At 41.3% G+C, this 72,089-nt stretch overlaps 1 protein-coding gene across 1 annotated transcript; it reads left to right on the top strand.

The window, feature by feature from the left end:
• The first annotated feature begins 47,750 nt into the window (after positions 1–47,750).
• On the top strand, positions 47,751–49,757 carry LOC147902712 (gibberellin 20 oxidase 1-D-like). The gene is made up of 3 exons (XM_087373450.1): positions 47,751–48,577; positions 48,771–49,092; positions 49,218–49,757. The coding sequence occupies exons 1-3, from the start codon at positions 48,027–48,029 to the stop codon at positions 49,491–49,493; spliced, it is 1,149 nt and encodes a 382-aa protein (XP_087229576.1). The 5' UTR covers positions 47,751–48,026; the 3' UTR covers positions 49,494–49,757.
• The last annotated feature ends 22,332 nt before the right edge of the window (positions 49,758–72,089 follow it).

The following is a 72,089-nucleotide window of genomic DNA, read 5'->3' as shown; positions in this document are numbered from 1 at the left end:
TGCATCCGTATATCCCACCGTTGGATCAGCACCAAACTTTGCAAGGATCTTGAAAAAATCTTTCCAAAGTATCAGGTGGATCGGATGCTGTATGTGACACCGGAGAGCAAGAATGCATATATTCACATGTGGATGCTACACGATATAAAGGAAAAATGTGCAATGGACACTGACATCCGCATATCCCATCGTCGGATCAGCACCAAGCTTTGCAAGGGTCTAAAAACAAGTTGTTTTAATGTCCTTATAAAGTTTAAGGTGCATCGAATGCCGGATGTGCCACTGGGGAACAAGAATGCTCATATTCACATGTGGATGCTATGTATATGAAGGAAACAAGCGCAACGGACACCGAGATCCATATACCACACCGTCGGATCAGCACCAAACTTTGACAGGGTCTGAAAACAAGTTGTTTTAATGTCCTTGAAAAGTGTAAGGTGCATTGGATGTCGGATGTGACACCGGGGAACAAGAATGCCCATATTGGCACGTGGAAGCTATGTATGTGAAGGAAAAATGCACAATGGACATCCGCATCCGTATATCCCACCGTCGGATCAGCACCAAACTTTGCAAGGGTCTTGAAAAACTTTGTTTGAATGTCCTTATAAAGTATCACATGGATCATATTCCATATGTGCCAGTGGGGAGCAAGAATGCACATATCCACAAGTGGATGCTACGCGATATGAAGGAAAAATGTGCAATGGACAGCGATATCTGTATATTCCACCGTCAGATCAGCATCAAAATTTGCAAGGGTTTTAAAACAAGTTGTTTTAATGTCCTTGCAAAGTATAAGGTTCATTGTATGCCGGATTTGACACCGGGAAACAAGAATGCTCATATTTGCATGTGGATGCTATGTATGTGCTGGAAAAATGCACAATGGACATCTGCATCCATATATCCCACCGTTGGATTAGCATCAAACTTTGCAAAGGCCTTGAAAAAATTGGTTTTAATTTCCTTCCAAAGTATCATGTGTATCGGATGCCATATGTGACACTGGGGAGCAAGAATGCACATATTCGCACGTGGATGCTATGCGATATGAAGGAAAACTGTGCAACGGACACTGACATGTGTATATTCCACCGTCGGATTAGCACCAAAATTTTCAAGGGTCTTTAAAAAAGTTTTTTTAATGTCCTTGCATAGAGTAAGGTGCATCAAATGCCGGATGTGCCATCGGAAAACAAGAATGCTCATATTTGCATGTGGATTCTGTGTATATGAAGGAAACAAGTGCAACAGACCCCAAGATCCGTATACCACATTGTCAAATTAGCACCAAACCTTTCATAGGTTTTAAAATAAGTTGTTTTAATGTACTTGAAAAGTGTAAGGTGCATTGGATGTTGGATGTGACACTAAAGAATAAGAATGACCATATTTGCATGTGGATGCTATGTATGTGAAGGAAAAATGCACAATGGACATCCGCAACTGTATATCCCACCCTCGGATCAGCTCCAAACTTTCCAAGGGTCTTGGAAAATTTTGTTATAATGTCCTCCTAAAGTATCACGTGGATTGAATGCCGTACGTGCCATCGGGAGCAAGAATGCACATATTCGCACGTGGATGCTACACGCGATATGAAGGAAAAATGTGCAACGGACACCGACATCTGTATATTCCATCGTCACACCAGCACCAAACTTTGCAAGGGTCTTAAAACAATTTTTTTGAATGTCCTTGCAAACTTTAAGATGCATCGGATGCCGGATGTGCCACCAGGGAACAAGAATGCTCACATTCGCATGTGGATGCTATGTATATGAAGGAAACAAGCGCAACGGACACTGAGATCTGTATACCACACCATCAGATCAGCACCAAACTTTGCAAGGGTTTTAAAACAAGTTGTTTTAATGTCCTTGCAAAGTGTAAGGTGCATTGGATGCTGGATGTGACACCGGGCAATTAGAATGCCCACATTTACGTGTGGATGCTATATATGTGAAGATAAATGCACAATAGACATCCGCATCCGTATATCCCAACATCGGATCAGCTCCAAAATTTGCAAGCAGCTCCAAAATTTGCAAGGGTATTAAAACAAGTGGTTTCAATGTCCTTGCAAAGGATTAAATGATGTGGTACTATATGTGCTACTAAGAAGGCACTTTGTCCATATCCACATTTAGATCATACGTATGTCAAGGAAAAATATACAACAAACAAGGACATCCACATGTTTGACCAATGGATTGGCACTGAAATCTACACAATTCTCAAACTAAATTTTGTTTATGTCCTTGCAAAGTCTCAAGTTCATTGGATGCTAGGTATGCCACTAGAATGCCCATATTCACATGTGGATGCTACATGATACGAAGGAAAAATGCACAACGGACACCATCCGTATATCCCACTGTTGGATCAGCACCAAGCTTTGCAACGGTCTTAAAACAAGTTGTTTTAATGTCCTTGCAAAGTGTGAGGTGCATCAGATGCTTGATGTGCCACCGGGGAACAAGAATGATCATATTCGCATGTGGATGGTATGTATATGAAGGAAAAATGCGCAATAGACACCGACATCTATATACCAGACCGTCGAATCGGCACCAAAATTTGCATGGTCTTAAAAAAAGTAGTTTTAATGTCCTTGCAAAGAGTTAGTTGCATCAAATGCCGGATGTGACACCGAAGGACAAGAATGCCTGTATTTGCATGTGGATCCTATGTATGTGAAGGAAAAATGCACAAGGGACATTGGCATCCGTACATCCTACCGTCGGATCAGCACCAAAGTTTTCAAGGGCCTTAAAAATTTGTTTTAATGTCCTTGCAAAGTATCAAGTGGATCAAATGCCGTATTTGCCTCTAGGGAACAAGAAGGCAGATATTCGTACGTGGATGCTATGCGATATGAAAGAAAAATGCACAACGGACACCGATATCCGTATATCCCACTGTCGGATCAACACCAAACTTTGCAAGGGTCTTAAAACAAGTTGTTTTAATGTCCTTGCAAAGTGTAAGGTGTGTCGAATGCCAGATGTGACACCGGGGAGCAAGAATGCCCATATTTGCATGTGGATGCTATGTTGTGAAGGAAGAATGCGCAATGGAAATTCGCATCCGAATATCCCACTATCGGATAAGCACCAAACTTTTTAAGGGTATTAAAACAAGTGGTTTTAATGTCCTTGCAAAGGATTAGGTGCATGTGGTACTATATGTGCTACTAGGAAGGTAGTTTGTCCACATCCACATGCAGATCATACATATGTTAAGGAAAAATACACAACGGACAAGGACATCGACCATTGGATTGGCATTGAAATTTGCACGATTCTCAAACTAAATGTTGTTTATGTCCTTGCAAACTCTCAAGTTCATCAGATGCTGGATATGCCACCGGGGAACAAGAATGCCCGTATTCACATGTGGATGCTACATGATACGAAGGAAAAATGCACAATGGACTCCGACATCAGTATATCCCACCGTCGGGGATCAGCACCAAACTTTGTAAGGGTCTTAAAACAAGTTCTTTTAATGTCCCTTCAAAGTGTAAGGTGCATCAGATTCTAGATGTGACACCGGGGAATAAGAATGCTCATATTCGCATGTGGATGCTATGTATATGAAGGAAAAATGTGCAACAGACACCGATGTTCCAATTTGCAGCGTTTTGGTTGCTATTGATGAAAAAAATTACTCTAGGCAGCCAAAATTCATTTCCCTTCTTCCCATTTGGATAGGGACTATCATTCATTAGTCAGATTGCTATTGATGATCTAAAAAGCTTCGGGCTGCCAAAATGCATTTTTGTTCTTCTTCCTATTTGGATAGGTACTATCATCCATCAATTGGTCATCTCTACAAAGATCCGCATCGTTGATTTAGTCTCCTTGAAAGCAATAAGACATTGATTTGCTTTAACTCTCATCCCTTTTTTTTAGCCCAGTTCTTTTGGCTGCCTCAATGCACATGGTGAACCCTAAACCCTAACTCCTAAATCCAAAAAACTAAGCCCTAAACCCTAAACCCTAAACCCTAAAACTTAAACCCTAAATCCTCATGCAATTAGATCCTTTGTAAGTAGACCCTAAACCCTAAACCCTAAATCCTAAATGCTAAACCCTAAACCCTAAATCCTAAACGCTAAACCCTAAACCCTTATGCAGCTAATCCTTTACAAGGGCTTTAAAACATAGCATCCACATGTGAACATGGGCATTCTTACTCCCCGGTGGCACATTTGGTATTCGATGCACCTAAGACTTTGCAAAGACATTAAAAACAATTAGTTTAAGACTTGTACAGAATGTAGGGCCAATCTGATGGTGGGACATATGGATTGATGTCCTTGTCCAATGTGTATTTTTCCTTCACATACGTATTCAAATCCACATGTGGAATGGGCCAAACTGCCTTCCTTAGAGCACAAATGGTACCAGATGCAACTGACCCTTTGTAAGGACATTAAAACCACGTGTTTTAAGACCCATGCAAATTTTGGTGCTGATTTGACGGTGTGGTATACAGATGCTTAGCGTTTAGGACTTAGGGTTTAGGGTTTAGGGTTTAGGATTTAGGGTTTAGCATTTAGGGTTTAGGGTTTAGTGTTTAGGGTTTATGGTTTACGATTTAGGATTTAGATTTTAGCGTTTAGGATTTAGGGTTTAGGAATTATGGTTTAGGCTTTACAATTTAGGGTTTAGGGTTTATGGTTTAGGGGTTTAAGGTTTAGGGTTTCAGATTTTGGGTTAGGGGTTTAGGGTTTAGGGTTTAGGGTTCAAGGGTTCAGGGTTCAAGGTTCAGGGTTTATGATTTAGGGTTTAGGGTTTGAATATTAATTGCATTGTATTCTTAATTGATATTTTCATTTAAATATCAAATTACATTGCACATTGGATTTTTATCATTACACATTATATTTTATTTTTATCATTATGGCAATTCGAGTAGTGTCCTTAGAATTAAATCGATTTTATTTTAAATTCTTTAAATGTTTATTGGATTTATATAATAAAATAGGATTTAAAAGATAGAATCAAGATAATTATCCTATAATTTAATTAAGATAAGATTCTTATGTATATTGTAAGATATTCTGGTTCAAAAAAATTTATGATCATTATTAAAATTAAAAAAGCTTTTCAACATTTAGAATACAATGTTTTTGCTTATTTCATAGATAATAAACAACTCATTTCCTCTAGTAGACTGCAACAACTATAATATTTATGACTTATTACACCATGCATAGTAGATGATACATTCTTGGATGCTAATTTTGTAGATAAAGACTATTATATAGAATCCAATTCACATTTGCATCTAATTTCCTAGGTAACCAACCCTTTTCCTAGATAGAGGTATATATCTTAATTAGAGAATGAGATTTTCTATATACAAATGCAACACACAAGTCTTATTTCCTAGGTGAAAACCTCTTTTTCCTAGATAGAGGTATCAATTTCTTATATAGAAATATCGATTTCCTATTTAGAAATGTAACACACTCATCTAATTTCCTAGATGACAACATCTTTTCCTAGATAGGGTTATGCATTTTATATTTTTCCTAGATAGAGGTATCAATTTCCTATATAGAAATGTAACACACTCATCTAATTACCTAGACTACAACCTCTTTTCCTAGATAGAGTTATGCATTTTATCTAGGGAAGGAGTTTTCCTAGATATACATACCAAAATGCCTAGTTATATCTAGGAAATTTCCTTCTTTTTCCTAGTTTGTGAGGTTTTCCCTATATAGTGAACGGCTAGAAGTTCCTTGTTCCACGTCAACCATCCTCCCTCCCAGCTCTCGCAGCCCGCTATCTCGTGCCCCTCTGTCTTGCCACATGTATGTTGTCGTGGTCCCACTTGCCAACTGCCATGTTAATTTGGGACCCGTTCTCCTTCACCCTTCTGGTTCCCTGAGCCCTGCTCCTCTGGTTGGCTTGGCCAAGTGGCAGTCGCGCTCTCCTCCCTTGTGCTTCCCATTGCTCTACCACATCCTCCCTTTGGCCTATGCACTGAGCCCTCCAAGGAGCTTTTGTGTGGCGACATGTGGCAATTTTGCCCCCCTCCTTGCGTCCCATGCTATCTCAGTGAGTGCATCTGAGCTTTGGTCCTCGTGCAATGCCATGTCATGTGGCACCTTTTTGGGTCTATCTCACCGTGACACTCTACCCCCCCCTCCACCTCTTGCCATGTGGAATCTTTTGAGTTCTCTCCTTGCCCCCGAACCTCCTTCTCTTCCCCAAGCCTCTCTCCTTGATCCCCTCCTTCCACCTCGACTCCCTTCCGAGCCTCCTCGAACTTCCCTCCTCCTCCCAGCCTCAAGGTACATGGCAAGTCTGTGATTAGCCGCTGTAAGTAATATAAGATAAGAGATGCCAATCCTAACTTACTAGAGTTAGATCTTGTCATGAGTAGGCCTCTATTTTTTGTGCCTGGGTCTCAATCCCTAAGTATTTGGCCATGCAACATGTTGAAAAATGTTATTTCTAACAACGTTTGAATGCTTGTAAAGAGGGCTAACAATGTGACAGTGTGCCACCCTTCAAACAAGTTACAAAATTTGTAACCAAACAAACAAGAAAGCTTGTGAACAGTTAGAAGTCAAAAGTAATGTTGAGAGATATGGTGCCATGAGCACATAGATTAAAGGGCTAAGGTATGTGATAAGTGTGGGGGTAAAAGGTCACTGTGCCTTAACCCCGGTTATGTACAATACTCAAACACATATATAAATGAATGAAAAAGAAGATTATGGTGGTTCTACACCCACCAAAACTTGTGTGGCTCTTTGTCTCTGTTTCTCTCTCTCCTTCTTCCGTTCTTGCTTCCGTTGAGAGCACTCTCAACTGGTATCAGAGCCCGGGTGATCTAGCTGAGCATGCGTGAATGCTTGAAGCTCAGCAGCTCTGTGGGAGGAAGGAGAAGCTCTGTGGGAAGCTTTGTGGGTGACTTTACTTGCATCCGAGTGTGCAGAGACCTTGGAGGAACCTTTGGAAAAGTCACTTTGGCTTTACGAAGTGGTTTTGAGAGCCTATTAAGTGTTTTCAAAGAAAAAGTCATTTTTTGAGCTTTTCCCTATTCCGCAGAGACTCCGTATTGACTTGTAGAGGCAACTATTGCTTGCTTTTGGTGTCCACATTACTTCAGGAGCCTGGAAACACCTTCATTCCTGAATCTGGGATCATTTCATTGGATTTCTGAGTCACTGTGTCAGTTCCTGCGTTTTTTGCCCGGGTGTTGGAACTCAAGTTTGGAGCAACCATTTGCAGATCTGTCAGTTCCGGTGGGCTCAGGAGGTCCTAAAACTTCTATGTTGCTCATCATTCGCACTCCGGTGGAGTTTACAGATAGCTCTGTTTCCAAAAACGTTTTTCAGTCCATGTGTTGGACCCAGTGATTGAGACCACGGTTTCCAAAACCGTCTGTCCCATTGCGTTCCGGACGCCCAAAAACCCCTACCTATCCGTTCTTGCATGATTCGGTGGAGGATTTTCAGAGTTATAAATCTCTGTGTATTCGATTTCGTCTCTCTGTTATGCATTTTTTCATACTAAGGTTTTGAAACCTTAGATTTATGCCACATGGCAGTGGATAAGTGTTGACTCCCATTTCTCACTCATCGGTTGGGATTTTGGAGTTCTGGCAGAAGAGAGATATTTGCAGATTTTCTTGTTGAGTCCGATTATGCAGTGGCGCCCATATTTTGAGGCATCTTAGGTTCTATTTTCAGTAGCGCTCATTACCGTGGGACTATGATTTCTTGAGCATACCTTATGCAGATCACTCTGGTTGCAGTTTGAGCAGTGTGCGCTCATTCGTGGTGTGCATCGGGTTGCAGTGGATGATTTATAGGCCATTTGGATGCATTGCGGTCCTTATTGGATGCGCTGATAGGCCCAAATTGCCTTGTGGGATGCTATTTTTTATGGACGCTTTGCACATGGATGCTATTTTATGCTGAGGGACAGCTTTGACACATTATTGGTGATGCACTGATAGTGCTATGCTCTCTTGGATGAGATATAATTGATGCATATGCCAGTGGACGGTGTTTATGCTTGAGTCATTTGGCACTTATTGGCATTTTCTTTTGCTGCTCATATGGATGCATAGTATATGCACATGAGTCAGATGCATCTTTTGATGCTTTGAGCTTTGAGTTTTTTGTGATATTTCAGTCTATTGTGGCATACACATTTGGGTGCACCTGGTATTTGGTGTGATTCTCTCTTGCAGGGACTAGCATTTGGGATTTTGTTTCATTTGCATCATGGCATCCTCTTCCATGCCTGAAAAGGAGTTTTTTAGCATTAAAAAGTTTGATGGGACAAACTTTTCTTTGTGGAAAGAACAAATAAGGGATGTGCTTATTCAAAAGAAGCAGATTAAACCCTTGGTAGGTATTGAAGCTTAGCCTGCAAATATGTCTGAGGATGATTGGAATGAGTTGGATGCATTAGCAAAGTCTACTATTAGACTTCATCTTGCAGAGTCAGTTTATTTCACAGTAGTAAATGAGCAGACTACGGAAGATTTGTGGAAGAAACTGTGTGCCACTTATGAGAAGGAAACTGCCTCTAATAAAGTTTACCTCATGAAGAGGTTGTTTGAGCTGCAGATGAAGGAAGGGGTCTCCATTGCTTCTCACTTGAATGAATTCAATATTATTTTCAGCCAGCTTCAGGCTCAGAAAATGAATTTTGATGTGGAGACTAAGGCAATATTTCTCTTATGTTCATTGCCATCCTCATGGGATACCTTCCGTACAGCTGTCAGTAACTCTGCACCTGGTGGAGTACTGAAATTTGATGATGTTGTGGGTAGCTTGTTGGCCGAGGAGATTAGACGGAAGTCTATGGATGGCAACAAGTAGGATGCAGCCTTAAATGTGCAAAGGGGCAGATCACAGTTCAGGGGGAAGTCCCAAGAAAGAGGGAAGTCTCGTAGCAAATCCAGGGCACAGAACATTGAGTGTTACCATTGTGGCAAGAAGGGCCATATGAAAAAGGATTGCTACAAGCTGAAAAGAGAGCAAAAGGATAAGAAAAAGAATGCAAATTGGGGTGCAAATCAAAAGGAAGAGAGTCCAAGGGAGGACAAAGGAAAAGTGAAGATCGAGGAGATCAATGCAGTCACACATGATAGTGACAATGATGTTCTCTTCATGTCTAGTTTATCTATAGAGTTTCTTACCACTTCAGATGATGCATATTCCCAGGATTGGATTTTGGATTCTGGTGCTTCATTCCATGTTACTCCCCATAGGGAATGGTTCTCCACTTATGATAGTGGAAAGACAGGTTGTGTGCATCTTGGAAATGACTATGCATGTGACATAGTGGGAGCAGGTGACATAAAGTTTTCTTTTGCAAATGGGTCTGCATTTGTTTTGAAACATGTGAGACATGTGCCTAAGCTGACCAAGAGTCTTCTTTCAGTGGGTCAGCTAGATGATGCTGGTTTTCACACCACTTTTGGCTTTCAGAGTTGGAAAATTCAGAAGGGCTCTATGCTTTTGGCCAGGGGTGCCAAGTGTGGGACTTTGTATCCCTTACATGTATCAGGGGTATTTGATCATGTTGTTGCAATAACTGAGCAGCCAAGCACTTCTTTGTGGCATTGCAGGTTGGGGCACATGAGCCAGAATGGAATGAAACTCTTATGCCGTTTGGGTTATGTACCGCATTTGAGTTTCTCTGATTTTGAATTTTGTGAGCATTGTCTCTATGGGAAGCAGACTAAATCAGCCCATAAAAGAAGGGGAAAGAAAGAGTTTGAAATGCTTGATTTGGTGCATTCAGACGTATGTGGTCCCATGCCTACACGGTCATTAGGCGGGGCTGAATACTATGTGACATTCATTGATGATGCAACTAGGAAAGTGTGGGCTTATGCTATAGCTCGAAAGAGTGATGTGTTCCAGGTATTTCAGAAATGGCTGGCCTTGGTTGAGAATCAGTCAGGTAGAACGCTTAAATGCCTACGGACTGACAATGGTGGAGAGTAGCTCTCTCATGACTTTCAGCATTTCTGTGATACACGTGGGATTAAGAGGGAGCTCACATCCCCTCATACTCCAGAGCAAAATCCAGTTGTAGAAAAGATGAACCGTACCATTCAAGAAAGGTTGCAATACATGCTTTCCAATGCAAGTCTTTCTGGTGGTTTTTGGGCTGAGGCAATGAAGACTGCAGTGCATGTGATCAATAGATCACCTAATAAGAGTTTGGATGGTGGTATTCCTGAAGAGGCATGGAGTGGCAAGAAGCCCTCTTACTCTCATTTGCGTATATTTGGGTGTGAGGCATATGCACATGTGCCAAAAGAGCTTCGAAAGAAGCTAGATCCTAAGTCTAGGAAATGCATCTTTCTGGGTTATGGTGAAAGTGGAGAGATGGGCTATCGGCTCTGGGATCCAGAAGCAAAGAAGATCATACGCAGCCATGATGTAGTCTTCAATGAGAAGAAGATGCATAAGGCACCCATGAGGGATGTGGAAATGAGGAAAATCACTTTCCAGGATGTGAATCCACCTGCATATGTTGATAGACAGCAAGCTGTCCATGCACCAAATGTGCAAGAAATGGTACCACCAAGTACTCCCATAGGTATACAATCAAGGGTAGATGATGGATCATCTATTGGTGGAAATGATGAGCCAAATGTGGCTGATATGCAAGTGGGACAGCAAGCTGAAATGCCCTTGAGAAGATCATCTAGAGTGTCTAGACCGCCTGATAGGTTTGTTCCAGGGGTAGACTATGTGATGCTTACTGATTGCGGGGAGCCTTCTTGCTATAGAGAGGCTATGATGCGTGAGGATCAACGTAAGTGGGAGTATGCTATGCAATCAGAGATGAGTTCACTTATGAAGAATAATACTTGGGACTTGGTTTCTTTGCCACATGGAAAGAAAGCATTGCCATGTAAATGGGTCTACAAAATGAAGGTCACAGGTGATGATGTGCCTAGGTACAAGGCCCGTTTGGTTGCTAAAGGGTTCAAGCAAGAGAAGGGTGTGGACTTTGATGAGATATTCTCTCCGGTTGTGAAGATGACTACACTTAGATGCATGCTTGGACTAGTGGTAGTAGAGGATATGGAGCTTATGGAGATGGATGTCAAGACAGCTTTCTTGCATGGGGATTTGCATGAGGAAATTTACATGGTGCAGCCGGAAGGCTTTGAAGAAAAGGGCAAAGAGCATTTAGTTTGCAAGCTGAAGAAGAGTCTCTTGTTGGGATATCTCAAGGTGTATGCCTCAGGCACACCTTATGTTTCTATGTGTGAGTGCTAGAGGCACAGTTAGGTGCCCACAAGCACAGTTAGGTGGTGGAAAAGCCACATAGGATGATTGAGTGAATCTAGGAGCAGATTGAGGAGATAATTGAGGAGCTTTGAGGTCATCAGTGATGTCAGTGACCTTGTATGAGGTGCCTACTTAAGGACCTCTTTCTTTTTCATTCTATAAGCAAGTATTCTGAGTTTGTGTCCACTTTACTCTTTCTTTTCAGTATTCCAACATGGTATCAGAGCCCTTTGATCCCCCTTGAGCCCATTTCTGCCACATCATCATCTTCTTCTTCATCTTTTCTTCTCCATTTTCCTCTTTCTTCCCAAAATCTTTGAGAGCTTGGTTCTCCATCTACAAACAGCCATTGCCCAAACCCTCTGAGCTGGAAACTCCTCTAGTATGGGCAAACTTCCACCTGCAAGCAATTGAAGAAAAAACGTCTGTGGTGGCTGCCATTCTCCAAACAGCGAATTTCTTCTGTTGTTCAATACTCCCTGCATACTCCGCCATTGCCTAAGCCCTCTTAGGAGTAGATGGGCGACCTCAAGACGAAGATTTTGAGCCATTTTTCAAGTCATTTGGTTCAGTAACGAGGGAGAAATTGTCAAAACTCAGTTTCAGCCTGTAGCAACTCTCCCGGGCAAAAGTGCGCACCATTTCGTCCAACCTCTGTGCTGGACCTTCTCTGGTATATGAGCTTTCTTTTGCTTCAGAAAGCCCTCTTTTTCTTGCTTTGAAGAGTGAGCTACAAGCCCTCCAAGTTCAGCTTTTCAGTTTTGACAGTTTTGGACAAGTTTTTGAAGATGATGCTACATAAAATGCTACTCTAGCATTTCTGGTTTTTTGAAGCTTTCAATAACTTCAGTACAAGTGTGGATTCAGTTTTGTTTTGACTTGCTAGACCTGGTTTTGATTGGAAAATGTTTATTTCATCCACTTCTATGAAGCATGTAAGAAGAAGCATCATTGTTTGAAAACTAGTCACTACTATTTGCTACAACAAGTGGCTATACTTTGGAAGTATTTCAGTTCTTTTTGCCTTGTAAGAGAGAAGACACTACCCAATACTTGGGTTAGAGCCTCTCATGGCTTGCTTATGCCAAATATGTGAAAAGCCAAAACATAAAGCAATGTCTTGTTATGCTACAAAGGATGAAAATGCCAACCTGACTTCCTTATTGAAGATTGCCAAAACAATGGTTGCCAAAAAGGAAGCAAATACAGAGATCTACACTCTCATGGCATTTTTATTTGACTCCAAGTATAAGAAAAAGATGAAGGTCAGACACCTAAGATATGCTTCTCTACACAACTATGGAGATGACAAGATAATTGTTCTCATGAAGGATATGACTTTCAGATCCACTTGTTCTATCATAGTACCATCTTATAAGGCACTAGACACTGCCCATGTGGTAAGACCTTGCCTTGACATGGATATTTTGCCTCCACAAGATGAGGCATCCCATGAAGATTATGCATTTTAAACTCATCTCTATGTATGCTCCAGATCACTCTTTTTATGTCAAGGTACTCAGCCTGGATAGTCCTCCAAAATGAATGAAAATAAACTATTGTGTGTTGTGTGTTTTGTAAACACCTCTGGTCACCTTATGATGTAGGCCATGTGTATGGTTTGTTCCATGGTACCTCCTACAGACATTGTGTGCATGTACATGTAGGAGAGATAACCATTGGAAGGTCTGTTTGTATCCCTTTCTATTTACCTTACACCCAAGGAAACCCTTGCTAGCATGAGAACCTAGCCATAGATTTATCCTTGACCACCATGAGATGGCATGAGAAACTATGAGACTAGATGTATCCTTGACATAGCCTGAGGCATCTCCTTGAGGGGGGGTTTGTTGGGATATCTCAAGGTGTATGCCTCAGGCACACCTTATGTTTCTATGTGTGAGTGCTAGAGGCACAGTTAGGTGCCCACAAGCACAGTTAGGTGGTGGAAAAGCCACATAGGATGATTGAGTGAATCTAGGAGCAGATTGAGGAGATAATTGAGGAGCTTTGAGGTCATCAGTGATGTCAGTGACCTTGTATGAGGTGCCTACTTAAGGACCTCTTTCTTCTTCATTCTATAAGCAAGTATTCTGAGTTTGTGTCCACTCTACTCTTTCTTTTCAGTATTCCAACATCTCTATGGTCTTAAGCAAGCGCCTAGAGAATGGTATCAAAAGTTTAATGCTTTCATTCGGTCGCAGGGTTTTAGAAGGAGTGAAATTGATCACTGCCTCTACACTAAAAGGGCTAAGGATAATAGCCTGATAATCTTGGCACTATATGTGGATGATATGCTATTGGCTAGCAAGAATACTTATGAGCTAGATGCATTAAAGGCCAAGTTGCATGAGGCCTTTGATATGAAGGATTTGGGATTTGCAGGTCATATTCTTGGTATGCGCATCACGCGTGATCGGAGTAGGAAACTCCTTTGGCTTTCACAAAAAGAGTATGTTACAAAAGTATTGCAGCGTTTCAATATGGAGGGGGGGAAGGCAGTGAGTACTCCATTGCCTCCATATGTGAAACTGAGTCATACAGATAGTCCCAAATCAGATGAGGAGAGGGCCATGATGGCCAAGGTTCCTTATGCATCAGCAGTTGGGAGTCTTATGTATGCTATGATAGCTACTAGACCAAACATTGCATTTGCAGTGGGAGTTGTTAGCCAGTATATGGCTAATCCAGGAAAGAGGCATTGGGAGGCAGTTAAGTGCATCATGAGGTACATGAAGGGTACCAAGGAGATGTGCATTTGCTTTGGTAAAGGAGACATGCGTGTACTTGGGTACACAGATTCAGACTATGTAGGATAGTAGGAGATCCACTTCTGGTTATGTGTTCACCTTTGCAGGTGGTGCAGTGTCGTGGATGTCTCGCGCACAGAAGTGCGTTGCTTTGTCTACCACAGAGGCTGAGTATGTTGCAGCCACAGAGGGTTGCAAGGAGGCTATATGGCTTGATCGGCTAGTGGGAGATTTGGGGATTCATACAGGTGTACTGACATTGCATGGTGATTCCATGAGTGCTATTCAGCTAGCACGGAATCCGGTCTTTCATGCAAAGACCAAACACATTGAGGTCAAGTACCATTTCATCAGGGAGGTACTTGAGGACAAGCGCATAGAGCTTGTCAAGGTTCATACTGATGATAACCCTGCAGATATGCTGACGAAGAGTCTACCTAGTCAACAGTTTGAGTATTGTCGTGTATTGATGGGCATTGGATAGTATGTTCACTAGTTGTTCTCTCTTAAAGGCACATTGTCCTTTAAGTGGGAGGTTGTGGGGGTTAAAGGTCACTGTGCCTTAACCCCGGTTATGTACAATACTCAAACACATATATAAATGAATGAAAAAGAAGATTAGGGTGGTTCTGCACCCACCAAAACTTGTGTGGCTCTTTGTCTCTGTTTCTCTCTCTCCTTCTTCCGTTCTTGCTTTCATTGAGAGCACTCTCAATAAGGAATGTATTAAAGTAGCCACCCTAAGATGTGGACTACATTATGTGGAGATGTGGATTGAGGATATCCACAAGGAGAGATGTGGATGAGAGGATCCCACATGGTTTGACTATTCTAAAGGCTCTCTCTATATAAGAAGCCTATCATGTATTGTTGAGTACACATACACATTGCAAGAGCTATAGACTTGCTATCTCCCTCTCATGTCTTATTTAGTGTGCTTTGAGCCTCCTTAGTTCTTCTGCTGATCTTGTGTGTACTAGGTTTAGCACGATCTTACATTCTTTCTGATGGTATCAGAGCATAGGTTTAGCTCTCCTAGTTTGGCTCTTTAGTAGTTCACTAGGATTGCTCCCATTCCTAGATTAGTTTCAAAATGTAAGATTAGTTTTAGATCTCGAAAGTTCTTGTGAGGATTCATTGAGAGAAAGAGCGAGAGAAATCCATCTTCTTGAGAGAATTCCGTTCATTGCACTTCTTCTTAAGAGATCTTGGAGAAAGAGATTAACGAGAGTGTGAGGAATGTTTTAGAGAGACTATATCTCTCTATCTTAGTCTATGCTCGGCCCAGTGAGCAATCCTCCCACAGTTCAAAGCCTCAACTGAACGAGCAGTCTCTACAACTTCAGCTCAATACAAAGGTAACTCAGACTACAAGACCTCACAGCAAGCCCTCCACCATTGCCAGTGATATCAAGCAGCTGCGATTATTGAACAGCTCATAGAAAGAGGCTTAATAGAGTTTTGGATGCATTAGTTTCAGGCCTCTACAGGTCCTGTGTGAGGCATATGATGCAGATGAGCCTCGAGAAATTGGGCAGGAGTCCATTGTCGTAGAGAAGTGTAGTGAGTATGCGGATTTCCACTCTCAGCACGAACTCACACAGTGGTGGCCAATTGGAGAAGGTGGTAATAGGGCTGCATTTTCGGTGCCTCCAAACAGCAGCGAACTGCGCTCCAGCACAGGAATTGCGATGCTCCACTTTAGCACTCCAGCCACTGCAGATAGCCCAGGCTCGCACAAATGACCTGCCTCTTCAATGACACAGTGCCAAGAAAAGATTCATAGCAATGGCTTCCAGTCTCCTACAAGCACCAGTCCATCAGTGATCTGTCGATGGTGCACTTCAACGCTCCAACAACCTGGTGACTCCGTAGACACAAGCTCATAAGCAGCAACCGAAGTCCCGTTTTTCCATCCCTCCACGGCTCCCAGCAATGGAGCCTCGATCTGCTTCAACAGCCAGCGAGGTGGACTGACAGCAGTAGCGACGGGACCTTCGACTGCCTGCTTCTACAGCTCCCTTTTGCTGAAACGGACTAGCGAAGGGATTTCTCTTGGGCACATAAGTTGGAAAGGCATTGACGAGTGGATGAAAGGTCCGAGCTTCACAAAACACTCCTACAAAAAGACTCAGAGCCTCCAGCCATGACCCTCTCCAACAACGATGGGCTTCTGCATCATATTCTTCTAACATCTAAGATCTTTATTTATTTAAAAAAAAAGGGCCACGTGGCAGTCACCAAAAATGACACATGGCAGATAACTTTTGACCTGGGTTAGTTCAAAGTAACCCTAGGTTAGTTTGGTATGGTCTCAGCAAGTAGATAGGGTTGGTCAAGCCAACAGGTCAATCCACTATACCATGGTTAAGGCTTAAGGTTAGGTTAATGCCACATCATAATGCCACCTAAGCATAGTAACCCTTGCTAAGCACAGTATGGAATTCTCCATGTGAATCCCTGCACCACACCATCAAAGGCCCTCTTCTTCACAAAATCTTCGATAAGCTGTAACTTCCAATCCAGGAAGAATTTGGACATGCTCCAAAAGGGAAAAGTGATCGTCTTTTCGAGCTCTATGTGCCTATCAAGTTAGAATCATTGTATGCAATTAGACACTACCAATATTGAAACAAATCAATTGGTAAGACCTTTGCAACAAATGACAAATCAAAGCATGAATGCACACATCGCTATCATAAGCATGCCAAAAGCACAAGTGCATGAGATGACCATAGCACAAAGCATGGCATCCACACATAAAGCATTAAGGCACATGGAAGAACAAAGCATCATGCATCAAGCTACGTCAAGAGAAGAAGTGAATGCCATCGACAAACAAAAACCTTGCCAACCTTGCCTATGTTTTGTAAATCAAGCCTGACCACCTGAGAGTAGCTATGAAAGCACCCAGGGGAGGTATTGACATGTAAAAGCCACACTTTACCACCTTAAGTAGCAATGCATGCACTAAGGGGAGGTGATGGAATGTAACTCACATCTGACCACCTTGCAGTAGCCAAAGGATCATGGCACCAAGGGGAGGTGTTGAGAGATATGGTGCCATGAGCACATAGATTAAAGGGCTAAGGTATGTGATAAGGAATGTATTAAAGTAGCCACCCTAAGATGTGGACTACATGATGTGGAGATGTGGATTGAGGATATCCACAAGAAGAGATGTGGATGAGAGGATCCCACATGGTTTGACTATTCTAAAGGCTCTCTCTATATAAGAAGCCTATCATGTATTGTTGAGTACACATATACATTGCAAGAGCTATAGACTTGCTATCTCCCTCTCATGTCTTATTTAGTGTGCTTTGAGCCTCCTTAGTTCTTCTACTGATCTTGTGTGTACTAGGTTTAGCACGATCTTACATTCTTTCTCAAGTAATGCATAGTAGGGCAATTGCATACATCATTGTATTGCAAGCTAAGAGCATGCTCCTTGGTAGGTGCTTACTATTGGACTATAACAGAATGTTCGATGAGGTCGTGGGTTGTACAAGGGTGAGCTCGGTAGTGACAAAGTTGGTTCAAAGCTTTAGGTTTGATCAAAGAAGGCACGCATTGGCCTCCACGCTTAGTCGCATGTTATCGTTGCATAGCACGGAGGTCCAGTGGGGTTCTCATAGTTTCTATCCCGAGTAGAGCGAGGTAGCTCTTGTATAAACATTCCAAGCACTCACTCTACATCATCACACTGTAGATTCAATACAAAAGACTCTATCTTGATTAGTAGAGGCTACCCTTGGCCAAGCTCACGACGATCATTTTCCTCTAGCATAAGCAAACGCCAGATGCCACTTAGTACATGGAAGTCAATGGAGCCAAGGACCTCTAGACCATAGTATACAAAGTTAACGAAATCTCCATCTTACTAAGGGAAAGCTGCATGTATAAGCTCGAGTGTTCATAGTGTTTCCAAGTGTAGTAATGGCAATGCGTATGCCAACCAGGCCAGGTGCTTATTACTGCACACTAACAAAGGAAAGTAGAAGGTAGACGGCACAGCTAAGAAAACATATAACAAGGAAAGTAGAAGGTAGACGGCATAGCTGCAAATCTCGCTTATATGTTGCTTGCCTCCCAGTCTATCGAGGGGCAATGGTTCCCATTTTAGGAAACAAGAAAAGATCCTTTCTTTGCTCGATCTCTCCTTTGTTTAGCTCCACAGACTCCTTTACAATACAGACTCAGTTACCACGTAGAAATCATGTGGTCTTCACCATGGCAGGTCGAAGTATGGTGCAACGAAAAATAGTTTGTTAGCCAAGCAACAAGTGGAGACAGAATACGACGAAGGCATCACAACCCATGATGGGCTACATAATAGAACACACTTAATGTGTCTTAAGGTTTCACCAACAGAGTAGCACAGATTTCGGGCATATTCTCTCAGTGAAGCTGAGTGAGAATATGCAAAGAAAACTCCATAATATCGTTCCACTGAACATGAGATATGTTTACCACTCTCTTTGCAGTCAATTCTTAGCCAACTCTCTCCACAATGAGCAAAGATAGCAAGGCAAAACCCAAGCTTACCTAGGTCTCGCTATGCTTGGCCCAAGGCCCTGTCATGAAGGGGTGCTCAGGATCTCCAATGGCACTTACTTCTCCTCAAAGCACCCTTTTCTATTAGTGCCTCTTATTATTCGCACTCCCTTCAAGTAGTGTAAACATTCCCAAGCTTCTTGAGTTGTAGGGTGTTTGACAGTCATCCAAGCTAGAAGAGAGAGGGAATACATACCTATGTGTGTATTGAAACTTGCACTAAAGCTAGTTAGTGGCCATCACATTCAATGCACACACTCTATAGTACGTGGATAAATCTTTAAATACAAAATACCAATGGAGAGAGGTCCATGGCCTCATATTCCTCTCCATAGCTTCAAATATCCATGGGTGTTATCCATAGCATCATATTCCACTTCATTCCTATCCCTCTTGGAATTAAGGCAGTGTACCAAACCAATTAAACTCCGTAGCTTCAAATATCTGTGGCCATAATTTCACATGCTCCTCCTATAGCATGTTCCACGTCAACCCTTTTAACATACTCCCTCATATTAGCTCCGTGCTTCATTGAAAATTAAAACAGATTGAAAATTTGGAATCCAAACTATTGGGACTAGTGCATGGTGGTCTTAAAACATTGATAGTTGTTGGTATTGATATGTAGATTCACTCGAAAATGGAAGAAGTTGGAAAAGTGTAATTTATGCTTTGCAAAAATATTTTAATAAATCCAACACTATTTACAATTTTGAATTGTTTCTTTTTCCATGCACTTGCTTGCTATATGGCTCATAAGCATGCCAAAGATCATTGCATTTAATAATACACAACATCAAACCCGATAGCTTGCCCTTTGGCCTATTTGTGTTTTGAAGCATTTTAGGCCACATTACACTTGTTTGGGATATCCAATTCTGCTCACGTGTATCATCGAAGGGAAAAAAACTAACGGTTAAAATTTTGCTATTTCTATCAATTTCAAATTTTCACACCTCTTGCCCATCAAATCTTGGAAGATTTAAGTACCTGCAACGTGCCCCCGCCTTGCAAATGCCCTGTAACCCACACGCACCTCGACGTGACCTTGCACAGACTTTGATTTGCCATTGTCTTCTTTCAGGTAAGTTGCCTTCTATTCTTTGCTTGCCTCACCAGCTAGCTTCTCTAGGTGTATTCCAGATTGATCGTGGCCATGGCATCAATGGCAACATGCAGCTCGTCATGGCTTGCAAGAGAAGCCGACAGAGGCTACGAGACAAGAAAGCCGAAAAGCCAGGTCAAGGCACAAGGAATAGAGTGCGGGTTGAGGAAAGTGTTGGCACAGTATTGAATCGGCAACGGAAGACACTTTTACAACATCTGTGAAGGGAGAAACAATGACAACAAAGAAGACTCCTTGTAGAGTAGCAGCAAGAAGCGGTTGCAGATGCATGTATTCGATCATTGCCATCAGAGTGAAGAACATGAGTTGAGGTATCACGATTGGTGGGAGCATTCAAGGTAGCAACATCAGGACATTCATGTGATTACCAGTCTTGAGTCTTCACAAGCTTTAGCCTGCACCCTAAAGTTCATAGAGTAACAACCCTACCAACACTTTGGGAGATGCACACCCAAGAGGTGATGCTCTTTAACCTGAGAAATGGCCTACATAAAGTGAAAGGGGTGCACAGCTTAGATCAACTAGCTGCAAAGAGGGTGACATTAGCTATGTTGATGTCCCCTGAAACAAAGGAGAAAGGGCTTGGGCACACAATGTCGAAGATGTTGTCAATCAGAAGGACCAACATGGCTCTAGAAGCAATGCACGATCATCCTGATCTGAGAAGTCTGTGGGCTTCAACAAAATGCAAGAAAAGGAGAGATAGCCTAAGTGCGAAAGTCATTGCTATAGTGACGACATTTTGGCACAAAAATACGAGAGTTTCTCCAAATAAAAAGGACATCTGTAAGAAGCAGAGGGGATGAAAGGTGTTTGAGGAGCACATCATACACATGCTAGATACAACATAGGTCAGTGGTGCCTAAACCAGTCCGGTGGTTGTTTATGATTGAGCTTTGGGATAGTTTACTTGTTTCTTTTCTTAAACTAGGCTTGGACTAAATGTGATTGTCCTAAACCAATCTGGTGGTTGGAACATCATGGAACCGTAGGCTGGTTCAACTCAATCGCCAGTGATGTGATTGTCTTGAACGAGCATGGTTGAATAGACATTAGTTATTGTCTAACCCGGTGGCATGGTTGAGCCGAAATAAATAGCAATATATTTTGTAATATATTGTTATTTTACTAAACCAGCCCGATGGTTGGAACATCATGCAACCGTGGCTGCTTCAGCACAATCACCAGTTATGTGATTATCTTGAACCAACGTGGTTGAATAGACATTAGTTATTGACCAACCTAGTAGTTGAAATTATTGTGTTTCTTAGTACTTAAATTCATTAAATTTAATTTCCTACTATTCGGGTCATATACCACTGTTAAATTGTGGAATTTAAAAATGAAAAGTAATATATTGCTATTTTATAATGGTGAAATTCAAAAATAAAAAGAAATATATTGGTTATTGTCTAATATGTGAAGTTGAGACCATCAGGCTAAACCATCCCGGTGGTTGAAATTGTGACTGTCCTAAACGTGTCCTAAACTAGCTTGGTGATTGAAATTGTGACTGTCCTAAACCAAGCGCGGTGGTTGAAAATTGTTTTGCTTCATTATATACTCTAATTAGACTGTGTTTTGTATTCTTTTAGTAGTAGCAAAAAGGGGGCTCATTGTTCTGTTGTTCCAACATGTTGGGTCAGCAGACGGAGTTGTATCTCAAGTTTTTGGATCAGAATTTGGACATTTCAATTGGGTAGAGGAGCTTTGAGCTTTGTAAGCCCTGGTACATTAGGAAACTCAAAGACAAGAATGTTTGTTGTTTCAAAATACACATAGACTTTGACCTGGCCCACCGGCAAGCTATGAATGACTTGAGATCTGGTCGTGTTGGAGCATTGCTCCATGTGGATCGATGCCCATGCCTACCTAATGAATGCACAGTTTGTAGGCCACCTGGATCCTCATCATGTGTTGTAAGGGAGGGTAGGGCCTGAGGTCTCTGTGGGAGCAAGTGGTTTGTCCAAAGGGAGACCATGAGTGGCACAGGATTGAATGCATTTGCAGCATACACAAGCAGCATACACAAGCATTGCAGTTTGAAGCTAAAGAAGAAGACATTTAATGTCTGTCTAAATGAAATGAGGGAAGACAACCACGTTGCCCTGAAATGGAAAAGATTTGAAAATGTCAATGTTGAAGGATCCAATAAAAAGAGATGGCTACTGTCATATAAGAGCACCCAGCCAAGGGAGCTTGTAGGTTACGTGGTTCTATCCATCCCAAAATATGTGCTTCACAATTTCACAGCCAAGTGGAAGGATAAGCAGTTCAGGATGTGCCCTACCAATTTTCCTCGTGACACTATTGTATTTGTCATAGATTTTGCAAAAGAATATTCTTTTCAAGAACAAGATGAGATACAAAGTGCTCCGTTAGGGGAGAATTGGGGTCTCAAAAGGGCCTCATAAGGAATGGATTAAGAAATGGATTAGTCCTAATGAAAGGGCCAAGGTAGGTCCCAAAAAGTCCTAACCCCCCCTCACCTAGGTGGGTTAAGCCCACAAGTGACCCCACCTCTTACATCTCTTACACAACTCTTACTCCTAGGTGGGAAACAAAAATTTCAAAATTCAAAAATTCAAAAATCAAAAATTTGAAATTTGAATCTCTCTCCTCCCTCCCTCCCTCCTCCTCCTCCCTTCCCCTCCCTTACTCCCCCTCCTCACTCCCTCCTCCCCCTCCCTCCTCCTCCCCCTCCCTCCCTCCCTCCTCCCCCTCCCCTCTCCTCCCCTACCCCTCCTCACTCCCTCCTCCCCCTTCCTCCTCCTCCCACTCCCTCCCTCCCTCCTCCACGCCTGCTCCTTCTACCCTCCCCCTCCCTCCCTCCCTGATGCCTGCTCCTCTTGCCCTCCCCCTCCCTCCTCCTCCACTGCTGTTCCTCCTCCCCCCTCCCTCATGCTCCTCCTTCCTCCCTCCTCCCTCCTTCCTCCTCCACGCCTACTCCTCCTCACCCTCCACAACTGCTGGTTTGCCCCCCTTTCCTCCTCTCCAACGACTAGTCCTCCCTCCCCCATCCCTCCTCCTCCTTGCCCTCCCTCTTCTTGCATGCTGCTCCTTCAAGCCTGCATCTCCACACCTTCTCCTTCCTTACACTCCTTTAGTCATGGCACCATTCAAGGATGTCTCCAACAAGTACCAGGTTCACTTAGAGTTGGAGGCTGAATATGCAAGCACATGTAGTCTATGATTGAGGGGAGCTTCCAAAATCCACAGTCTTCGTTCGCAAGGAAAGAAGCATCTTGACCTTTGGGTAGAAGAATCCTTGTATCCTTTAGATCCTGCCAGCCAAAAGAGCCCTCCTTTCCATACAATGCATGAGCTAGGTCAGTTTGTTGGGAATGGACATGCTGGGTTGCTTGGTTATTGCAATCGGTTAAACAATGCTCAGTCAATGGCTATGCAAGCAAGTGAGATTCATAGAGCCCAAGCAGAGATGCTAGCACATTTAGGAAATAGCACCATTGTTGCAATGCATAACTCTATGCAGGATCTTCAAAGGGAGAACCAGGATCTTTATGATAAAGCCAAAGCATTAGACTTGGAGCGAAATGTATTGGACTTGGAGTGACATAAATTCGAAGAGTCACTTTGTAAGCTAGCTGAGTCCAAAAAAGGCGTGGAAAGATCTATATGCATCAAGTACGACAAGCCATAGAGAAGGAACAAGAGAAGGCAAAAGAACGAGTGCAAAAGATGAAAGAAACACCTTTGGGATTGAAGGAGAGGAAAAGAAGGTGCTTACATAACATGGGATGCATTGGCACCCACTCGTGGTGCTAGAAAGAGGAGAGTCTGGGCTATAAGGTTGGTTATCAAATGTTCCAATGAGATTACACTCTTTTGTGCTACACTGTTTGTGACTAAGTTTTTATTGTGTTCTTCTTTAGGAACTTCATGGAAGATGTGATGCAAGAACAGACGGGGATGATATTGACTGTTCATATGCTCTAGCTAGTTTATTGAAGTCAAGCGATGTCATTGGGATACTAAGGGACCCAAGACATAAGTGCCTACATGTGCAAGTTGCTGAGGAGGTCATTTTAAGTTAAGTTTTGGATAGTGTCAAATTCTAAAGGAATTTCACCGTCGCGCAGAAGGGAAAAGTGTTTGGCACATCGCCAGGGCCCTAGAAAGCCCAAAACCCGCCATGGTGTGAATTTGGGCATCCAGAATGCCCAAATTCATGCCGAGGCGGGTTTTGGGCTTTCTGGGGTCCAAGTCTAGAATGCCCAAATTCATGCCCTAGTGGGTTTTGGGCTTTCTGGGGTCTTGGTGACATGCCGGACACTTTTCCCTTCTGCGCGACGGTGAAATTCCTTCAAGATTTGATAGAAATGAACTCTTGATACCCAGAATTAGTGAAAATGATACCAAATTGGCTAGAAATTTAATAAATTAACACAATTAAAATGATGGAGAAAATATATCATCAACGGCTCATGATGAGCAATGATAACTTAAAATAAATAATAAAGACATGTAGTCATGTATCCATTGAAATATCCATTTAAATATATGTTTATATATACAAAAGGCCTCACAGGCTATCTTTCTTCTTGGCTAGTTCGAGTACATCGAGAATAGGGGTCTTTGAATCCCCTAGTGGATTCCTAGATATAAATCTAGCCGCAACAAGACTAACATCCTCCTCTCCTATTGCCAAAGACATAGCCACTGCCGCCAATGCCCTGCCATGAATGTTTGATCCAAAGACATTGATAGCAGCCAGGCGGTGTACCAAAATGACTTTGTTGGCATTCTGAGTAATGTTGGAGTATCCGATAGTGCACGACAATGCCTTGCACTTTAGCAGCTCCGAAGGACCTCGAGGAGAAAATTTGCCGTGAAAGACCACGATATGCTCTGTGACTTTGCCAAGGTAATGGGCCAAAGAATGATCTTGCCCAAATGTGCTGCGAACATTACCCCATCAAGATGAGAATTCATTAAGCTCGAATGCATCTTGCAACAATTCAACAAACATTAGAAGACCAACAAAACAAATTATACTGAAAGAATATCAAAATAAAAAATATTGTTCGAACTTACCACTATAGCATCGTCAGCTTCTATCCCTTCCTCATTTGCAATGTTGATGGAACCAGGTGCTGTGTGATGTTCCATTTAGGAGGTGGACGCTTTCTCCTAACCTGTGTTCGAAGTGGAAGCTTTTGCATGAGAGGGTTGTGCATCGTATACGGACATGTCTGCATCCCTCATTGAAACCAGCGTCGTCAAGAGAAAGTCTTCCATTGTCTGGTCTTCATTAACTAAAACCCCAGGATCTTTGACACTTGTGTCAACATCGAACCCCGATAGGACTCCGAGTGCCTCATCCTCTCATAGTCTAAAAAGAATCTCTATGTCATGGAGGAATACGTACTCTTCTCCATCGATGATGAGGGGGGACAAGGACCATAATTCTGAGTCTGGGTCAACGATCTCCGATGCAGATTCTTGCTCTACTTGGGACTCTTGAAGTAGGCTCAATGCTTGAGTTGCTTCCATCTCCTCTGTTGGATCGTCAAGACTCTCTTCCATGTAGACGTTCGAGTCTAGTCTAGGGATGACCAGATCAGCAGTTCTAATAGAGGGGGTGCTAGACGATGAGGCTTCTTCCTCTAAATTTCCTTCTTGGAGAAGGAAGATGAATGTCATCTCCCATGAAAGGAATTTGGTGCCTATATTTCTTATGATCCCTGCGTCTAGGATGTCTTGAACTTCAACTGTCCTAAACCCTTCATCTGTAAGGTTGTCACAAAAGCGGGCCAAGCGCTTTACAAACTTGGGTTCCTCTACGAATATATACTTTATGTAATCTATGGGAACCCATCTCTTTGAAGTGTGGTCAAGTGTATAGGCAAAATTTGAGAAATTATCTTGCATGTAAAGGTTGCATGTAAAGGATGAGATCTGAGAAGTCATCCTTGGCTCGCATATATGTGCCTAGGACATCTAAAGTCCTATCAAACACTAAAAATAGCTCTTCCTCATGATTTGCAAATGCAATTCGTGAGATGAAGTGATGGAACGCAGTTATAGCTGAATCCATGGCAAATAGCAGTTGATGCACGGAGTAACTTCTGAGGACGGGAGTTTCTATGGCTCTCTAAATGTGAAAGTGAGAATGTGATGTAAAAAGGGCTCTTACCCCTTAATATATATCAAAACCCTAAAAATTAAAATTAATCATAAAATCCCCAAATTTTTTGAAAAACATTTACTACCATGAACTGAAAGGAGAAAACATTAAAAGAAATAACATTTTAATTTAATTGTCCATCATCTTTTGAAGCAATAACTAGGATTTGACAGACAAAAAATTAAATGCTGCACTAGTCAAACACATTGTTAGCAATCTTCAAAGTTGCAGGAGGAATGAAATTTGCACTTCTCACACGGCGGCTGATCTTATCACCATTTAAGGTAAATTAGAAGGACTTTGACATGCCATTCTCCATGACCAATAGGTGTTCTCGCACATCCCTTAGAGTCCATTGCGATGTGACATTCACATTCTTGACATCTCCCTCTTCAACATCAATAGACAAAATTACCCCCATATTGTCTTCATCATTGGAGTCTAGGGGAAGCCACCGGCCATTTGTTTTCTTCCAGCACGTGTACTGAAAAGCTAAATACAACATTTGACGTGACAAATGGTATCTAATAACCACATTGTCTTTACATGCGTGGCATTGAAACACATCACCCTTCTGGTCACCTGACCTAGTTCCCCAATTCATCCTAAGTAAATCTTCAAGAGCATTTTCATCTACACGCTTGCAGGACCACATAGTTTTTGTTCTATGCATATGTATATTCTAAAATAAAGAAGCAAAAATGTGCAGAGGTATAAACCAAGATAACCTTGCCCATTTGGATCCAAATGTAAACTTCATGGCCATGCCCACATCCTTTGCAATCTTGTCCTTGTATGATTGCAATGTCCTCGAGTTCACATTACCGCAATCCATGTCTTGAAGTTGTGGTGGTGCAATGGTTTACAGACGGCCATAGCTTGATGATGTCATTGGAGTGATGTATGTTGCATTATACCAATACACATTCTTCATTCGCAAGGAGGCCAACTTCTCCCTAGCATGCATTTTCTTACCTAAATCCTCATGAATCGCAGTGAACTTGCCTATGAATGATTCAACTGGTTCCCACTCCTCGAGGTCCGAAGGGAAGACATCTGCCACCATGAATAAGAGCTCTTAGAAACCAAAGACAAAATTTCCAAATGGACTCATTACACTTACAAGTGAAAAAGGTACATAGATAGAAAGGCTCACAGTGTGATGGTATCCTAGATTGATTGAATGATGGAGGAAGCCCCATATCTTTTCCCATGTAAACATGTTGCACTTTTGTGAGCCATGCTTTCTTCCCAAACTTGAACTTCAAGATGTGCCCCTTCCACTCATGCAAGATGTCATCTCTCTTGCTCTTGGGAAGCTTATGTGAACCTTTGGCTGATCCTTTCATTATTATCCAGTCATTTAAGCTGTAGGTGCAAGGGATCCACTCATCCAATGCATTTATGGTGTTGTGGAAGACATAAGAGGTCACAACATTGCGTGGTCTTGTAGCCTTTCTCCTCACCATGCTTGTAGAGGTTGCAACAACAAGAATGGGACTCCTACACAAGGCAATGCAGCTCTAATAGAGGCATAAAAGAGGGAGAAGGAGAGGGACAGAGCAACAGCAACAGAGGCACAGGAGAGGGAGAAGGAGAGGGACAGAGCAGCAGCAATAGAGGCACAGGAGAGGGAGAAGGAGAGGGATAGAGCAACAACAATAGAGGCACAAGAGAGGGAGAAGAAGAGGGATAGAGTAGCTCCAACAGAGGCACATGAGAGGGAGAGGGGAGAGAGAGAGAGAGAGAGAGAGAGAGAGAGAGAGAGAGAGAGAGAGGAGCTGCAGCAAGTAGGCCAGAGCAGGAGGGAGCAAAGAAAGAGGGGGGAGAGGGAAAATGCGTGGGATTTGGTTTAAGTCTGAGTGTTTTGACAGGCTAGACCAGAATAGTGGGAGGCAGAGGTCCCAGAAAGAGGGAGGGGAGAAGAAAAATTTGCCACAAGGGCCCTACCATCCCATTGAAGGTAGTTTTGGGCTCCGTGGGGGAGGTGCACCTAGTAGGAGGGTCAAACATGGGTTAAGAGGGGGGGGGATGGTTTGGGTGGTCCCTAGTGTAAGGGGAGCAACCAATAGGGGCTCTCTGCAGGCTTGCCCACCCTCCACCTCAACATACCATTGCCCCACACCTTCTAGCACTCTCATTGGTACACCTCAAATCACTCTCTAATCCTTTGAAATTAGGAAACACTAATTGGAGGCCCTTTTGAGACCCCAATTCTCCCCTAATGATTGGTACAACAAGCAGATAACAATTCTTGTTCATATTGTGTATAGTCATTTGCTTGATTCTTCCATGCCTAATTCCAATCTATTTGATGACTCACAAGAGTCCAGGTCAGTGCAACACACTTACCATTTCTACATTTCAGATGATAGGGAACATGACACCCTATTTGTGTAGCATGCTTTTCTACTACATTGGGAATGGTTGAAAAAGGAAAATCCCCATGCAGAAAATATAAAACAACCTTGGGTGTGGTCAGATGGTGCTGCCTCTCAATTTAAATCAGCACGTGGGAATATTCTACTTCGTCTCAAGGTTCAAATCCCTGACCGACATGATGCGGAATTTCTTTGGGTCTAGCCATGGCAAGGGTGAACATGATGGATGCGGTGCTATTATTAAGCAAGCTCTCTTTAAACACCAATTAGCATGCCCTCAAGAAACTCAATGATGCCCATGATGTTGTAACATGGCTTACAACCAACCTCTCCATAGGAGTGCATTCAACATATAGTAAACAAAGCCTTAAGAATACTATAGTACGCAGAGTGTTCCATGACATGAAAGTGGATGAAGTGCAAAGGAGAAGCAGGCATGATTGTGACAAAATTAAAGGATTTCGTGGTCTGTATAGCATATGGGGCTTTTCAAACAACCAACTGGTTAAAACGAGAAAACTTTCTTGTTTCTATAGTGCATGCATCATAGGGGATCATGACGATTGCGAGAACATTGCAACTGCAAAGACATGGGATCAAGTTTAAGTTTTTTTTTACATTCAGATGGAGTCACAAATAATGGAGAGACAAACAACTCGCCATAGTTTGGGGAGAGTTTTGATGACCTCATTGACTATCTGGAAGAGGGGGATAACTTTGCAGTTATCACAGATTCTAGGGAGAACGAGGAAGATGACCCATACTTTCTATTGCAGTGCACAAAAAATAAGTACAAGGTTGAGAAAACATTTAAGGATAATTGGAGAACAACCTTTAAGAAGTGGGATGTAGTAGTCGGACCTTTTTGGTACAAAAAACATCAAAGAGAGGCCGCATTTACAAACTGCTACATAAGAGTCCACAAACATGTCTGTACTCTCATCTAGTAAGAGCTATCAAGTTCCAGATGCAACTTGTGCCCCCACAATGAAAGAAGGGCAAGAGTATCTTCAAATTGGATTTAGACATGCATGAGCACATCTTAGGGTGTCTTGGAGTGGTGGACGAGGACGACTAAGATAGTACTAAGAAATATATGTAGTCTCACTGTAGGGAAACAATATGTCCACTTGTCCTACAAAATGGAATTTGTATTGAGACTGCTTCTTATATCCCAAACAACCACCGTGCTAGTTTTATTAAATTGTTTTTGTAAATCCCAAACGGTAAAACCCATGCTTGTTTTTAGTATATCCCAACAACCACCATGCTGGTTTCCCATAACGAATCCACACATCCTACAAATCCATTCATCTTGTAATAATAGAAGCAAACCATTGCATTGGTGGCTATTCATATCCTAGTGCAAACCAACCACCATGTTGGTGATAACTTATCCTGCACTACTACTGTGTCCCTACACTATTGCCGTGCTATCCTAAAATTTGTTGCACAGTGAGCACTATACTAAAAGAGTGCCCTTTAGACTATTTATCGTTTCATTAACCATCAGATTTCATCCCATGCTTTCTTTTAGTATATACCAACAACCACAACGTTGGTTTCCCATAATGAATCCATTCATCTTGTAATAATAGAAGCAAACCCCACCACGGTGGTGGCTGTTCATATTCTAGTGTAACCCATCGTGCTATCCCTACACTACTGCTGTGCTATTCTAAAATTTATTGCACAATGCTAGTGCCCTTTAGACTAGTTATCTTAACTGTCGAATTTCAACCACCGGGCTACTTAAAACATTGAAGTACTAACATGGAAGTAGGCTGATCCAAAATCAAGTATTACGAGCACCATGAGAACAAGGAAATTCCAGACTCCCAATTATCTTATCAACCTCTCTATAGCAAGCATCTCCCAGCTCTAGAGGCCAGTCTGTTGCACTATGGCAGACCTTTTCACACACTCGGATCACACATTGCTTACTTGACTCCTCCGACTTATAGGCCCATAGTAACTCCTTTTGCTTGGGGTCCTCTTCATCCTACTCTTTGTGCTCTATACATCTTCGAGCCTCTTTCATGCATGTCTTGCCAAAAGAAACCTACATCATGAGCTTGACAAGTACCTTAAAGGACCAGAAAAAACAATAGCCAGGGAAATTAATAATCACCGTTTGTGCTGACTCCAAGTAATACACCCAACACTAAAGCATGTCCTCCTTGCAGCTATTTTCCTCCTTCTCCGGGTCTGTTTCTGTGAGGATGCCATCCAACATCGTTTTCAGATATCACAAAAACATCACAAAGTCTTTTGGGTATGCCATAGATTCGTAGTAGGTGGATTGGTGTACAGAGTTTTGGGGCTAGATTTCATAATGGCTCTTAGTTGTGTTTGCATTGCACTTAAATAGGGAGAGAGTTCATTGAGCCCGACCTTATTCTTCAGTCTCATGTTAGTTGTCTAATCTAAATCTTTTGTCTCACATTAGTTGTCTAATTAAAATCTTTCGTGGTACAATAGTTCACTAATCGAAACCTTTTAGTCTCACATTAGTGCTCCATTAGTGATCTATCAAATTCTTTTGTCTCACATTACGTGTCAAATCAAAATCTCTCATTATTATCACCGTGCTCGCGTGGATCAAAGGACACTATCTAGTCACTTAGTTGAGAAAACCTTGCCCAAGTAAACTCTCGAGAAGATTAATAGATTACATAGATTACAATCTAAAAAACTCCTTCCCTTCATGCCGCTTCCTCTTTCCTTGATTCGAGCTTTTTGGTTGCAGGCTCGACCGTTTTTGCTCCTTTTCGGAAGGGGGCTAGTTCCTCCCTTTAGGCTCCTTTTCCTCACAGTCAGGTTTGGTCTTGGCCTTCTTCAATTTGAGCTCCTTATCTTTAAGATCTTTTGCTTAAATGGCAAATTGAGTTGCAGCATCTATTTGATCTGTTTATGACCTGGGCAATGGCAAATGATATTCTCTACATAGCGATTTTGTATGCACCCACACTCCAAAGGCAAAAACATGCATAGGGTGGTAGCATGCAGGCCATCGGATACAACAGTCATCTATGATGGGGGTATGGTAGACCATGCATTTCAAACCTTGCTGCATAGTAGGATAGGCATCCAATTTAACTACCATGGTCGTCAATATGACAGTCTTGCTCTGTACATGACGAAGTTGCTTCTTGATTCCTTCCTTCCTCATCTTAAGGCTGCGGATGTTCTCCTTCATCTCCTCCACTTTTTGCTCACTCTGTGCAACAGCTGCATCAAAATCCCTTAGCATCTGTTGACTTTTTGTAAATTCTTGAAAAACTTCTTCATGGGCAGTTTCCAAGACTTCCACTCTAGTTTGGAAATCTTGTAGGGTGACAGACTGCTTTTCTTAACTGTCGAAAGCCATGGCAAGCTTGTGCAAACATCTATTGTGATCTTCTTGTAGGGTAGGTTGCTCTTTGGACTTCCAACAATGTTTCATAAAAACAACCCTCACCGTGGCTGCTGCAAATTTCTCCACTGCGGTCTCACCGCGGTGGCTGGAACTTGCCCCACTATGGTGGCTACTCTCTACATCCTTCCTGGCCTAGGGAGCTGCCTCGTTGTCTTCTCCATCTCGGCTACTCTTTGCCCCATCCTTCCTGGCCTCCAAGCTCTCTCACAGTTCCCACATTACCTTTCTGGTTTCTGCATTCTCCCTTTTCAGCTCCTCCATCATCTGGTCTTTTTCAATCTTCAATGAGATTTGCATGTTGCAGAGCTATTTGTAAAGACCCTCCTTTTTAGCTCTTTGATCTTCAAGGTCCTTTTGCATCTTTTCTAGCTCCTTGTCTGCCATGTCCCCATCATTTCTCACTTCTTCGAGCCTATCTCGGAGCTCCTTCATGCGCTTCTCTACTTCTTCTCTTCTATGCCTTTCCATGTCGACCAATTTTATGGCGGTCTCAGCTTGCTCTTGTGCCTGCAAGGCCCTCTCTTGTGCCTCCTCTACCTTGGCTTCTGCACCTTCCTTGAGACTTTTCTCAAGTTGCATTGCCTTTGCTGCATCGGTGGCTTTCTCTTGTAGAAAAGTCACCTTCTGAGACATCTGCTTCTCGTATTTCTCAAAAATCCCTTTGAGGTTGGATGCCATCAGGTGCATTGCAACTCTAGTGGATTGAGATGACAATTTGGATTGGCCATCCATGCAATTCTTCAAATTGGTTAACATGTTCTTGGAGATCGCTCTTGAGAAAGATACATCACGTCCTTTCAATTGCTCTACTAATGCTTGAACCTGCCAGAACTTGCAGGTTCCTCTCGTATCGGGAAAGAAGCGAATTGTATCCTTTGGTACATCTTGGAGGTCTGTTGGCAAGCTCAAAATCTTGACTGCACCATCTTTACTAATCTAAGCGTTGGGGTACACGACTAAAATATCATGTTGCTTCTCGAAAAAGTGTGCTTGTGTACTACCTCCACAATTTCCTAGAGCCTTTTGAATCAGGCTTTCATTGATGGTAATCTTGTGATCTTGATAGACTAGTTGCCACTCCTTCATGTTCACCTCCTGCACCATCCTGGTGAAGTTTTGGAGAGCATCCAAATTGGGCTTTTGAATAGAGAGAGAGGAGCTCCCATATGTGACAATTTCAAGATGAGGGGAGGAGGGGCTCTGGCACTATGTTGCAAAGGGGGAGGAAAGATTGTGTGAGGAGCTGTCAGACTATGTAGGGTCCATTACGAGAGGGGACAGAAGTTGCAGGAAGAGTGCAAGGAAGAAATAAATGGTCAAGAGGGATAGAAGATGAAGTGGTGAACAAAATGGAATAGTGGAGGCTTGAGAATGCAAGGGAGAATGAAACGTTCGAGAGCGATATAAGAGGAAATGATTAAGGGAATGGAATAGCCGACTACACTGTCAAGGTGAGAGCCACTGCGGTGGTTATAGCCCCCGACTACTGTCAAGGTGAGAGCCACCATGTGGTTGGTCCAAATTTTGAATAATTCAAGGCGGCAGTACTGACTTGCATATGGTAATGAATGATTAAAGGTGGTGGCATCGATTCTAACCACGTCTGTGGTGGTGGCTAAGATCCACCAGGCTGTCAGTTAATTACTAGCCACTGGAGTGGCCCGCAATTACTCAACTTCCAGTTACCACCACTAGGCTTGCATGCATGATTACTACGAGTGCAATAAATTATGGTAATGAGGGATTAGAGGTGATTAGGCTTCATGATTTATTTTTGTGGGAATTACTGCCCGATGGTGGTGGCTGTCATCAGCCACGTCTATCGTGGCTACGATTCCACCGTGTCACTACTCACCCACCAGCGTGCTTTAGCATGCATAATCACTACGAGTGCAATAAAAATTACCAATCACCGCGATCGCATGCTTAGTAGAGAACTAGAGTGCATGGTAATGAGTGATTAGACATGGTAATGAGAATAACTACCCAGTGGTGGTGGCTCTCATCAGCCACATCTGTCGTGGCTAAGTTAATTACCAGCCACTAGAGTGGCACCACATGGTGTCTTCTTCATGATTACTAGCCCGTCTAGGGGATTCCTCCACTGTGATGGCCTACAATAAATATGGATGGAACCTCGGGCTCCAACCACCACAGTGGCTCGAACTTTATAATATATATAAGATCTGTGGCATTTGGCATTTTACTATGTTGCTTTGATCCGCCCATGCTCTACTACTTTGCTCCACACCCCTCCTCTATCCTCTATCTCTTTTTTGCCCCTGCTCTACTTTGCTCCATGCTCCCTCCTCCAACTCTCATCACTGCATTTGCTCCCTTGCTCATCTTCTGCTCACCCACTCATCTTTACCATGCCTATTTGGTCCCCCCCTCGATGCTCTATGATCCCAATAATATCTGCCTTCTCATATAAGGTAATTGCATTACACTCACGTGGAATAGAAATGCTCACACTAGTGGAGACCCTCCGTTTCCATAGGCGACTCCCCACACATCTGAATGCCATCACCTTGGATAACATGCTCACAGAGGGCCTCTTTATGGCTGTGTTGTATGGGTTCCCCCTAGATGTCGATGAAGCCCTCAATATTTTCAAACCAGAGTACTCACAACTTACTGGGGGGTGATTAACTGAGTCCTTGGCAATGTGCATGGTCTTTAGCCTCTCCATCGTATCCTCCTTTGGATCCCTAAAAATTTTTAATGCAACAAGCTAGACTGGCTGAAAATTGAGTTGTACAATTCCCTCTTGCTCAGATGTAGCTCTCAGCAATGGCTGGAGGTAATCTTTTGGGCGAGCTCAACTATCTTTTGGCTCACTTGATGTAATGTTTTGGTCTCTAAGGCATTTACGTAATCTCTTTTTGTTCAATTTCAGGCTCTTTGTATGCACTATTGTTAACTTTTATATTTGTATTTAAATGGTTATGGCCGCTACTTGTAATCTTTTATTTAAGGCTCTCAGCCTTGAATTTTGGGCGATGTAGGTGGTCACGCTAGAGACTACACTGAGGCGATGGTTAGAATGATAGATTGCGTCTCATTATTATAACAAAAACCAGCACAGTGGTCTCTCTAATCCAACCTATGATTTGCATGGGCTACGGGCAAAGAAGCGACAAAAGGCCACATGATGACAGGTGGTCAGGCCTGCACTGTGGCAGTGTCCAGAATGATAGATTGCATGTAATTATTATGGCAAGAACCAGTGCAATGGTCTCTCCAAGCCAACCTTCAATTTTAATGATCTACATGGGTGCGTACCCAGCGACAGGTGGCAAAGCTACAACAAAAGGCTGTGCGATAATAAGTGATAACGCGACATAGGCCAGAGACTGTGCTACATGAAGCAGTGCAGAGATGCCATGTGTCGACCTATGCGATGTTCTGAACAAATAGATTGCGTCTCATTATTACGCCAGTGTGCCTTCATGATGTCGGGAAAATTTTTGGCGAGAGTGTGGGTTTGCCCAAAATTCAAATATTCACCGACAGAAGCACATCATGTAACGGCCCCGAAATGGCCCCAAAAATAGTTTCGTGATTGGCTACACCCAAGCTAACGTTGACCCCTATTAATTGTAATGTCTCAAAGAAACTTTACAGTATGCTACTTTTGCATGGAACTCTTTTTCTTCATGCTTTAACTCTTTCAAAAGTTCAAATTTAAGTGCTTTATATATCCATGTGTAAACCATATAGTATATTTTAGTTCAGGAAAATTTATTAAGTCATGTGAAAACTTACGAACATTGTTTTTATTACATGGTAGTTTATACATAATAATTTATCATCATGTTTTAAAAATCAAAGCATGATGTAAAAACTTAGTTAGCTTGTGTTGTATGCAATTTAGTTTTGTATTCAATACTGGTGTGACATAAGGAGATTCAAGTATACTTACTACGAATTCAATGAGATAGATATAAAACTTCATGTATAAAGTCAATGTTTTTAATGGATACTTTAGTTTGTTTCTTATGTTTTAAAATTTGGTTCTTATCTTGTAAAAGTGCAAAATTTTTGGGTAATTGTAAATGTTTCCCAAAGCATTTGCAATATGTTACATATCTCTTCTATGTCAAGAGAAGTACTTTGTTTATGTCTCGAGCATTAATAAGCGAAGGCATTCTTGACATGACAAACAATGTAATATTTAGTAATTCCAAATTTTACAAACTTAAATGACAAATATAAGTTATGATGCATATAATAGTTTCATTTCTTATCTTTTAGAGTATGGAACTAAAATTTGAATAGTTGCACGTATCTTATGATCTTCATGATCTCAAGCATGATCATTTTAAAAATTTAATGAATTTAAGGCATCACGTGTGCATGTAAAATCAATAGTGCCTATTAAATTCAAATTGCATGAAATTTAGAGACAAATTATGTGTATGTACAAGTGCTACAGCCAATTCAATAAAAGGATTGAAAATTTTCAATAATGTTTCATTTGCTCATATGTTCTAATATCTTTTTGTGTATTGAATTACATACATTTTCATTATAATTTCCTTGCATCCCAAAATGAGAAGTTTGAGTTTGTAGTTTTAGTGAATATTGTATATTCTATGTAATAAAATTTTTCAAGAACCTAAAATACTATATATTTTAGCCTTTTGATAAATTGCTCTACTATAAATTTTATGCACATTTTTTAAAAATAATCGAGTTTCTCCTAATTTTGAGAGAATCTTTAAGGAGAGACATTTGCAATTACCCAAACAATCTATAATAGTGTTAATAGGTTTGATAGGCTACACTGACTTGTCCATTTTTCAGCCCTCTTCAACAAATCATAGTATTATACCTATTACCTACACCTTCGACCCCAATTTTTATGTAGCCCTTGGATCATTTTATCTATAGAGACTATAATACCTTCTATGACCCCGCATTACATAGCAAAGAGTACGATACCATAGCATAACTTAGGCAATGCTGTCATTTCTTTTGGATTGGTGACATCCTTTTTTGTCATAAGTTTTTAGATTATATCTTCATAGATGTATGGATTAGCATCACATCATCTCAATAGTACACAGTGACTTATGACATGTTCCTCTTTGACATGTTCATTATTCATGGCCTAGCCATATCCAGCGTACAATTATTCACATAAGTATCTTTTGGTTGACCATTCGGTAATCCAAGTGGACTTCATTCTCTTTGGCATCCTTCCCTCATCCCTTCAGCCTATTTTTCATGTTTTATTTCCAAAGGAGAAGGATGCTCCACAACTTAAGAAGGGGAAATGCATATTTAGATATAGGATCATTTAAGTTGTACTCATGTACAAGCTTTCAATGTGTAGCCACTATGCTCACGTGTGCACATACTACTCTAACTTGTTCGCTTTTCTTTTTCAAACTCTTCATTGCATCATGTCACAACAATACAAAGCAACTATAGACGTGCTTGATAGATGCGCAAAATAGCGGGCGCATCTATAGGCATTGTTGGAATAGCAAAAATACGGGCACATCTAATAGCGCGTCTATTTGTGTGTCTATTAGTGCGTCTATTAGTGCATCTACACTGTGACTTAGATGCTAATTTAGATGTGGATTTAGACACAAAACAGAGAATACAGAAAGTGAAATTAAAACGAGCATAGGGCAACATATGCGGGTGTGGCACTACATCTTGTATCAAATTAAAACGGGATCATAACTCAAACACATGAACACGCATATGTATCTCAATCAACCTTAATTCTTTAACACTTACCATGTTTACGGTCACATCCCATTCTCCATACTTTGAGACGTGATTAAGTGTAATTCTATGTGCACGATACATGTTTCCTCGACATCGATCACACATACATTTGATTTTTTGCTCCAACCACATTTCACGATGGTGAATACAGAGGGATTCATCCTCACTAGAGCTACTTGTTGACGATGAAGACATCCTACATATAAACAGCCCAAAAAATTTGTCCTTGGATGAGTTGTAAATGTTAAAACTCTATGGAGCATCTAAAAGCATGTCTAAGAGTGTGTTTGTACTATGGAGTGCGTCTATGGGTGTGTCTAAAACATACTTTAGATGCATTGATAGACGTGCAGTTAGACACCAAATAAAATCCACGAAAAGCTCTTGTACATGAACCCTCTACTTATCCAATGCAATTTAATAGGGGTTTAAGGATGGTATAAATTGCACTACAGATATATGGAATAGGAGGGGATTCGGATCAAACTATAACCCTAATGGGTTCATGTATATATTCATCTTTATAGCTATCTTGTGCACTCCACTCTCTCCCATGGATTCTCCAAAATATTATACATACTTTAATAAGCTGCATGACTGTGGTCCAATTTGACACTAAGGGAGGAAATCATGGATCAATGATCATTGTATATATCAAATTAGAATGGACCGTAATGTCACTTCATGTCTTGCTTTAGTTTTTTAATAGTCAATGGTTGAGTTAGTTCTAAATAGAAAAACATTAATTTAGTATTGATAGCATTCTAATACATGTGTTTAGACAACTAACGAGGCAATATGTAAGTTTTAATAGTAGTATATAAAGAGCATCTGATTCATTTTAATATGTGTATTTAGACAACTAACAAGGCTATATAAAACTTTAAGTAAGAGTAAATAAAGATTCTCATCATTGACATTTTGTGTAAGTTAGGCCATTAGCATTCATTGTAGGATGCTTTTAGACTCAAGCATTGCATCATAAAATAATACATGTGTTGTATCTAGCACCAATAGCTTGAATTGACAACACCTATTGGTGATGATTGATACCTTGCTAGGCACTTATTAGCATGGTAGATGACATATGAGTGCTTGTCATTTATACAGTAACCATTGAGGGGTAGCAATATTGCTTTAAAAATGTTTTGAGATCAGAATTTGTTTTCTTATAATGAATGGCTACAACTCAATAAATGGGAAGTGGTAACAACCATGGAAATTATTTTGCTTTGTGGCCTGGCCACATCCTTGTTAAAGTCTCTCAAAGGTATCATTACACCATTTGTTAATGATTGTTACCTCGGCTTTAAAACTTGATTTTATTAGCATAATCTTTGAGATCTCATAGCTTTTGATGAGAATGGGCACTTTTTGGTTTAAAAAGTGATTTTTCTTTGTTGTGTTACAACCACTCATTTGTGGTATATAGCGTTTAGCTGTGCAATCTCCGGAACAACCTAGTGTTCTAACAGGCTATTTCTATCAATCCCAAAGAATCGACCCTTGTGGACATGGTCAAAAGTAACCTAGGGGATTTGGGTGGTCCACTAAAAGGATCCCTTGGTTGGCTGTACCCTACTTGAGGTTAGCCTGCAAGGTGATCTCACATGTGGCTGCATGGATCAATGGTGGCTGAGGGCAATTGGCCCATTTTTGGCCACCATTTGTATCCGTTTATTAGGGCTGAACCCCCCTCAATACATTCCACATGTTTACTTTATTTTCTAAAAAACTTTTAACCGATTGACATTATATTCCATTGAAATATTTCATTCAAAATGTTTAGTGGACTTCCTATAGCTTTGTGAATGGCATGAACTTATTTGTACGTCACAAAAAATCAAAAGCAATGGAGGCACCTCTTAGCTTCATAGACTGAGCCGTTGGTAATAGTAAATGGCCTATCTCACGCGCCAAAAATGCGAGTATACAGAAGAGATGGGACATCGGGGAGCTCAAGCAGTGCTTATTTTGGAAATCTCCCCACGACGTGCCGTCAAGGGCAATCGCGAAAAGTTTGAGTGGATGGTATTGGAGGGGCGGATGCTATAAGGAGTCTCTTTTGGCAATAACGATATGTCTACAAAAGCGAAATTCCTCCCCTGTTGATGATTGGATTTGTCTCATGTGGCGCAACGTGTTGGGTCCAGTATCGATTGTCCGCCGATGCTTTCGGTGCTTTTGTGGGTGAGTGCCTTGGCAGACGCTGTGGCTCGTCGCTTGGCGGTAGCGTTGAGGGGGAGCAATGCATCGCCTGCTTGATGTGCTAGATGATGCTATCAGGCCACCGCACGATGATTACAACGTCTCGACGATCGGCCAGCTTTGAAGCAATGAAAAAGAGCACAAATTTTTGTTTACAGAAGCTAGTTATATGTGGAATTGCAGGCAGAGATTCCAATCTGTGGCATTACAGTAGAAAGAGAGACACCACGGCAGGATCTAGATGCGCGGCTTTGTTGTGGCTTATAGACATGCAGCCGTCAGCAGAACATTCGCTCAGCATTGTTGTGGACATATATACACAAAAATTAAGGGTGGGTGTAGGAAAGCCGCCAAGAGGATATTCGCTGCTTGGGGGCTTGTGGTGGAGCTTGGGGAAGATGAATAAAACACGGAATGCAGCCAGCTTGAGATCATAGGTTGTGTCACAGGAAACGTTGTACCTGCATGCTTTGTGAACGATGATAGATGGATCATGGCCCCATGGAAGCCGTCAAGAGTCAACAGTATCTTCTCTTAACTATCTTCTCTTAGCTAAAGTTGCAGCCAGCGCAGCCTGCTACCAAAAGGGTGAATGCTACCAATCGGTGATATTCTAGTAATTGTAAAGCTACAATATACGTGGAAGGCTAGGAGCCGTCAAACTGATGAGAGGACTCAAACGAGGTGCGGTTGAAATATGTGTGAAAGTGAAGCGGAGGTAAACGCCACAGTCCGGACGAGGTCTGTTGCTCCACAGTTTTTGAACCTCGACAAGTATTTCGGCGTGCACCTGCAGAGGTACGCAACGTTTGGCATCTACCATAAACCCATTGCAGACGATCTTGCGCAACGGGACAATCAGCCTGGAAGCTAGCCTGGGCTGGTTGAATACCATCCTCTCTGTTTCTGCAGTGAAACCATTGGTGCCGTGCTTTGGTGTTTTGAATCGAGTACATTTTTCAATTCAAAAATCTTCACGTTGCAAAATGCCTCGAGAGTTATATCTCTGGTATCGTTGACTCCAGCGTTATATAGACAGGCCTCTAGTAAATTCTCATTCACAAACGGTAGAGATTCACTGAAAACCTTTTTCAAAAACTTCAAACACTGGACTTCTTTTAAATATCTTTGGAAGTGTTAGGAAAAACAAAACTATAAAGATTTTGAGATCTCCATTTTTCAATTCAGTCATAAAATTAAGCTATTTTCCAAACATTAAACCTCTTGTTGTCTATAAACACTCCTAAAGAAATGTCATGAGTAAATATTTGCCTATACTAGAGATTACACTCCTAGAGAAATGTCATGAGTAAATATTTGCCTATAGTAGAGATTAAGGTTTTGAGCCTTAAGAGTCAACAAATATGAGGAGTCTAAACCCTAAATCCTAAAGTGCACCTATGAATGGTCAAAATGCCAACATGTCAAGCAGAACAGCTCCACTTCCTAGTGAAAATTCGCGGGTTGGCGCTGATTGCAGGGTTACTAGGTGCATGGAAGGGTTGCATACACTTGGCCAAGTGGTCTAGAAGGTCAGGGCTAAGAGGAGACGCGAGCCTTGAAGAAGGAATCTGGTGGAGCAATGCACCGGGGAGTTGCGGAACCCCATTCATTGAGCATGACCTTCGCAGAGCCCGCAGCATCAGCAAGAAAGGCATAAGGAGGTGGTTGGATGTTTGGAACAATGCCAAAGCTAACTGGCTACTATCAGTGGAGGAGATTCAGCACAGGTATCGACTCAATGTGAGAGAAATGGACTTGATTAAGGCCGTAATGGAGAGGATCCCCCAAAACTGGCCTACAAACACATCAAATTCCCAAACCAATAGGGTGATCCAGTGGAGGGTGGGCAAGACCCAACTAAAGAAAATTGCTGCCAGAACAGTGTATAGAAAGTCGACCCAAGATGCCCAAGTGAACTCGGACCTCAACAAAAAATGGATGCTAAGACAATGGCCCGCGTGGTGGAAAACTAGATTCAAAGGAATTTGGAAGGAGTGTAAAATTGGGAAAGCAAGCTTCCTTTTCTAGGAGGGGTAAGCTAGCTAAAAGCATCCAAGTCGACCCTAAATGCCCCACTGTGCAAGATGGCGATAGAGACGATGCGCCAACTATTCTGGAACTGCCCGGTGACTACCGAAGTATGGTGAAGCCTCCAACAAGCCGTATGGCACTCGGGACTGATGTCCAAACTGAACTTCAAAGGATGCTAGAAGATCTTCTCGGTAGGCGACTCATTTGATATGCCTTCGACGTTAGCGGCTGGCTAGTTGTACATCAGAGCCATGATCCTATTAGCAGTGGGGGAGTTCCGAAACACCCAGATTAAAAAAAAAAAAGTGGGTTTTGGAAGGTGTGCTCTAGCAATCAAGTGCGTAGCCGAAGCCAACCTCAGCGACTTTAGCTTGATCATGCACATGAAGGAGCCAGTGCTCAACAGAGCCCTCCTAGCAATTCGATGGTATTTTGCCAAGTATTAGGCTGCTGCAGCGCAAGCCCTAGACCTGTGTCCACCTTGGGCCAATTTTTGTATAAGGTCTTCCTTTTGGCTGGGTTGACCATCGCTTTAATATATTCAACACTTTCATTTAAAAAATAAAAATAAAAAATGCCAACATGTTTGTCTCCTCATGCAACATCCCAATGTCCCATGTTTTGCTAACTTGCTTGGAGAAAAGCCAATATGCCTCCCCATGATCATGATGACATTACTTGCATTTCAAGGGAAATACACAATGTGCGCGTAATGCCATCTATCCACATGATAAGATGCTCATGTCCACAAGAGCTACACTAACAACCTACACCCCCCATAAGAACATAATTTCTCATTTCATCTATGCTCAATGGACCTGTGTAATTTGGTTTATTGTTGTCTATCAAGGAATGCCTATCAATGCAAACTACTAGTTACTAGCCCACACAACTTAATCTAACGATAGTTTTGCCACCATACCATCGCATGCTAGCCTGGCAAATCTGCCATAATCTTGGCACTAAAGATGGTGAGCTTGATTTCTCTCCTCAATGAAGGACTTCATCAAACAACTTGGTACGCAATACAACCATAGGCGATACTCAAGCGATATTTGTAGCTTGACTAATTTGTTGGGAAAACATAAGTACCTGTAATTATGAAAAGGACCATTTGAATTGAAATCAATATAGACTACATTTGGGAAGGGGGTTCACACAATTGAAGCATGATTTCACAACTTCCATACTCCTTTTTGGCTCATAAGGTCTAGAGTCTTCTTATAAAGTGGTGTATGTTTGGGTTATCTCATGAACAAACCATAACCCTTCAAAGAAAATAATAAAAGTATCTAGCAAGCATGTTAAGGAATTCTCTTAAGCACTCATGTGGAGCCAAAGGCCTTGATCCCTTTGGGGAAACCCTTCATAAATCTATCATTTAAAGATTAGGGGAAAAGGCTCTATTTAGGCTCGATAATTATATCTTTTTATAATTTAGGATGCGATACACGAAATTGGCCAATATATGATGCACATGCATTTTCCCCAAAGTTTTTAATTGAGTTTGTAAATCCCCTTGCTAATATAGAGGAGAACAATGACATGCGGTTTTGAAAAGGGAGTTTCATGTCTGGGACAACTAGCTTCAACTCCATGTGTCTACAGTGTTATTGTAGTCTTGTTTGCATGCACGAGTAACCCCCTAACCTCCTTCTATGCTTGACCTCCACCATTCATTTGCAATTAATTGTGAGCAATTTGGTTTGCATAAATATGCCTCTAATGAATGATAACTGATAATTTCTTGGAAAGGGTAGTGTCTTATGTCCTTTAATGTTAGTAAGTTTAGTGTCTTGGCTTAGCATCTCTTGAATTTCTTCCCACATTGATCTTTAAAAAAAAAATATGGCAAGCTTTTAATAAGGAGCTATACATATGACTCCAAAGTTGATGAATTTTGTATGAATTTAGTAAGGTAATACTTTAAGATTGACCTAATGGGGAAAACTTAAATGTTTCCATTAGAACTAACTCAAGGGTAATGCTAATAGAGGAGTAAGAGAGACACATAAAATGCTAAAGTCTCCATATTTATTCATAATTTTAAGCCTAGTGACATGACAATAAGCTAAGCTAACATTTTTTGCATCTAGCTTAGGGCTAAGGGAATGCAATGCTGTACATATAATTGGCAAAAAATAATAATTTATGGAAGCTGAAAGATCCTCGACGTTTTTAGCTATCCCATTACATTTGGTGATAGAAAGTTTATAAACTTTTACATCCCAATGTTTTAGTTGGAAAATGTCTAATGTCATGGTTTAAAAATAGAAAGGGAACAATTGTCAAATTTGGATGAAAGGTGCTTATGAGGGAAACACTTTTAAGTTTTTCTTTTCTTAGCCCATTAGATGGCTTACTGGAATCCTATGCATTCACATTTTAGAGCACCTAGGAAATGGGGAAGGATGTCTATCCCCCTTAGAAAGTAGGAAATGATGTTGATATGTGAGCCATTTTATGAGGGAGAGAGTTGGACTGGACTCCATTTTCCCATTCATTAGAGTGAAGAGGCATTGATTATAGTGACCTCCAAAGCATGCAATATCACTACCACACTTTGTGTAATTTGAGAGGCATAAGAGAGGACTTCATTTTCCCTTCCATTAGAGAGGTATTGATTATAGTGATATTCAGAGCATGCAATATCACATAGCACACTTTGTATGATTTGAAAGTGACCCCCTTAATGTTAAAATGGGGACACCTCTATTTCCAAGAACTAGCGTGGGTTAGCTTTCATGTCAAAAGTACAAAGATAGAAGCGTCATCTTTTAAAGATGAAGGACAATGGTTGAATAGCTAGGATCGATCTTGGGCTAACCTTTTTTTAAGAGGTAGCATGTGAGGGGAATTAAACCTCTTAGAGAGGTACACTTATTGTGCCCTCTCCATGGGACACAGACTCCAAGTTGAGAATGAGAACAAGGCAAAGGAGAATGAGAACAAGGAAAAATAAGGCTTTAAGAGCTTCACCACATGCACAAAGTTTTGGAGGATCAATGTATGGATAGAGTTTCCATAGTCTCTTTGCATACAAACTTGATTAAAGGTTGGCACCTCTATTCATTGCCAATTGAGCACGTAATCAAGTGAGTAATAGAGGGATCGTAATTGCCCCTCCATTTTTTACAAAAATGTTTTTGTTGTTCCTTAATTTCTAGATGGCCAAAAGCACCGTAGCCCACAGATATGGCCACGTTGTTGCCAGAGTTGACGAGAGGTTCAAGACATCCCCTAGCAAAGCCCTACGCCAGCTGCTCTCAAGAAAGAAACTCTGCATCAGGCCCATCCTCCTGATCGTGCCCTCCACTTTTGCCCATATCTGACGCACCACCGAGCAGCTCCACATCATATGCAGTTCTAGCTCCTTGTCTCTCCCACACATCAGGCACATCGGATTGATCACAAACCGCTTTGCCAGATGGCCCCACAAGGGAAGGCACTGATGTGCTACTTCCAGAGGAGAAATCTAGCTTTGCCTACATGCCAAATCTTCCAAAACTGATGAAACTTGTCCCTCCACCATTTCGGGTCCCTCCTCAACATCTACTTGGATTTTAGGTTCCTTACTGGCATCGCTCCTTGGGAGAGGAGCTTGTAGGTCGCTTTTGTAGTAATTTTCTGCAAAGACGTGTCTTCCTGACTCTCCATTGGTCTTTCCAGTGGGCCACCCTGCGGGGACATAATTGGATGGCCAGCCCTCTGAAATTCTTTTGAGGACTGTCGCCATTAGATCCGCTTACCCAAGCATGAGGGCAAACTTGGTTTTGAGCTCATGTAGAGGAAATTTCCAATCCGCCACACAGGGATGCCAAATGTCCATCCATACTTTGATGCCCTTCTTATATAGACTCCGGGCACGATGAAGGTCATGCCGACCAAACGCCTCGCCCTCCTTTCTAAATGCTCGACTCCACCAGATGGATTTGAAGAGGCTTGCATCCCCCTTCAGCCCTGGCTGAGGAGCCCAGTTTAGAAACTTAAGGCATGTCTTCCAAGCTGAGACTAGGCCTGTGGCCATGTTGGAGCCTAGAACACGAAACGGGAAGTCGGAGTACAGCCTATCATACCAGCCCAGACCTGACCTTCTGCCCTTTGGCTTGTTCCACAAAGAACCTTATTAGCTCGACCGACAGGATGTCCTCAGAGAATAGCTTGGGGAGCCACTTGCCCACTAGTGAGATACTCTTATTGCACACATTTGGTAGCCCCAACCCACCCATATGCTTGGGCAACTCAAATAAGCTCCCATGAGATATAATGCATGCACCTCTGATTTTCCTCTTCCGCCCAAAGAAAGGATCGCAATGATCTTTCGATCTTTAGCTAATGAGATTTCTTGAAATTCCATATTGTCGCAACATAGGTCGTGGCAGCTGAGAGGACATACTGCGCAATCAGAAACCTAGCATTCCAGCCTAGCAAAAGACCATGCCAGGCTCTCAGCTTGGCCTTTATCTTCTCTTTAAACCACACGAACCTTTGTTTGAGGGAAATGCCGATGCCCAGTGGAGCGTTGAGGTATCAGATTACCTCACCATGAACGGAATGATTTGAACCTAGAGGTCCTTTAGCCAGTCGAGGGGGTCTTGAGCCATGTTGTGGATGACGAAGGTCTTTGGCCAACTGCACTTCGAGCCCAAGGCTTGGCAAAAGCACTCAATGGTATCCAGTAGATGGTAGACAGTATCACGATCCTCGAGCAAGATTGACATGGTATCGCTAATGAAAAGCTTGGGTAGCAAGATATTTACCAGACGGGAGGCTTAACCCCTTAATCAGCTCGCTTCGACTTTCTCTTTTAGCATGTGGACAAGGGGGATAGTGCCCACCACAAACAGTAACGGTATGAGGGGACAGCCCTGCCTGACCGATCTTTTGAGGTCATAGTGACCCACAACTCCTCCATTGAGACACATAACTACCGCCGCATTGGAAAAGCGGGGATTGATGAAGCTGATAAACCCCTGCCCAAACCCCAACTACTCAAGAACTGCTGTAAGAAAATCCCACCTGATTCTATCATAGGCCTTATCCAAATTATCAACATAGTTCTTAGTTACAAGCAAGGATTATTCTACCCTCTATGTTGATTTTGACTCTTGCAACTCCCATGCATGAATATGCTCTTAGAGCCAGTGTACATGAGGCAACATTTTACATAATCAAAGTCGCTACCAACCCATTGCATGCAAATAACTTAATGCCCTTCAATTTCAAACTTGCTATTAGTGTGGCTAGTATAATACATTGATTGCATCCCTTTCCTTCATCCCCTCTCATGTTTTTTCCCCCTTTCCTCTCCTTATATTCCATCCCTCTCCTCTTCCCCTTTTACTAGTTAAAGGAAGATTTTTTATCTTTCACTAACTAATGGAAGATTTTAGCTTGTTATTTTCTTGGTTAGGTTACCTAAATGGTTCTTGAGATTTTAAAAACATTATTAATATTGCAAAGATTGCTAGATTGAATCATTGAGAGACTAAAATTTCAAAGAAACTCATAATTATTGAAGTTGTAACTTCATGATAACTATTACAATCTATTTGAGTATGTTTTATTTAAAAATTATCAACATTAGAAGCAAGTATCCTTGTGCAATGCATAGATGCCCGACAAATGGTGCTTTGAGTAGCAAACTATAGGTCGATAGGCCATAGATTCACTGGGTTTTGAGAGTCGAAGAGGTTTAGAGAGTGTGGAGAAATTTGAATATGAAAAGCGTAAAAAGGAGAAGCTGAAAAAGAAAAGGCAAAAAGGAAAAGCACTAGGAGCCTTTTCACTAATTAGTGTTCCCCTATCCCATGAATCGTAAAATAACCTCTCTCAGAGTAAAGAGCTCTCCCAAGATGATTAACTAAAGAATGAATTCTGATTTGTTTCAAACTGGCTAGACTAACTAGAGGGAGCATACTGATATTGCCACCTTAGCCGCACGACAAGGAATGAGGCCTATAGAGACGACATACATGCCATTATCAACACTGACCGCCACCCCGCCACCCTTCTCTCTTCCTGTCTCATGCGCTGTTGACCCATCTCCTGTCTCTTCTTTACTCCCCCATCGCCCATGTTGAGACAGCCCCCCCTCAGCACCAGCCGGCTCCCTCCCTTCCGATTCTTTCTTCCCCCCTGGACGGCCCTCTCGCCAAAAAAAAGCCCTCCCTTGGCACCTTCCTCGCTTGATTCCTTCCCTGCTCTTTATTACCCCCCCTCCCTTGCAACCTCCTCACTCTTCACCATCATGCTTCTTCCGTAGCTCCCTCCACGCTCCTGCCACCCTCCCTTTTTTACTCCCCTCAGGGTGGACTTGTGTTGCTCTTCTCTTTGCTCCACCTCCTTCCCATGGATCCTCCCTCCTCCGGCCTCCTCCTCCTTAAAACCGCTCCTCCAGCCCCACAACACCAGGTCCAGCCCCAGCCCACTGCCCACCTCGTCTTCGAGCCTTCCTTCTTCCGTGCCCCCTCCATCCCCCCTGCATTCCTCTGGCCCGAAGCAGAACCCGAAATGTTGATGAACGAGGAGTTCATCCAAGTTCCCACCATCGATCTCGATTGCTTGCGTAGTGGGGACCCCATGACCGTCCAAGCTGTAGTGGAAGAAACAGCCCAGGCTTGCAAGACTATTGGGTTCTTTCACGTCATCAACCATGGAGTGCCGGCGCAGCTCATAGATGCCGCTCATAAACTTTGTGAGATGTTTTTCGACCTGCCTTTGCAAACGAAGCAAAGAGGAAATAGGGTGTTAGGTGAAAGCTTTGGTTATGCTAGTAGCTTTACAGGGAGATTTTCATCGAGGCTCCCATGGAAAGAGACTTTCTCTCTTCAACCTACGCCTGCCTCCAACATTCAAGAGTATTTTGAAAGAACTTTGGGAAATCTCCATGAAGACATAAGGTAGTCATCGCTGAGAACCTTGAGTTGTTATATTATATCTGCTTTGTGTAGAGATTTTACAATGTCGATGGCTTTGCATTGTTGGGATACTGTGGCTGCCTGAACGCTATAACTTTGCATTTTCAGGAGAACTTGTCCTCTCGTTTGTCCGGGTTCGATTAGTTGTGACTAACGAAATTTGCATGTATCGCAGTACAATCTATGAAAGCTATAGTGAAGCAATGGTGAAACTCGGATTAGAGATCATTGAGCTGCTGGGACTTGGCCTAGGGCTCAAGCGCACAGCTCTTAAGGAGTTTTTCGACGAGAACAGCTCGATATTGAGGTTAAACTACTATCCACCTTGCCAGCAGCCTTCGCTCACATTCGGCACGGGGCCTCACACAGATCCTACTGGACTTACCATACTTCATCAAGATGAAGTGCGCGGTCTTCAGGTGTTTCAGAATGAGACATGGTATACTGTATGGCCGCGCAAAGATGCATTCGTCATTAACATAGGCGACACATTAATGGTAATGATCCCAGACGATTTGCTGAGTTGAATTACAGCCTGGGCTTCCGAATTTATTCTTCTCTAATGACTGTTGATTTACTGCTGTGGTCTCTTGCTAACCGATTTGAGGCGATTGTTGCGCAGGCTTTGACCAACAACCACTACAAGAGCTGCTTGCATAGAGCGGTGGTGAACAACAAGGTCCCGCGAAGGTCTCTGACGTTTTTCCTCAACCCTGGATTCCACACTGTGCTCTCGCCACCTGAAGAGCTGCTGGACGCCCATAATCCAAGGGCATACAACGACTTTACATGGGCGAAGTTTCTTTATTTTACGCAATCGATACATAGGTCGGGCGTAAACACACTGGAGGAATTCAACAAGTGGCTAGGCACTTCTTTGGCCGAAGAAGATCTGTAAGGCAAGGGAGTCGAACTGTAAATAGAGGCGTAGCATGAAAGCAAGATTTTGCTGTCGAATTTTCTTCTTTTTGGGTGTACAGATCAAATGGGAACTTCGGAAGTAAGCGAGGAGAGATAAAACAAGCGGTCGACAATAAGTGTCGACTGCACGAAAAGACATGCAGCTTTCATCTCAAGTGTACATTTAGTTGAGCATTTTAAAAAGGATCGCTCGGCTTTCCTTTCCATAGCGTAGTAATGAGCGATCTTTCACGAGTCAAATCCCCATCTTTCACTGTTCCTTCCACTCATATGAAATCGGTACAGAAACAATGTGCTTATTTAATCGAGAACTAGATATTATATGCCTCAAGAGTTTTTCGACTTGCCCCTGTTCTCTCTCTCTCTCTCTCATGCACGCTCAAACATACACAAAGATACACTGTTTCTTTTTTTTTTAAATGCAAAAAACCTTACATTGTCTTCTTTTGTAACGCCAAAAATCTCCAAATTCACTTAATTGTTTGATGGTAAACTGTTTGGAGGTTTTTACTAAAAGTGGTAGGACCATTGGGTGCACAAATTGATTTCTTTTATAAACGCCAAAAACCTTCAAATTCAATCTTTGGAAGTTTGCGGACTCCAAAAAGAAACCATTGGAGAACTTGCTAAAGTGGCCAATTTACGAGGTCTAAGGTAGGAGGGTGGCAGGGGCTATCAGTAAAGTGGAAGAGAGGGTTGGGGGTGAAGAGGTAAGGTGAAAGAACTAAGGTGGGGGTAAAACGCTAGTAAAATGGTAGCCTAGGCAAAAATGATGGAAATGCCAAATTGAAAGAATCCCATTTACAATTGAAACTTGCATTGAACATAGCACTCATCCCTTAGACCCCTAGGAGGAGCATATTCTCAAACAAAATTTGCTTATTTGGATGTACTTATATATTGTGATTCTCTCATCGCATGCACTAAAAACTCTAAAGAATCTTCTTAAAGTATCTTCAAAAGCTATAAACCAAAAGCAATGGTCTCTCCTTCATTGCTTTCTTAGGTAAGCATAATATGTTATGTAATGCTTGAAATTCAATAGAAGCATAATTTCTCATCGCATGCACTAAGAATTATAAATCCATCTAGAATCTACTTTTCAAAAACTCTAAAACAAAGAGATGGCCCCTCCTTTATTGCTTTCTTCGGTAAGCCAAATCTGTTATGAAATGCTCAAATTTACTTAAAAAATCTTCAAAAACTCTAAAACAAGGAGATGGCCTCTCCTTTATTGATTTCTTCGGTAAGCAAAATATGTTATGTAATGCTCAAACTTCAATAGAAGCATAATATTCTCCCTATGTGGAACACCAACTATGATCATAGGCCCTTTTTGCCATGTTGCTCCTTTTAGATAATATATCCAAGGATCAATATATGGGTATACTAGATAGTACTTTTGTTTTATTGAGAATTTTTTAACACACATGTGCACACATATGCATGTGCACATGCACATATAGGCACGTGTACATGTGCATATATGTACAATCAGTATTTCTCTGCTCAAACCCTCTAGTGTTCAATGAAAATCTCAAGTAATATAGTAGGGAGCATACACGGTTGTTAGCATGCTTATGTGACATGCTATTTGTTCTTTTTTAGCATACAATGAATAGCAAACGTAAGATAGTAAACCCCATGACAAACATAATATTTTCAAATTTCTAATGTATAGGTTCAAAAACTCTACCATGATTGTGTTGTGTGTAGCTACTATAGTGCAACTCACAACTCTTTCTTACCGACTAATACAAGCAATGGGACATGTCTTTCTCAAAATCAATCTAGCCCATCACTGAATCTTTCATTTCGAAACTCCCTTTCTCAACTTCCACATTATAGAAAATTTGGACTCAAAAAGAGGCCTTTAGGGAATTACTAAAATATTAGTGGGTTAGATAATGGAATATGTAATCCATCAAGGAGATTGGGCCATGTGGACTTCTCTAATGTACCACATGCTCCCCAATTCTAAAGAAAATTCCATTTTCTGTACAAAACTTCAAAAAACATTTGATGCTTCACAATAAAAAATTATCTTCGCTTGAAGATGTGAGGTCTCTTTGTTTTCTTCCCATAACACTTATTTCATTAATTTTGGACTCATATGTCTACTCTTGGACTAATCCCAAAAATCCTTCCCAATTGAAAAGTTTACTTTATGAAAATATCATTCGAGAATCAAAAATTCACTTTTTGGCACTATCATTTCCACATAATAAATTTCACAAGTTGTCTCTATAATGGTGCACTACTAATGCAAAAACTTCGATTAAATCCTACTTTTGTACTTCTTGTTTTTAACAATCCTATTCACGTTTTAAAAAAATCATGAGTTATTAATTTATATCCATGAAAAATCACTTTCAAAATAAAGACTTATTAATATAATTTAATCCAAAAGAATGCACTTAAAATTTAATGTAGAAAACTATAACACTCTTAAAGTCCCAAAAAATTTAAAGGTTAAAATAGACAAGAGGCATGGAAGACTCTTTAAATGTACTCCAAAAATAGTAATAGCTATGCTTGCAATTTTACAATGTCATATGTTTACAAGAAATATTGCTCTCCATGAGTCTTTGTACAAAGGAGTTTGACACGCAACCTTTACAATAACTCAATTCTGCCTTTACAAATTTGTTAAGTACAAATAGGTAGCTAGTTTGTTTGAATGTCTGGTTCATCGTCACTTGTTGCTTTGCTTGAATGGTATTGTCATGGGCATTCTTCATTTGTGCTATCTCCTTCTACTTCCTCCTTAGTGAGCATCTTCAAAAACTCTGTAATGTGTGAAATAATGGGTAGTGCTCAGTATTCTTATTTTTCTTCCACATCATATCCCATGTGCTTCCTTGTTTTCTTCGTCCTTGATTTCCAAGATACTATGACTGTCTCTGTGGAAAGGTCTGAAACTGCTTCATGGTTTCAAACCCATTCCTTTTTCATACAACCAACATATAGTGTATTCTTATCGTGGTTCTCCTTCCTACCCCTTGCCTCATACCATAGTGCTGTAAATGTTGCAACTTTTTCCTTGTCATCCATGCTCACGTCCACCACTTTTGCAACCTAGAATTTAACATTCTCATGCTCACGTCCACCACTTTCTCACACTTGTGTTCCTTCCAAGAGGGCTTCCAATCAGGAAATCTACAAAGAATTTCCTCTTTGTATGCAATTCTCTCATTTGTAATTGTCTGCCTGTATTCTCAAATTTGCTGGTAGGTGATCTTTTTTTACATGTACACTGTGAATTACCTTCATGACTAACGTTACAACTTGATTGCTATCATGTAGATGCAAGGAATCAATTCATATGTCTGCAAAAAACTTAAATCCATGCACTAACACTCCACATAAATGTGTCTTCATTTTTTCTTGTAGCTTAGGTGGAGTATTTAGTGTGATCACTTTGTACATGTAGCTCAAATTTACTCTTTGGAAGAAGAGCTTTGTACATGTTAAAAATCCCAAAAAGGCAAAAAATGTCAAAATGCAAAAAATAATGCACATGTACTCATTTGGATGAGAAATAGCTTGCTCCTTCCAAAATGCATATTTTAGTCTAGAATGCCGAACCAGTCCATGATGAAATTCTCTTTTTTTTTTGTACGATTCTCTTTGTTCTGGAGGCATTGCACTCTCAAGTGCTCACTTTAGATCATCACAATCACTGTACTTTGACATTTTTTGCCTTTTTGGGATTTTAACATGTACAAAGCTCTTCTTCCAAAGAGTGTACAAATTGTGAAAAGATGTCGGAGCATGCCCTCTTTGCCTCTATGTTTCTCCAATAGACTTAAAACACTTCTTTTTTGTCAAACCTATCGGAAGATGCATTTCAGATAGATGGGGTTGAGGTAAAGCATTTTCATGAATGTAGTAGACTTTTAAAATTGCTATTGCCGATATTGTTGAGGCTTTTGTTTTGGGCCTTTCTGTGTTTCCATGAATGTTAAACTTTAATCCATACTTTGCTTTGTTTGCCAAATCCCAGTATGTGCCATGTGATAATCCTGTAGTAATGCTGCAATATTGCAAATACTTTTTCCATTTATACAAGGCTTTATTTGTTGTTCAAAATTTGGCTTTTTCGTATCATTTACTAGAAAGCTAGAGAGCCTCGTGAGTAGGTATTCATTTCTTTTTCTCCCTCTTCTTTGTTGCCACACCTGTTCTCTACATCCCTTGATGTTAATTAAGTTAATGGAATGCATACAACTTTGCTTGCAACATGTAGATCGCATTAACATCTTCATTCAATACTCTTATTCTCTTTGGTTGCTTTTCTAAATCTGCATGGACTTGCTTTCTTTTCATGCATATGTATGTCCATTTATTGTGTACATTTGTACACTTCTCCTTATCAAATTTATTTGTCACTTTATTTTCATGGGATGTTGCATCCTTCATCTTATTATTGTCAAAGTCAAATATCGAATAGTCTTTTATTGGTTTCTTCTGTACATCCAAGTTTTTAGAAATTGTACACTTCTCCTCATTGAATTTATTTATCACCGTGTTTTCATGGGATGTTGCATTGTTTATCTTATCACTGTCAAAGTCAAATATCGAATAGTGCTTTGTTGATTTCATTCTTGTCCTTGAAGTAATCTTTGGATCATTTGAGTCAATATCCATGTCGTCCATGTTTTTTGATAAGCCAACACTTTCGAACTCTTTGAGCTCCTTGACAATGTGTATGAATTCATCCACTCCAGATGAGACATCACTTGTGAAACCTTTTGCTTTATTGGTACCAATGAACTCCTCCACTTCGAACAATATATCACTTCTATAGTTAAGTGCTTTGAAATCATCCAAGTTTGAGGAGACAACACAAATGATATCTTTATCTTTCTCGACATGCGTGAATTCATCGACTCCAGATAAGACATCGCTTCTGTAGTCTTTTGCCTTCACAGTACCATAGAACTCACCGATGATATCTTTATCTTTCTCGACTTGCATGAATTTATCAACTCCTGATAAGACATTGCTTCTGAAGTCTTGCTTTCATAGTACCAATGAACTCATCCACTCCTGATAAGATGTCAGGTAGGAGCATGTTTTTTTACAAATGTGCATCACACTGAGGCAAAAATGGTGTTTAATGTGAGAATCGACTATGCAAAGCATATCGACTGGGCACAATGCTATGCACATGTCTCAACCTAGGTGGTATATACTCGCATGAAAAGTGGTGCACCCATCCCATAAGTACTTGTTCCTATACACACCTGGGAGTGCATTTTTTGACGGTTGTGCATAACATTAAGGAAAAAATGGTGTATAATGCGTGATCAACCATGCATAGCATATCTAATGGCCACAATACTTTGCACACACCTCAACCTAGGTGGTATTGAGTTGCATGCAATGTGTTGCGCCCATCCGATAAGTACTTGTTGGAATAACACACTTAGGGGCGTGTTTTTTTACAGATGTGAATCACACTGAGCCAAAAACGGTGTTTAATGCTTAATCGACAATGCTGCAAAGCCTATTCGATGGGCATAATAATTTGCACACACCTCAACCTAGGTGGTATTGAGTTGCATGCAATGTGTTGTGCCCATTCAATAAGTACTTGTTGGAATAACAAACTTAGGAGCATGTTTTTTTTGGATGTGAATCACACTGAGCCAAAAACGATGTTTAATGCTTAATCGACAATGCAAAGCCTATATGATGGACACAATACTTTGCACGCACCTCAACCTAGGTGGCATTTACTTACATGCAAAGTGACACACCCATCCCATAAGTTCTTGTTCGCATAACACACCTGGGAGCGAGTTTTTTTAGACTTGTGTATAACACTATGGGGAAAACAGGACATAATGCATGATCGAGTATGCAAAGCGTATCCGATGGGCACAATACTTTGCATACACCTCAAACTAAGTTGTATTGAGTTAAATGCAATGTGGTGCACCAATCCGATAAGTACTTGTTGGAATAACACACCTACAACAATCTTTTTTTATGCTTGTCCATGACACTAAGGCAAAAATGGAGTTTAATGCTTGGTCAATCATGCAAATCATATCTGATGGACAAAATATTTTGCACATGCCTCTATTTAGGTGGTATTGACCTACATGCAAAGTGGCATGCCCATCCCATAAGTACTTGTTCGGATAACACACCTGGGAGTGTGTTTTTTGATAGTGGTGCATAACACTAGGAGGCAAACGATGTAGAATGTATGATAGACCATGCAAATAATATCATATAAACACAATACTTTGCACACATCTAAGCCTAGATGGTATAACGTGGGTGCAAAGTGATGAATCCATATGATAGTACTTATAAGGATAACACACACCTAAGAGCATGTTTTTGATGGATGTGCATCACAGTGAGGCAAAAACGGTGTTTAATGCGAGAATCGACCATGCAAAGTATATCAAATAGGCACAATAATTTGCATGCACCTCAAACTAGGTGGTATTTACTTGCATGCAAAGTGGCACATGCATCCCATAAGTACTTGTTCAGATAACACACCTGGGAGCGCATTTTTTGATGGTTGTGCACATAACACTAGGGGAAAATAGTATATAATGTGTGATCGAGCATGCAAAGCATATCCGATCAGCACAATACTTTGCATGCACCTCAACCTAGGTGGTATTGAGTTGCATGCAATGTGGCGCACCAATCCGATAAGTACTTGTTGGAATAACACACCTAGGACATTGTTTTTTGACGCTTGTGCATGACATTGAGGCAAAAGCGGAGTTTAATGCTTGGCCGACCATGCATATCATATCTGATGGCCTTAATACCTTGCACAGGCCTCTATTCAAGTGATATTAACATGCATGCAAAGTGGCATGCCCATCCCATAAGTACTTGTTCAGATAACACACCTCGGAGCGCTTTTATTGATAGTTGTGAATAACACTAGGAGGAAAACGTTGTATAATGCATGAATGAGCATGCAAATCATATCCTATGGACACAATACTTTGCACGTGTCTTAAGATAGATGGTATTGACTTGAATGCAAAGCAATGCATCCATCCGATATGTACTTGTTCGGATAACACACCTATGAGCGTGTTTTTTGACAGATGTGCATTAGATTGAGGCCAAAACTGTGTTTAATGCTTGATTGACAAAGCAAAGCCGATTTGATGGGCACAATACTTTGCACGTGCCTCAACCTAGATGATATTTACATGCTTGCAAAGTGGATCGCCCATCTGATAAGTACTTGTTGGAATAACGCACCTAGGACCATGTTTTTATATGGTTGTGCATGACACTAAGGCAAAAATGATGTTTAATTCTTGATCGACCATTCAAAGCATATTTGATGGACACAATACTTTGTACGCAACTCAACCTAGATGGTATGGACTTGCGTGCAAAGTTACATGCCCATATGATAAGTTCTTGTTCGAATAACACACTTAGGACTATGTTTTTTTATGATGGTGCATAACACTAGGGGAAAAACGGTGTATAATGCATGATCAACCATGCAAATCATACCCGATGGACACATTAATTTGCACGCATTTCAATCTAAGTGGTATTTACATGATTTTAAAGTGGTGTGCCCATGCAATAAGTACTTATTGGAATAACATACCTACGATCATGTTTTTATATGGTTGTGCATGCACTAAGGTAAAAACGATGTTTAATTCTTGATCGACCATACAAAGCATATCCGATGGACACAATACTTTGCAAGCATCTTAATATAGATGGTATTAAATTGGGTGCAAAGTGGCGTGCCCATTTGATAAGTACTTGTTCAGATAACACACCTAGGAGCGTGTTTTTAATGGATCTGCATCACCGTGAGACAAAAATGCTATTTAATGCGAGAATCGACCATGCAAAGCATATAAAATGGGCACAATAGTTTGCAAGTGCCTCAAATTAGGTGGTATTTACTTGCATGCAAACATGCACACCCATCCCATAAGTACTTGTTCAGATAACAAACCTGGGAGTGCGTTTTTTGACGGTTGTGCATATCACTAGGGAAAAAATAGTATATAATGTGTGATCAAGCATGCAGTGCATATCTGATGGGCACAATACTTTGCATGCAACTAAACCTAGGTGGTGTTGATCTGCATGCAATGTGGTGTGCCAATCCGATAAGTACTTGTTGAAATAACACACCTAGGACAATGTGTTTTGATGCTTGTGCATGACATAAGGCAAAACTAGAGTTTAATGCTTGGTCGACCATGCATATCATATCCGATGGCCTCAATACTTTGCACAAGTCTCTATTCAAGTGATATTGATGTGCATGCAAAGTGGCATTCCCATCCCATAAGTACTTATTCAGATAACATACATGGGAGCGCGTTTATTAACGGTTGTTAATAACACTAGGAAGAAAATGTTGTATAATGCGTGATTGAGCATGCAAATCATATCCTATGGACACAATACTTTGCATGCATCTCAACCTAGATGGTATTGACTTTCATGCAAAGTGGTGCACCCATCCGATAAGTACTTAATCAGATAACACATTTAGGAGCATGTTTTTTAACGAATGTGCATCACATTGAGGTAAAAGCGGTGTTTAATGCTTGATTAACAATGCAAAGCCTATCTGATGGGCACAATACTTTGCACGTGCCCCAACCTAGGTGGTATTTAAATGCCTGCAAAGTGGAGTGCCCATCCGATAAGTACATGTTGGAATAACACACCTAGGACACATGGTTGTGCATGACACTAAGGCAAAAACGATGTTTAATTCTTGATAGACCATTCAAAGCATATGCGATGGGCACAATACTTTGTAGGCACCTCAACCTAGATGGTATGGACTTGCGTGCAAAGTTGTGCATCCATACGATAAGTTCTTGTTTGAATAACACACCTAGGACTATGTTTTTTTATGATGGTGCATAACACTAGGGGAAAACGGTGTATAATGTGTGATCGACCATGCAAATCATATTCGATGGACCCAATACTTTGCACGCATCTTAACCTAGGTGGTATTTACATGTTGCTTGTAAAGTGGCACACCCATCTGATAAGTACTTATTGGAATAACACACCTATGACCATGTTTTTATATGGTTGTGCATGACACAGGCAAAAACGATGTTTAATTCTTGATCGACCATACAAAGAATATCCGATGGACACAATAATTTGCACGTGTCTCAAACTAGATGGTATTGGCTTGGGTGTGAAGTGGTGCACCCATCCGATAAGTACTTGTTTGGATAAAAAACCTAGGAGCGTGTTTTTTTAGGAATGTGCATCACACTGAGGAAAAAACGGTGTTTAATGCTTCATCGACAATGCAAAGCTTATCCGATGGACACAATACTTTGCATGCCCCTCAACCTAGGTGGTAAATTGACTTAGGTGCAAAGTGGTAGGCCCATCCGATAAGTACTCATTTAGATAACACACCTAAGAGTTTGTAAAGTTAGTAGTTTAAAAAAAGGAGTGATTCAATGGATAGCCAATTTTGAGTAACAATTGACATGAAAAGTATTTGTGAGGTTAGTAGTTTAAAAAGACTCGTATTTATTAAGAAAATAATTGAGTCTAATTATTATGAAATCATTTATGCTTAATAGGATATTTATTAATCAAGAAAAGGATGCCTATAAAAAACTATTTGTGAGGTTAGTAGTTTTAAAAAAAGGCGTGTTTATTATGAAAATAATTGAGTATAATTAATCAAGAACAATTGTTATTAGTTTGAAAGAGAGAGAAGCGTGAAAGGAAAGGAAAAGGAAAAAGGCTAGTGAAAGGAAAGAAAAGGAAAAAGAAAAGAGAAGGGTAGAAAAGAAAAATCTTAATTTGCCTTACAGAAGTATAAAAAGGTTTTTTTCTCTTCATTCATTCTTATCTCAATCAATTGGAGCAAGAAGGAGAGAGAAACAAATCTTTTGGCTGACAAAAAAAGCAAGAGAAGAGAGAGCCAAGATGAACAGAAGGGAGGGAATGGGATTGAAGGAAAGGGATGGGACAAGAATGACCGAGGGAGGGAAGTCCCGACGAAAGGGAGGAAACAGCCGTGTGAGGAAAGGGGAGCGACACGCAAGAAACAATCACAATGATCATGACAGAAGGGAGAAATAAGAGCGTGAGGGAGTGACAGAATAAGGGCATAAGGGAACGGAGGGAAGCAACAGAATAAGGGCATAAGGATCCCTTCCCTTTACCTATAGCACGGGCGGGGCACGAACGGGCGGGCGACGAGCGCAGGTGGTGATTGCACCAGTGGATGGGCAATGGCGAGCGGGTGTTAGCAGGGTGTCAATAGGTGATGGCGATGGTGATGACAGGCTGGCAATGGCAATGGCAGATAATGGGCGATGGTGATGGCGGATAATGTTGATGGTCTATGGCGAACGACAGAATTTTTGAACATAAATCGATGTTGTAGTGGGGACGATGAGAAATCGATGTGGTGGCGAGCGATGGACATTAACATTAATAAAAATTTTGATTGACAGATATTCGGGAGTGAGATGGAGGGAGAGAGAGGTTGGAAGAGATTGAAATGGAAAAACAAGTAGAAGTACTAGAGAAGGGAGTGAGAAGAAATTGGGAGGAGCCAACTAGAAGTGTCGTACTCTTAAAAAATACAACAGAGAAAAAGTGTCGGAAAGATATCTTACTCATGTACTATTTTCACTAAGAGATCTTGGGAAAGAGAATGTCGTGCGTGTTCGGTGAGGAAAGGATGAAAGAATATTTAGGAGAATATTGGGTTTTTTTGTTTAGGAGAATGTCGACTCTTTTGTTTGTAGTTTAAATTCAAATCCTCACGCATTTTTAGTTTATATTTCAAGTTTGAATCTCCTGGGCAAATTTCCTCCTAAACTCTCTAGAAAATTGAATCTTCTCATTTCTATTCTCACTTTCCTCATCTCTTCTTTTCCTAATCTCCTCCTCCCCTAATTCATCATCATCGACACCAACGATCCTAACAGGTAGAGATTTTACTCTCTCCTTCCCTTTCTTCCCACCCCTTAATCTCCACCACTACCTTAATCCCCTAATCCCTTTCTTCCCACCCTTTAATCCCCACCCCTTTATCGCCCAACCACCCTCGAACTTGCATTAACTCTCCAAACTTCCGTCGCTCTGTCTGAATCTTCATGGCAATGCGATGGAAGAGAGGGGATGGGATGATGGAAGAAAGGGGATGGGACATAATGGGGCGTTGAAAGAGAGGCAATGGGATGAGGGAAGGTTCACTACCCCTTAGTTTAAAATATTTTGTTAAATTAAATATACTTTAATTATATGTGAAAATAATCAAAATTTATTTATAACTCTTGTCTTGTAGGTAACCTATTAAAATGAATATGAAAAAGAAATTATTTCTTGCATTTTCTTTGATTCGAAGGTTGGTATCGCTTAGATTAGCATAGATTAGTTTATCCATAGAGGAGAGAACTCGAAAACAACTAATCAAAGCCATGCTAAAAAATTCCCGACTAGTTCCTAATTGATGTCGGTCCTATGTTCACATGCGGTTTCACACTCATAACACAACCCTATGAGCAAAGTTTCAGATGATGACACATCAGAGTCAAAGTTTGAGTGGGCAGAGCTTCAATGGACACAATGTAATTGTTAATGATGGATCAGAGTTTTATTTTTACTCATCTCATTGTAAAGTCTTATTGGCTATTATTTTTTAATTTATGTATATATATTGAGCCTTGTAAAGCCTTTGGGGCTATTTTTGATCATACATTCAAAGATTTTGTTAGATGGATACACACTTAATTGTATCAGTGGGGACACATTACAGCTTCGGCACATTACAATATGATGGGAAAAATGCATTGTCTTTTAGCTTGGGTACATTATAGTATGATGGGCAAAATGCATTGTCTTTCAACTTACATTACAGTATGATGGGCAAAATGCATTGTCTTTTAGCTTGGGCACATTACAGTATGATGGGCAAAATATATTGTCTTTCAGTTTGTACTTTAATGCCTTATTGGCTATTTTATTGAAGCATTGTTTCTAAAGTCTTGTGAATTATTTTTCATGTAGGGTTTTCTACTATTATGGAGCACTCTCAAGAGATTAGAGCTTTTGTCTCTAGCACCACCTTACATTTCAATGGGAAAGAGTATGCCCCTGGTAACTTTGAAGGAAAGTGGACTCACATGCACTTGGGAAGAAAAGTTTGGCTTCTCATTGAAAGAAAAACTGAGCTACATCTGATGATGCCGAGGAAAGATATGGAGCAAAATGAGGAGCCATGGAATGCAAGCTTCTCTAAGAAAGATATAACTTCTAGCATGGTTGTGGGAATTACAATGGAACCAAAGAGCCCATACTTGGATATTTTTGTGAAGTGTTCACAACCTAATATTGGGGGTTATCATTTTATCTTATCAAGAGGTCTAAACAGGTTCACAATGCCACCTCCTCCACCATCAAACTTTATAGAATTACAAACTCCATTACAGGCTCTCATGGATGAATGGAGTACATTTCTGAATGCTAAGGCAAGTAGGTTACATCAAAAGATTATGGTTGAGTACTTTAAGACATCATCACTCAAGATAGACCATGAATTCAGTCAAGAGCAGGGAGGGCACAAGCAGGATTAGATGGATGCTAGTTTGGTTCAGTAACAAAGCGGAGACAAGTAGGATGAGAGAGCTCCTAGTTTGGCAGCCTAGACAAGGAGCCCCACATCAAGGATCTGCATGCAAACTCTTTGAGATAGAAGCAAAAGTAGATGCTATGTTTGAACTAAAAAATGAAGAAGCGACACAACCATTGTGGCCTAAAGAAATAAAAGATAGAGGAAGAGGAAGGACAAGAACCAACCACTTTGGTGCAACCTATCAAAGGAAAAGAAAGACGCAAAATAGAAAAGATTAGTACTGCAATGGCCACAATTCCAAAGGCTACTTTCACAAAAAGACAACATTCCTCTGTTCAAAAAGTATAGATAAAAGATAAAGAGGACACAATTCCAAAGGCTACTTTGAAAAAAAGGAAACGTTCCTCCGCTCAGAAACTTCAGGTACAAGAGAAAGAGGAGGACAAAGAAAATATAGAGGAAGAAGAGTCAGATCAAGAGGTTGAGGAAGATCAAGATGAGCTCATGTCAATAAAGAATCTCAATGTGCATCTCAATGAGACGATCACAGAAGATGATGTCAGATATATATTGGGACAAAAGCTCTATGCTATGAATGCTCGAGATGTGGAGTCGGCAACTATTTTTACCAATAATAGGAATCTTGATATATCTGATGCGATGCAAATATTCAAGTCTTTGGTGATGGCAAGAAACCTGTGGTCTCTAATGTGGTCTTATGTCTGTCCAATCATGTTCTGTCCAAATAGAGGTAGCCATGACAATGGAGTTACATTTGAAGGACCTACCCATTTTGAGGAGACTTTCAACAAATTCTTCATACAAAGCCTTCGACAAATTCCGCATGAGTAGGGTGAAGAGGAAAATTCCAAGAAATTTTTGAAAGAGGCAAAGAGAAATTTCTTGTTGCATTGTAAATTTGAGGCGATTGATGGTCAGCATTATGCATATGCCTGTAATGAACTTGCTAAACAAGCAAGGGACTTAAGAAGGCTCACTACAGAGCAAATGTCAAAGGTTCTTCCCTTCAATTTTTATATGGCTACAATATGCATTTTTAATCATCCAACAAAATATTTGATTGAGTCCGAAAGACTGAATCATGATATTTTTGCAAAACATAAGATAACCTCGACATCGGAAATCCTAATGAAAGCAAGGTGTCTATGGACTACACTTGGTTCTCCAACAACACATTTGAAAAGAACAACCACAAAAGCAGATGTAAACACATTAGTCAACTTTTATACATGTTTAAGTGAAGTTGTACCAAGGGGAAGTCAAGAACGGGAAGAATCTCTCACAAGCTTCAAGGTAGCAAGAGATAGATATGCTGACTACACAAGTATAATTTTTTGACCTGATGAGGTGTTTAAGCAAGCTATGGCAGTTTTCAGTGCATACGAGAAGAGCAAGGTTACTTATGAAGGTCCTTTGTTACTATCACAAAAGTCAAAGGTTGAGAAAAAAGAGGTGACAGTAATCTTGAATGTGGAGGCCCATGAAGTATTTGCCGGATAGCTATGTAACAATGGCAACAATAAAACTCCTCAAGAAAGAATGGTTTTTTGGCAGGAAGGACAAAGATCATTGCATGGAGGAGTGCATCAACATACAGGTGAAATGTGATGCAGTGGATAGTGCGATCAGATATTTGCTCACAGAAAAAGAAATTCCTAGTGGTCAATGTAATATTGGCCCTAATATTGTGAAGCATATAGCCTCTTTATCCACAGCTAAGGAAAAGGCATGGGCGCATAAGTGAATGAACTTATTAGGAAGATGGGGCCGAAGTAGTCACCTCATTCATGAGAGACCAAATCCCACCACAAGTGATTGCATATGTTGAGAAGCTTGTGAATGAATAAGTGCAATTGAACAAGTCACAAACTATGATGGTGACTTGCAAGAAGCAATGGACTTACAACGATGTGAGGTTGTAGAGAAAAATGATCCATACAGATGTGGGTGGAGAGTGTGCTACAACTACAAGTTGCTCCTCGATGAAATATTTGATGTGAAGGGCTCACAATCCTCAATGTCTACATATTTCGATGTAGAACTATGTACATTTGTTGCTCATACTATTCGATTCATAATTGCTCAATCTCCAGTGAAAATAATTGAGACACCCAAGTCTACATCAAAGACTCTTGAGAAAGTAGAGACTCAATATACTCCCAATCCATCATAGCCTTTGAAGGAGTCTACTCCTGAAGCATCACAATCGACTCCAGCCATCGCAAAAGTTGAGATTCATCATACCCCCAAGGAGTATAAACCCAAAGCATCAGAAGGGAGTCCACTCACAGAAATAGAGACTCAATCTATGGCCAAAGAATCATACCATTCTAGGGAGTTTATGCCCAAAGCATCCCAACAAAGTCCACGAGTGGAAGTAGAGACTCATTCTATGCCACGAACATCACACCCTCGTGAGGATTCTATGCCCAAGGAATCACCATTACCCCACACTCAAAAGCATAGATTCAATATATGCCCAAGGAATCACAACCTCCACTAGATTCTATGCCTAAACCATCACAATGGAGTCCACACTTGGAAGTAGACAAATTCTATGCACGAAGGAAGAGTCCACATACGCATAAAGTATCAAAGCCTGGAGAGATAGAGTCTACTTCCAAAGCATCACAATGGAGTCCATAGGAAGCATCAAAATCCACTTCATTGTGAAGCTTTATGATGGGGTTTAGCATGTATGTGAGCTGTTTTTTGAAGTAGAAAAACTTTATTGGCAAGTGATGTTGAGAGTTCACGCTCAACATCATGTGATCATGTGTGCATAGCACCATCACGTGATCATATGTGCATAGCACTAACCTTATAGAGTGCTATGAAGGAAAGGGTTAGATCCCCTAACCCTAACCCTAAAAGGCTTTGTATATATTCTATTTTTTCAACTAAATCTAGTGTACAGTTATTCATTTGTGGTGTCCTCTCTAGCTGTGCCGTCTCTCCTCATCTCCACTCTTCTCCTCTCCCCTCTTCATATTTTGTCATGGTATCAGAGCCCCCTTGCCCTTCTGTTGAGGCATTGGGATCCTTGAGAGAGTGAGAGAGATCAAAAGATTGAGATAGTTCTTCTTGAGTGATTTTCACTTCCATTGAGTGATAGAGAAAATCATGTTCATTTGAAAGATATTTCCATCCATGTGAGGTTGAAAGGTTTCCTTCTTTGAGAGAGAGAGATCTAGTTTGTGAGAGGATTCATTGAGAGAGCTCTTGAAAAGTTTCATGAGAGATCTATGCTGAGAGATTTCTGCTATGAGAGAGACTTTACTTTGAGAGAGTCTGTGAGAGAGAGACAGAGTCACTTTGTAGGTCCTATCTTGCACTTCAACCACACCCTTCACTTGAACTGTATTGGTGGCGAACTCTACTTTAAGGGGAGCCTTGCCTTCGGTACAAGCATGATTAGCATCTTCAATAACTACCTCTGAGGCTCTGCAAGCTTCAGCAGCGCCCTTGTACCAAGGCCTTGTGCCATCGATGGCCAGCTCCAAACTCCAAAACATACGCACACTTCTCCAATAGTGCATGTAAGCTGCCGACGGACATCCACACTCCTCTCCAACTGCTCTTGCAAAGCCATCTAGCAGCCCAAACTAAGGGCTGTCGACACTCCTAAGTATACATCGCCTCTTGCACCTTCAACGAAAGCCCACGCTATCCCTCTCCACAGACGCTAGCCTCTCCATAGCTGGGCTACAAGCCAACGCCAATAGTCCTCAACGAGCTACCTTATCCAAGTCCAACGACAACAACAGCTTCTCTTGCGTTGGTAACTCCCAGCACCAGCGAGCAGCCTCAACTTCACAGAGCTCCTTCTCGTAGACGCAACTCCTCCAAAGGCTCCAGTGAGTCTCTTGCAATCCAACTGCGCCCAGCAACTAACCTCTCTAACGAATAGCTAAGACGGAGCCTTGACCAAGTGACTATTCCTCAATGCCTCTGCCAACGAGCTCAAGGCATCGTTTCCAAGCCTCTCCAATAGAGCCTCTACACTGGCTCTCCAAGAAGTGCTACCAGCGACTACGTCGACCAAAGACAAGCTCATGGGTGACCTGCAACAAGCAGAGACTCTCGAAAGCTTCAACGACTCGGATGCTTCAAACTCCAAAGCAGCGCCATCTACTGCGAACTCCCTCTCGGACTGCAATGACCAGCGCCCTCCAAGAAACTTGATCAGCATGCCTTTCCATCTCCCTCGAACGATTGGCCGACTCCCATGGGCAGTGACAGACCTCCAAGCTTCTGCAAGTAGATGGGAGAGACGACGACGGACAGAATACTGAGATTCCATCGGCATCTTGAGAAGATTCTGTCGGTCCTAGAAACTAAACACGTGGCACCTTATCTCCACTGCTATGTCAGTAGTCTCCAACGCATGCCACGTGGCAACCTTATCTTATCCACTACCACATTATTTGGCCATGTCATCAGCTTATCTCAGTGCCACATCATCGACCACATAAGCAGTCCATGTCAACACTGCCACATCATCACTGACATCTACATCAGCAAGCCACGTCACTTGTGCCACGTCAGTAGACACATCATTAGTGCCACATCACCTTGCTGACATCATCTATGCCACCTTAGCATTGACCCTCTGCAGGCACAGTCCCTTGTCAAGCACACTGTGCACACACTACATGTGCACACAGTTGCCACCTTAGCACAGAGCTTCACTGGCACACCTCTTGCTAAGCATAATGCCACATCATCACTGCATGTGACTCACAATGACATATCATCATTGAGCACCATTTGCACTCCTTTTGCCCCTCCACTTAGATCAAGTCGTATCTCTTGATCCAGGAAGAATTTGAGGGCGCTCCAAAAAGGAAAGTCGCTCATTTTTTCGTGCTCTACGCGCTTATTACATCATGTGCACATTTTGGCGCAAGTTACACTCACATTTGAGCCTCGTCGACAAAACCACTTCCTTCACGCACATTTACCTCTACATTGATGCATCTAACCCAGCACTTAAAAAGAACAAAAGAAAAGGAATTATTTGCTGTTCTTTCATCGATCGACAGTTGGTTTAGATCTAGATCAGAGTAGACTAGATTGCCATAGAGGGGACACTTTGAATTCCCCAAGTTGCCAATCTAAGCCATGCCCGAAATTCCCGACTAGTACTACTCGGAGTCAGTCCATACGCTCACATCCGATTTCACATCATTACATTACCTGAAACCTTACGTTCATCAGTTCAGTGAGCAGACTTCAGAGTTCAAAGGCATTGCAGATTGATTCAGTGGGCAGATAGCATTTGATTTCACACACACATGCCACCATTATAAACCCTATTCGGCTATCTCATGGCATCGTGTACATCATTTCAGCCTTGTAAAGCCTCTTGGCTATTCCCGACATCATTGCCATAAGCCTTGTAATACAGATCAGATTTTATATACTGCAGTTCTATCTTCACCGATGGTACAAAGATTTTACTTGGCATCTTCAGTGTATTTGCAGTTGATTCATACAGAGATTTTCACGACACTTTTGAGTACATTTCTTGCACCATGTCAACTAGCAACCTCAATCTGGAGGCATCTGCTAAGTTAGACAACTCCAATTACGGTAGATGGAAATACTGAATGGAGACCATTCTTGTGCTTCAGGACAAATGGGAGTATGTCAATGGGCCTACACCTAGACCATTGGCCGATCCAGCCACCAATAGCTCTACTTCATCTGTTGTCATAGCACCAGCAACGGGATCTACATCTACACAAATAGTTTCTGCACTAGTAGTAGATCCTGCCATTGCCCGAGCTCAAGCAGATATTGGGATAAGAAAGACAAGTATGCCTATCACCTGATCAAGCAAAATGTGCAAGATGTCATGGTAGGACAACTCAACACAGTCAAGACATCAAAAGAAGCATGGGATATGTTCGCCGCTCTCTATGAGTCCAAGAACACATCCGAGATTCTCACCCTGAGAAACCAAATCAACCAGAGTTTCCGCAACAGCAGTGAAACCGGTCATGATTATGTACTCCACATCAAAGACTACAACAATCAACTTGCAGCAGCAGGAGAGACTATGAATCCCACAGAAATGGTTCAAGTAATCATGAATGGACTAGGAGAAGGATATGAGAATCTAGTCCAGAGTATTGCCATCCAACGACAAATTCCAACACTCGAAGAACTTCAATCAGTCCTACTTGGTGAAGAACTCGGGACTCAGGCCATTCAAGCACGTAAAGGTCATTCTAATGATTAGGCATTCAGATAGAAGCAGAGGCAAAGACAGAAACAGAGGTAGATCATATCAGAAAAGTGGTCATCATCAACAAAATCAAAGTCAGAATCAGCATCAGCATCAACAACATCCTCAGCAACATCAGAATCAGCAAAGAGGAAATCATTCCAATCGAGGAAGATTTCAAGGATGAGGGAATGCATCCACCAATGTGTCAAACATTCAGTGCAACTACTGTCACAAGTTTGGACACTATGAAAGAGATTGCTGCAAGAAGCAGTACGACCAAGGCGGTCAATCCAGAGGGAATTCTCGAGGAAGAGGAAATTATCGTGGTGGACATTCTAGTCATAGTCATTTTGCAAATGAACATGGAAATATGTTTCTTGCAAGTGAGAAATTGCATCAGACTGATACAATGCACCTAGACACTAATTTTAATCCCAAAGAGGATTTTAGCTATCAAGTCGACCAAGTAGAACAGGATCCTTGGTACATCAACAGCGGTGCATCATCTCATATGACAAATCATCAGGAATGGTTCACAGAAATGAAACCATTAGGAGGACAGAAAAATGTCATCTACACAGCAGACAATACACTGAATCCAATTCAAGGGATAGGTGTTATCCCTATGAACAATTTCACTGGTACAAAAGGATTAGTCAAAGATGTACTCTATGTTTCAAAGCTCAGCAAGAACCTTTTGTCAGTAGGTCAAATGACAGAACACAATTACAAAGTCATCTTTGACGGTGATGAATGCACTATTAGAGACAAATCTAAAAGATGTCAGCTAGTTGCAAAAGATGTCAAGGAAGGACGCTTATACAGAATGCTAGCTACAGTACTAGATAAGCATGCCATGTCAGCTCAAATGCAACAGATGCCACTATCTGCAAAATGGCACAAAAGATATGGTCATGTCAATTTCAAGTACTTGTTAGATCTAAGGAATCAGAATATGGCAATTGGGATTCCGAAGCTACAGTTTCTTGGAAAAGTTTGTGAAGCATGCTGCTTCGGCAAACAAAAGCGAACCAACTTTGTTAGAAGTACCTCTCGTGCATGAGGTATTCTTGATTTGATACATACAGATGTATGGGGTTATGCCCAGACCCGCAGCATCAATGGTTCACTTTATTACTTGACCTTCATCGACGACTACAATAGATATTGTTGGGTCTACTTTTTGAAAGAGAAATCTAAAGTGTTTTCCAGATTTCAAGAATTCAAAGCCATGGTAGAAAACCAGACAGGCAGAAAGATCAAGGTCATGAGATCAGACAGAGGAGGTGAATACATGTCTTCAGCATTGTGACATGAAGTTGGGGGTAATAAACTTCACGCACCTCTTCACTTCCTGTAGCATTCGAACTGACTGCCAAAGATACTTATCATTGAGAATGAGACATTAGAAAGAAGCTTTTCTGCCAAGATACCACACCATACTTTCCTCCCTTAGATGAGAATGAAGATGGTAACATCCCAAGTGATGTTGTAGTCAAGCATAGGGAGAAGGAAAGGATCAACAAAGGCCATAATCTCAGCGAGCCGGTCTGCACCAAAGAGAAGAGCGATACATTGTTGAAAGAAGATCTTGCAGCTCAACATGACATGAACTGATATATATCAAGGAGTTTGAAGGGGCTGATTAGGTCGGATGGGTAGATTCCGAGGAAACATTGCACCTCCTTCATAGACACCTTTATACTTAGCTCAAAACACTCTACAAACTATCATTAGACACAGAGGCCTATAACTTTCAGTAGAGACATGATATCAAAGATTCAAGTACACAAAGAGATGCACCTTGAGATGGGCTTCACGCTGATATAAGTTTCATTGAAAACAGACAGACGGTTGAAGAGATATGGACAGTTTACTGGAAGGGGGTAAAAACTATCATGAAAACAGATTGTCAAACACAGAGACTCATAACTTTTTGTAGCAGTATCTGATTCAAGATCTGATTATATAGGAACATGCGTCTTGAAGAGATCTTCATGCTGATATAAATTTCATTACAATCGGGCTACCAAGCAGAAAGTTATGAGCAAAACACTAACAGGGGGTCAAACTGTCATGAAAACTACCCTCCACCCAGGCTAATTTCGCCTGAGTAGAATGCTCCCTCAAGACTCCACCTTCATCAACGATCCACCCCTCATAGATTTCGCCTAGAAGAGGGGAAGAAGTTTGCATAGTGGCTCAGGAAACAAATGGACCATGTGTGCACAGTGAGCAGCCGAATAGAAAGAACTTTTAAGGCTTTGAAAGAAAGAAAAGGGAAGAGACACTCAAGAGAGAGAATACACTAGAGAGAGAAGGACTCAAGAGTCTACATAAGAGAATATCTACAAGAGGGAGAGAAGGCTCATGGAAGAAGCTTGGGGAGACTAGAACTATAGCAACATAAGGCCTAATGGTGGAAGAGATTGATGAACAAGGGAGAGGAGGGCTCCTTTTATAGAGATTTTGTTACCCTCCTTCACCCATTTACAATTGCTGCCTGTAGATTCCTTTCCCCATCAATCACATAAGCACGTATGTCACCATCCATGTCCTTTTTGGCTACTCTTGCCATGTGTCCCATCAAAAGATGCTCAAGACTCTTAAAATATTGAGAAAGTCAAGAGTCTCCTCACATGGAGCCCATAGGGACCCTCTCTTTTCCACATGTCCACATCCTTCTTATTCCACATAGGAGTTCTAGAAGGATTCCTCTTGACTTCACACTCCTCCACATGCCTTCCACACGCTTGGCATGTGGCCTCTCTTATATTATTGGAACACATGGACATGAGCCCACCTCTTTATATGACTCACTCTTCCTATTTTCTAAAAAACTCATAATATCCCATACATAAATAACTCTCACCACATACCAAGGTATTTATAATTCATACCTATGGTATTTACAATGAGCCATTCCACTCATCCTCTCAATCCCATACAATATCATAGAAAATAGAAATAAGTGAGAGCCGCTAGGCTATCACTTGATACTCAAACTCTTATCAAACATAGAGAAAAACAATACCAATGCTAAATTAAAAATATCAATTTTTGGCGTCACATCTTTCCCCCCCCAGCAGATCCTCTCTGTACAGAGAGGGTCTGCTGGCCCTCAAGGTTGTCGAGCATAGAATAATTTAAGGCGATACTCATTGGTGCGTCTGGGTATCACCATGCCATCAACATCCTCAAGCTGAAAGGTTCCATTCGTGAACTTCTTTTTGACTCGATATGGTCCCTCCCATCGGCCGATAAACTTTTTGTCTAGCCGCTTGTCCAGACGGCTATCAAATCTCATTACCAAATCTCCTTCTGCAATATCTTTCTTCTTGCATAATTTGGTGTCAAAACGGGCCTTGTGCCTTCTTTGAGAAGATTCCAAGTTTTGTAAGGCCTGTAATCTGCATTCATCCAAGGCTTCTAGCTGTACCAAGCGTTGAGCATAGGCATCCTCCTGTCCTTCTATTCTTGCAACAGCTGTGCGAAGACTATGTATCTCCAATTCGATGGGTAAAATGGCTTCTATTCCATACACTAGTTGGAATGGTGTAAACCCAATAGCTAGCTTGTGTGTGGTTCTGTAAGCCCATAAAACTTCTGCCAAGTGCCTATCCCAATGCCTTTTCTTGGTGTCAACAAGCTTTCCCATTGAATTGCACAACAATCCATTTGTTTTCTCAACCAAGCCATTACATTGA

This window comes from Dipteris shenzhenensis, chromosome 4, assembly GCF_047967505.1.
Source record: "Dipteris shenzhenensis isolate YYH24624 ecotype China chromosome 4, Dip_SZ_1.0, whole genome shotgun sequence".
In the NCBI taxonomy this organism is placed as follows: Eukaryota; Viridiplantae; Streptophyta; class Polypodiopsida; order Gleicheniales; family Dipteridaceae; genus Dipteris; species Dipteris shenzhenensis.
The sequence above is the reverse complement of the archived record's forward strand: the minus strand, read 5'-3'. Positions and strand labels throughout refer to the sequence as shown.

Coding starts and splice junctions, on each gene's coding strand:
- LOC147902712 (XM_087373450.1), top strand. CDS start 48,027: ATGGATCCTCCCTCCTCCGGCCTCCTCCTCCTTAAAACCGCTCCTCCA. Junction 48,578..48,770: donor AATCTCCATGAAGACATAAG/GTAGTCATCGCT, acceptor CATGTATCGCAG/TACAATCTATGAAAGCTATA. Junction 49,093..49,217: donor ACATAGGCGACACATTAATG/GTAATGATCCCA, acceptor ATTGTTGCGCAG/GCTTTGACCAACAACCACTA.